The sequence below is a fragment of the Platalea leucorodia genome (assembly GCF_965183815.1).
Source record: "Platalea leucorodia genome assembly, chromosome: 1".
Classification (NCBI taxonomy): Eukaryota; Metazoa; Chordata; class Aves; order Pelecaniformes; family Threskiornithidae; genus Platalea; species Platalea leucorodia.
The window spans coordinates 11,099,774-11,171,862 of record NC_138823.1 but is presented as its reverse complement, the minus strand read 5'-3'; positions in this window follow the sequence as shown (position 1 = coordinate 11,171,862).

The window sequence follows — 72,089 nt, the reverse complement described above, 5'->3', positions numbered from 1 at the left end:
TGGGCTGATGTGAACTTAAGGTTCATCTAAACCTATGTTTTCTCCACCACTGGCCATCTCCACACACTTATGGGGAAGATGTGGGCACTCTACAATAAGCAGATGTGGGAAGATCTGATGACGATCTTTGCCTGCTCCTGCAGCTGGTGCAGCAGTTATAGTGTTAGCCTGGGACTTGGGAGAACTAGGTTCAGATTTCTGCTTTGCAACCAATTTACCAACTCAGTCCAAAAAGATTAGTTAGGCCCAGATCTATTGTGGAGTTTTACACTCAGTGTCACAGTTGCTGGTTTTCTGGTGCTTGGTTTTCATTATGAAAAAAAACTAAGTGTCCTTGATTTAAAGTTCCCCATACAATGGGTGAGGAAAATTAGAAGAACCTCAGGAATTTTCTCAAAAGTTGCTGCACTGAAAATGGGCCTCTCCATAGGAAATTGTAATGACATGGGCACCTCCTTTCATGCAGGATTCATAGCCTGAAACCATCCCCTGGAGGAATGTGCCTGTTTCTTTTCAAAATGGAAGTGAACTCGGTCCTTCTTTCCCAAACCACAGCTGACATGCAGTAGCAAGTGTCCACGTTCCCCTCTGGGTGCAAAGGCAGCACTGAAAATGAGTAACAGAGGGATGAGGATTCAGTGGGCTTCAGCTGTAGGTTTGAAATTACCTTCCTACAGAAGATTACCTCAAAATCAATAAAAAGGAGGCTTTATGTGGGGAACTTTCTTTTCTACAAGCTCTGCATACAGTGCTTAAAAATTCAGCAGGTGAGAGGGGTAAGAGATGGACCACACATAAGCAGTGAAGAAGAAATCAGCTGGAATGTTTGCCATCATCAGCTATGGCTCCCACAAGTAGTGCTGGAGATATTTAAGTACAACAATAACTTCAGGTTAAAAAAAAAAGGAAAAAGAAATAGCACGGTAACTCTGCTCTGAAGAAGGACTATTGTTGCAGGACATGGAAGAGCATTAGCTGGTGAAATCCTATTGTTGCTTATTTGACGTGTTCACAGGTTTTCCCAATAAATCTCTGCCATGTAGTAAAACTCCCCTGCTTACCCACAAAAGTACAGAAACAAATTGAACTTTCCCATTTTCTTGTAAGTAATCATACTTCCAGGCCAAAACCTCAGCCCCTCACACATGTCCCTCTCAGGCCTGTCTTCACTGACGTATGCCGGCACACCCAGTATTCTTTATTACAAGCTTCAACCCAAAAGCCATATAGCCATGTTGGCATGCTCTGCTGAAGCAATAAGTCACTCCGGTTGAGCCAATAAACGCTGTTAAGAGGCTGGGCTCCTCAGCTCAAGCACAGCGCTTGGAAATATGTTGATCTGGATTCAGGCTCACGGGTTTATGGCTCCTAATGTGTCATTTAATTTATACAAATTTATACAGGTCTGTCCTGGGATATTTGTATGACTCTTCTGTCTCCTCATTAGTATAATAACCCAACATATGATCCTCTCCTCTCCTCTCCTCTCCTCTCCTCTCCTCTCCTCTCCTCTCCTCTCCTCTCCTCTCCTCTCCTCTCCTCTCCTCTCCTCTCCTCTCCTCTCCTCTCCTCTCCTCTCCTCTCCTCTCCTCTCCTCTCCTCTCCTCTCCTCTCCTCTCCTCTCCTCTCCTCTCCTCTCCTCTCCTCTCCTCTCTCCTCTCCTCTCCTCTCCTCTCTTCTCCTCCTCTCCTCTTTCATTTTTATAGTTATATTCCCAACTCCTTGTAGGTGTTTTATTACAGTGCACTACTCTGCTACATCCACTGCAGCATTCAATGATGTGGGAAGTTCGGGACATTACAGTCTGACACTGATGGGTCGGGCAACCCCACATTTGCTGAGCTGAATGCACTTCAGTAGTCTCCTCGAACACAGCAGGCTCCATCTGGATGCTTACATTTCAATAAGAGTGTAACATTTGCAGAATCAGGAGTCCAAATCTGCCATCGAAATGATCTGCAAAAGCAGCTGGTCTTATGCTTGTCTAGTCAAACTAGACCAAACCTCTGAACCTTTTGAGGTTCGCCCATCACTAATAATTAATGTCTGACTTTGATAAAGCTGACATTTGGTTTATAAAGGCAGACTAATAAGCTCCGAGAAGGCTTAGAAATCCTATCAAGTAATGTATTGCATTACAAATATTAAAAATTACTGTCAAAATTAACATAATCTACTGCTGGGCACGTTAGTATATTAATCTGATTGGAAGCGTGACCTCTTTTTGCTAACTTTCCAAGTGACCCTGGTAAAAATGTGACATTTCTAGATATGTTACAGATAACCATTTTTTACAGATCTGTAAAAATATAAGACACAGAGAATGTAGATATTAAAAATACTGTATTTTCAGGGCTTTTAAAATTTCTGTTACAGTCTTTTCTGTTACATGAATGTCCGTTGTATTTAATGAGTAGCCCAATGTTTTACGTGCTTTAGGCAACTGGTTTTATCTGGGCTTTTTTCGCTAGCTTTCCATTTTTGAGGCAGATGTTATCTTTATGGTTAAAGAGGTTTGGGCCTCCCTCTGTGATATTTAAAGAGACCCAAAGCCTACTAATTTTAATTTCAGTGGCTGTAGATAGCAAGTAGTGGGAGTTACTGACCTTGAGATGACATGCATACGTTGTCCCATCTCTCTGTGTCTTTGTTGGACAGTAATGCACATCTGAATCTTTTAGATGTTTCTTTTCCCTCCTCTGCTTTGTGGATGCACGTCATCTGGAGGACACTGATGCAGTAGGGGATAACATACCAGTCGCTTACACAAGAACAGAAAGAGGAAGAGGAAGGAAATAAGATGAAATGAAATGTAGGTAGCAATGTGCTTTCTGATGTCTTTGTGTTCTCCTGACTCAGGGTGAAAGGTTTGCTTGCAGTTCTCAATCTACTTGGGAGCACAGCATTAAAGATAGATAGATATAATATTAATGGTAAACTTTAGCCCTCATCGTTGGCTAAAGCATGTTTCAGCTTTTCATGTTCCCCCTTTAATGCCGAGTTGCTTCTTCCTGCCCCTTTTCTACTCCTTGCCCTCTGTGAGCATGGGAGCCCATCTTTCTTTGAATGAGAGGTCTTCAGCAGGCCTGTGGCGATCATTGCCCTCTTCACCAAATATCCAGCAGGTCTCACTGTTCCTTAAAGGGATCAAAGCCCCGTTTCCCTCTTCTCCATCTTCTGAAATGGCTGTTGAGGGGTATAGGAGCGGTGTGTCCCAGCGCCTCCTGGTCAGGCAGCAATTAACATACCAAGAACCATGGCACACAAACCCTATAGAATATGTGGGGAACCTGAAAAAATATGGACTAAGGAGTAGAGCAAGTAGAGGGAGTAATGAAGAATGGCAAAGTCACAGAAGAATGGAGTTCTTAAGCTTCTTGTGAATATACACTGATTTCCTCAAATGATATTGGGTCAAAAAAAATTGCTGAGAACTTTTAAATGTCAAAATATTTTGCTTTGGCCGTCTCAACACACACACACACACACATTTTGGCACAAAAAAAGTCTGTTCAGCCTGAACTGCATTTTTCCTAATGCTTTTTTTTTCCCCAGATGAGCTACTGAAGAGGAAAAAAGTAGTTTTCTTCCTGCAGGTCTAGGCTACTCAGAGCTATAGGGAGTTGAAGGTGTGCATCTCCTTTTTGATGTCCTGGATATTGGCAGAACTGAATTCCCCAAACGTGCTGGGCTGACTTAGTGGCCATCTGTCTGAATTGACTGTGTTGTCCCTGGCTCAAATGACCACCCAGCCTGAACTCTGCAAGGGGGGCCTGCCAAGCTGCGGTTAGTTTCTTCCCCAAATAGCTCTAAAGTGTGGCTTGGTCTGTGCTTTAAGTAAAATTATGCTACTGTTCAGTTCTCCGCTTGATTAAAATGTATCTTTCAGCATTTAAGGGTGGGCAGTGACTTCCTGGGATTAGAAAGGGAAGTGAACTGGCTGGAAAGCAGCAAGGAACGATGTTGTTTACGAGTAGTGGGAGGGCAGAGTAGCATGTGTTGCTGAAGTTTGGGGCTTGGCCACATTACTCAACTCCAGTTAAAGATCTGCTAAATTCACTCTTAGTCCCATTTTCTTTCTTAATAGTACACACAGGGACACTTTTACGAGAAGAGTGATTCATCCACTGTGGTATTCTAGATAAATTTTGGGAGAGCAGGGCTCCCTTGGGCTGTCAGTGTGACCATTTGCCCCAGGACAAATGCCCTCACAGCCTGTCAAGTTGGCTGAACACAGATTTCTTAAGATCTGGACTTTTTCAAGTAAGATTTCACTTGGCATAACAATTTTCTTCCCATAATAAATGTTTTAAACATCTTTGGAAGTCCTTGCTTTCTCACGATTTCGGCAGGGTGCCGCACTCTCTGGGCTTCAGCTGCTGCCAGAGAAGCTCTGTGCAGGGATGCTTGTCAAGGAGAGACTTCATCATCCACAGGAAGTGCAGGTATTATAAACTCATCAGTATAGTCAATACTTAACAGGTCTGTGTGAAAAATGAGTGAGCACGCTCGAGTGCCACTTCACTAATTTACAGAAATGGAAAACTGGGCTGTTTTGAAGACATTAGGGCTGCAGTGACTGTCAACTTAATGAAAAGAGACGTTCTCTTTTTTGTTTCTGTTTCAGAAAGAAAGAAGTTGATAAAACCTATTTTAAGCCTTTTAATGAGCAATTGTTTAGAGCAGTCAAAACATTGGCTTCCTGAAAAAGGCAATAACTAATTTAACATGTTTTTTATAGATATGCGAGTGTATGGCTTAGAATATGAAAAGAAACAGTTTATAACCTCCAGAGTCATTGGAGTGGAGTGTAACATCCCTCACAAGTAGAGGTCAAGATTTCTGGGTTTTGGCCCAGGCTTTGATACAGACTTGTTTTCAGACAGTAGCAAATGACATCATTCTCTTTCCTCTTTTTCTCTGTCAGATAAGTAGGATAACACTCAGATGCATTGGGATATAATCAATTTTTCTAAAGCATCTAAAGATCCTTGAATAGAAAACAGTATCTATATACTGAGTCTATATCTTCCCAAGTTTTGTGTCTGTATACTTTTCTGGCTCAATATATTACATCTTAACAGAAATCAAGAACACCCCAGTTGAAAAAAAAAAAAAAAAAAAAACCAACCAAAAAAAAGCTGGGTTTGAGTTTGAACTAGTTTTCCTCTTGTCCTTTTTTTGATCCTCACTAGTACTGTGCCATACCTACTGACTTTTTTTCTGAATGTTGAGAAATTCCTCAGCTAATATTAATGGTCATAGAAGGAGAAACTGAAATATCAAATTTTTTGATGTAAATTAGTTATTTTCTTATGCTGAAGAAACAGCTTATTTTAATGGCTGTGGCTTCTGTTGTATTTATGTTCCTCCACTGATCTCATCAGGGTGCCAGATAAACCAGCCACACAGGGTCTGAACCAGCTGGGTCCAATATTAATGAGGAAAGGGACGTGCTAATTGTAGCAAGTGGTTCAGAGACCAGTGCTTCAAAGCCAATTCCGCCGGACCAGACTGAGCCTCCCTGTGCAGGTTTTTCACATGATCTTTCATCATCTTTTGAACAGAAAGTCTACTTGGAGACACAAAAATTCCACTGAAGAAGTTATTTTTGCCTTTAGCCAGGGGCACTGTGACCTGCCATCTTCCCCTTATGGGTGACAGACTGAATGATTAATCGGGACTATCTTACCAACTGCTAGTTTGAGTTTATTTTATTTTACAGCAATAAGGTGAATTGTCTTTAGACTGGAGCATGGGGGATTTTCAGTTATTTGCTGTGAGCCACTCTACTTCAGCTCAGACTTGTTTTTTTTAGCTATCATCTAAGGGAAATATCTCCCTGCTAAAAGCCTCTTTTGCTGTAAGATGCAGGGCTTGCACTGACATTCTGGTGGTTATTGCAGTGAACTTCTTGGTCTCAGGTTTTCTATTCGATACTGCTTATTTTGCTTTTTTTAATCTGAGAAGTGTGGTGATGCTTATATGAACTTTTAAACTTTTGCTCAGGCACAGGGTGGATGCTGATGATTCTCAGATGTGCAAGCCATTTCTCCTCTCTAACAGGCTCTGGTAGAGCACTCACTAACTGCTGGTTTTTGGGGAAAGATCTTTGGCACCAGTAAGGTCCTAGGAAGGACTATGGCACAAAGTCTTTCTGTTGTAAGCTAGAAAGTCACACAAATATTAGAGGTTGCTGTCAACAACCCTTGCTGTAGCCCACCAAAGTGAGGTTTCTGTGAAGAAGTTCTCTGGCATCCTGGGACTCTCCTTTAGCAGTTCCCATGATGAAGACAACAGGGTGACCATTGCTGACAGGCACTGTGGGGATCTGAAAAGGGGAATCACTTCTGAGCAGTTTCCAGTCTTTGTTTAAGAGTTAACCAAAGGTTTTCTTCACAGAGAAGGAAGTAATGGATCAAATATTTCTAAGACTAGGATGCAAGTGCACTTAAAATCTCTTTGAATCTCTTTCAAATGAATCAATAATTTTGTTAACTCTCTGGGGTTTATCAGAAATAAGAAAAGAAAGGAAATAATAGCTTCAAAGGGTGCTTATTTTACATGTGGTTGTTCTATTTCAGCAGGTATGTGAACTTTGGTCATCCTTTTCACAAATGAAAAGACTATGTGAAGGATGTTGTGATCTCAGGCGAGTTTGTAAGATAGCATCACATGTTATTTGGACAGTTATGTTTTCTGAGGTTTCTCAAAAGCCACAGCTATGATTATCCTCAGTAAGAGTCCTTTCCTTTTTTATTTATAGCAGTGCTCACTGTATTCTTTTTACAACCTAGGTTTACTGACTGTGTCAATTCACTGGATGTATCATTTGAGTTGCCTGTATAATGCACACTCTAAATATTAGTTAAGAATAAAATACTTGTTAATTGATTTTATATTTTTTGTAAGGAACTTACGGTTGTGAGCTAATGGTATCCTAGTTCACAACTGTCATCTCTCTCTCTGTCATCACTTGCCCTCTGGAATTTAAATCTGTGTTTTATACCTCTATGTTCAAGATCTTTATTTTTATATATAGCCTTTTGTCCATCCTAGCCAGCATTATTTTTATACAAAGAGAGATCAGTTCACATTACATACCCTCTTCCACTCATCTCTGGACTGGGACACTTAGAACATTATCAATATTATGTTTCACATCTAATCATCAGCTAGTTGAAACTGGGAGAAGAAAATGTTTGTTTCCATTATGTCATCCCATTCCTACTTCACCGGTCAACATCTCAGTTATAGTTGTGATAAAATTAGTTCAAAGCATGAAGAACTTACTTCAACAACCTATGTTCAGTAGTTATCAAGTATTGATAAAAAGGAATCAAAACTGACAAGGGCTTCAGCTGAAAAGCTGGCACATGGTGGGAACTTGTATCGGTCTCCTGGGGTTTTCAACTTTGAGATTCCTGTTGTAGGCAGGAGCTGAGATTTATCAAAGAATTTGGGAATGAAGCAACTGCATCTAAGATTCTGCAATCTCTGCAGCAGGGCAGCAAGTTTTTTCTTTCATTCACATCTGTGATGAAATTTCCATGAAAGGCACTATAATTAATGACTGTAAATCCAGAAGAGATCCTGATCATTACTGCAAAGTTCAGTGTAACTTAGATTTGTGATCAAGGTTGACTGGGAAAAGGTAACATGAGAAAGATGTAATTAAAATAAAGAGAATCTTTCCTATGCAATGGCTTCACAGCTCTTCCACAGCTTTCAGAATCAACCACATTATGCCCAACGTAGCAGATTTGCATCTGCAAAAGGTCATTTTCTGTCAAGTAACTGCGCTCGTATACAAAGAGGCCATTTCAACCTTGTTCCTTCAGTTTGTCTGTTCTGTGATCAATATCACAGTCTAGACCTGGATGACTGCAGAATCTGATTGCAGCTTAATTTCCCATAAGAGTAGCTAGACCTGCTGAAACAGCTTGAATATGCAGCACTGAATAAGCAGGCTGAGAGACAAATGTCCTCATGCCATATTGGGAAGCCCAATTAGCACAGCAGAGTGCATCTTGCTGTGTTATTTTTCTCCCCGTTGCATTTTGAAAGGATTAAGCTCTGGGACAGTCATTGCCAAGTAAAGGAAAATAACATTGGTGTCCATCACTGAATAATTAATTCTAAGGAAACTACAGAGGTGCATGTGTGTTTTTAATTTTTCAGTTTATACAAGGTTTGCCTTAAATACTTGAGGATAAACTGGCAGTATGTTAAACACTTAGTGACCACTAAGGACTTTAACCCAATTTTTCGTTAGATTTAACTGGGGCAGTGGAAAGAATTACCTTGCCTACCAATCCTTGTCACATTTGCTGTCAGATGACACTGTCCCCACAGTGTGGTTGGAGGTGTATCTTATCTAAAAAGTTTACAGCCTGCAGGCAAAGAGCATTGATGAGAACAGCAAGCTCATTATTAGGTTTGACTGCATGCACTGACTAATGAGGATGGGTAGTTTCATTTCAGGTGGCATCTGCTTCCCCTAATGCCAGCAGTGTCCCTGTCTGAGCTGCTTGTGGACTGTCACCTGAAAGGCTTCACTTTAAGGCTCAGCTTAGGATAAGCCTGAATCAACACCATCAACAGTTGACTTTAAACTGCTGGGCTGTAATTTGTGGTGGTTTAAAAATCCTTCATGGCTAGGTCTGTCCCTGTTGCACAAGTGCCAACTCTGGTAGAGAATCAGAAGGGAAAACTTGGGACCAGTAATTGCATCCACTGTCAAAGTTAAGGGTTGCTGCTATATGTGAGTCAGTATCTTTAGGTTCCCAGAGACAGCTCTTGGTCTGGTTTGCCAGATGAATCATAGAATCATAGAATCGTCAAGGTTGGAAAAGACCCTTAAGATCATCGAGTCCAACCATTAACCTAACACTGCCAGGTCCATCTATACAATGTCCTTGAGCACCACATCTATCCGTTCTTTAAATACCTCCAGAGATGGAGACTCAACCACTTACCTCGGCAGCCTGTTCCAATGCTTGACCACCCTTTCAGTGAAGAAGTTTTTCCTAATGTCAAACCTAAACCTCTCCTGGTGCAGCTTGAGGCTGTTTCCTCTCGTCCTATCACTCGTTACTAGGGAGAAGAGACCGACCCCCACTTCGCTACAACCTCCTTTCAGGTAGTTGCAGAGAGCAAGAAGGTCTCCCCTCAGCCTCCTCTTCTCCAGACTAAACAACCCCAGCTCCCTCAGCCGCTCCTCAGAAGACTTGTGCTCTAGACCCTTCACCAACTTCATTGCCCTTCTTTGGACACGCTCCAGCACCTCGATGTCCTTCTTGTAGTGAGGGGCCCAAAACTGAACACAGTACTCGAGGTGCGGTATCACCAGTGCCCAGTACAGGGGCACTCTCACCTCCCTGGTCCTGCTGGCCACACTATTCCTGATATAAGCCAGGGTGCCATTGGCCATCTTGGCCACCTGAGCACACTGCTGGCTCATGTTCAGGTGGCTGTCAATCAAAACCCCCAGGTCCTTTTCAGCCAGGCAGCTCTCCAGCCACTCCTCCCCAAGCCTGTAGCGTTGCATGGGGTTGTTGTGACCCAAGTGCAGGACCCGGCACTTAGCCTTGTTGAATCTCACACAGTTGGCCCCGGCCCAACGATCCAGCCTGTCCAGGTCCCTCTGTAGGGCCTTCCTACCCTCCAGCAGATCAACACTTGCACCCAACTTGGTGTTATCTGCAAACTTACTGAGGGTGCACTCAATCCCCTCATCCAGGTCATCAATGAAGCTATTGAACAGGACAGGACTGAGCCCTGGGGAACACCACTGGTGACCGGCCACCAACTGGATTTGACTCCATTCACCACCACTCTCTGGGCTCGGCCGTCCAGCCAGTTTTTAACCCAGCGCAGAGTGCACGTACCCAAGCTGTGAGCAGCCAGCTTCTCCAGGAGAATGCTGTGGGAGACAGTGTCAAAGGCCTTAGTAAAGTCCAAGTAGACAACATCCACAGCCTTCCCCTCATCCACTAATTGGGTCACCTTGTCATAGAAGGAGACCAGGTTAGTGAAGCAGGACCTCCCTTTCATAAACCCATGCTGGCTGGGCCCGATCCCTCGGTTGTCCCGTGTGACCTTGTCTCTGCAGAGCTGCTGCACTGAAGTTTTGTTGGATAAAGAGAGGTTATGAGAAAGCTCTTTTCCCTGGACAAGCAGCCAGGAAGGGAAGATGAGGACAGAATTGTGCCATGGGATGTGCTTAGATGACTCACCTCTGTTAGGTAATGCCTCAGCTCCCATCAGCAGCAAATGCAAGCCAAAGTAACGTCAGGACACATTTACCCAGCAGATTGCACTGCACAGCTTTTTCCACCATGGGGACTCTTGGCTGAACTTACTTATTTCTAGATCTCTGTTTTCTCTTCTTGTGCCAGCTACCTCCATTGAAGGTAAGAAGGAGGAACCTGCATATTACTTTAATTTTTATGCTGAGATTTAAATAATTCAGCTATGGAGGTGTCAGTGAAAATAAGAACAAATAAAGAGAATGGATATGGAGAAGGAAGGGAAGTATCGAAGATAAAGGGCTTAGGTACCTCCCAATCAGGGATCACTCATACAATGGGCCATTAAAATTTAGCTGAGTCGAGTGTATTGTTTTTAATTTGTATTCCCATAACATAGTCTGTTAAGGAGGGTGTATGCAGCAAATGCATATTAATGATGCTACACATTTGCATATTATAGATCCATAATACCAAGGGTGTAGTAAAAATCTTTATGAAAAGTGGTGACTATGCAGCAGTCAATTTTCTCTATATCTCAACCATTTTAATGCTTTTTTTTTTTGCACACACACAGATGTGCACACACACACACTTATATACAGAATCCCTACGACTGATAGCTCTACTACATTAAGGGACTAATGACCTGCAAAATTCCATTTATAAAAGATGAAGAAATGTTAGATTTATATAAAAAATCATCAAATTAGCTCTTCCTCTGGAACACTTCCAGTTCTTTGTTCCTTTGTTCTAAAATCTTTTAAACCAACAACCTGCCAAATGTATTGTTTTTAAAAATATATATTTAATCCACCTCAGCTTTAGTGGCAGGAGAAGATTATCTCAAATTTCATTTTCAGAATAGTTTGTATGGCTGAGGTACAAACTCCTGCAACTCAACTGTTTACAGTGAAAACTAGCTCCATCTGGGCTAGCTATGGGTTGTTAGTGGTCCTTAACTGAGTAAGAAAAGTTTTAGTGCTTATCTCAACATATCTGAAGAGGCTTGGACCCTCATGTCAGAATGAGACTAGCAACACAGTCTGCAAATAGGTCTCTGTTAGTCTAAATGCATAGTTAAAACCTGCTTTACTCTGGATAATGCTTTGGACAAAATGTGCCGAATTTACCTCCCATCAGTGCAACCTATTGCTCATGAATGTTGTTACTGGTTCAAGTGGATTTAGAAATGTAGTAAAGCAGAGCAATATCCTGGCCAGTTATACCAGGATATGAGCAAAAGTCTTGGGTGCCACGTGTCAGTCTTGGTGAGGGAAGGTTTCCTGATATAAGAGATAAGATTGTGGCCCAGATTCCTCCTGGCTTTGTTTCTGCCTCCAGGGAAATTGCTTTGTATGCCACTGCAAACCTTGTAAGTAAGTTCTGTGTAAAGGCTAAAGGCCAGGGACAGGCAAAGTTTTTCACTCCCTTTTGGATGAGTTTTTGTGCTCTGAGGAGCAGAAGAATCGCTTGTAACTGCTTCTTACTAGGGGAGAATCACAGCAAAAATGGGGAAAGGTAGACTCCAAGTTCATGGTGCAAGAGGTGGATTTTGACAGGTCTGTCTGATTGCAAGAAGCTTCTGGCTCAAAGGGTCCCGCAGTTTACCATCAGCCGGTTTTTTATATGGACGTTCATGGAATGAGAATTAATTGATGCCTGGGTCAGTATGTGGCCTGGACAGGAAATGTTTATTAACTCACTTTGTCCCATCATCTCTTTTCTAAAGAAAGTGCCACTACTGATAGACCAGAATGAAATGAGGGAGCAAGAGATGTCTGGTCCCATGATGCCAGTTGATCCTTCTCTCGCTGTAGCCTCCTGGGTGGTTCCTGCCCTCGCTTCTTCCACGGTCCAGCAGGTACATCACGGGTACGCTGCCTGCCTCTATGTACTTTGCTGAATATGGCGTAAAAGTCCAATCTGTCTTCCACTGATGTTCACAGGTCTTGCCATTGACTACACTGTGACCTGGAGCATATCCTAATTTATAGAAACCAAATTATCTTTACAAACCCCAAAAGGCTAAAATAATATTAAAACATCTTTGGACCTGCTCAATAGCCTTATATTCTCAGTGATGCTTTCTTTAAGGATTGCAAAGCAGAGGTTTGGGAAAGCAATTTTTCATTCTGCAGAAACTATCTGATTTTAGGAATAAGATTTGTATTTTCAGTTTATGCACAAATCTTCATCCCTTGCTTACTAAAGGAGAACAAAAGCTGAACACAAAAAGATGAAGGCAGGTGAGGGTCTAAATTTTAGGTATATATGTATGCCCTACTCTGCGTTTATGTTTTTAATATCTGCGGAAGTATTGTTTCTTTTCAGATTTATTTTTAACCTGGAAAACAAAGAAAACCCCAAAACATATTGCCCTCAGATCTTCAGTGCTGAAAGACAAGGAATGGTGAAGTACCTGTTTTGTGTCCTTCTGTCTCTTCTACTTACCTGCAGAGTGAGAAGGAGATCAAAATGCGGAATAATTGGCATTTGGCTGGGGTGAGGAGGGACATATCGCCTGTCTCCTGTGTGCCTGCAAGCAATCATCCATGGCTGTCCACCCCCTGGGGTACCTGCAGGTATGTTTGACATGCTATGGAGATGCCAGGGCCTAGCCACTGGGTCAGTGAATTATGTACCTCCATCTGCCTTAACCTTTATATAAGGTTTATAGGAGGGGTATAGTTTAAAGGTTAGGGCAGTGACCATAAAGTCATCCCAATACATGGCCTTATGGCTGGGTGATGAGAGGACTGTAATAGCAAAATTCCCCTAGGTTTAAATTTTATCCTGGCTCTATTATTGTTTTCACTCAAACCAAATTTCTCCATTGCTGTAATCCAGCTGATTTTGTGAGTGAAACTAATTGGGACAGAATAGACTTAAATATTACAAATGGCTAAAAAAGAAATGGGGGAAATGGGTAGAGTTTTTCAGGGAAATTATTTTTATGCAACATGTATTAGCCTTCCTAACAGGCCGGTTAAGGCACATGCTTACATCCTGACTCAGTTTTACTCAGTCCCAAAAGGAATCTTCATGAACAAGAAGTGGAAACAAAAAGAGAAGAGTCAAGACCTCACTATTTTTTCCTTAGTCAGTTGAAGGACCAGTTGCCCCATCCTTGTCCCTTTAGACCAAAAGGGAGTTTTACCATTGACGTTAATGGGAACAGGATCTGGCCCAGTAACCGGCTATTTTGGACCTGCTTCTGTCGCTCTTGCTGCATTGCTGCCGAGAGTACAGAACATCCTCGCCTTCTGTTTTTCACTCCTTAATGTTTCCTTAGAATACTTAGGCGGAGAGTGACTGTAAGTGCTTAACCTTTGTCAATGGCAGACGTTCAACAGAGTTTGGCTGCCTCCTTCTATTTCCTTGTGGACACTGATTTAAGGGTCCATCCAAAACATTTGTTCAGAAGGATATGACTAATATGAGAATCTGTCACTGTGTAAACACAGTGACCAAAAACTATTTGGCAGTGTTTTGGATCTGCTGGCTAGTAATTAGGTATTTATATTTGCTTTAACAGCACCAGTTGTGATGATCTAATGTTGTTCAGTATTTATATGGATAGCTCATCAGATTTTTTTCATTTTACAATGATTCAGCATAATCACATGAGAGATAAAGAACATTTAAAGAAAAGTACTTATTTCAATAACTAATGTAAAATTTCAGTCAGGACCACATTAGGAATGACATGCTGAGCTCACACAAGAAGAACAACGCCTGCATTTACTGGAAACATTGCAGTAAGGGTGAGTGAAGTCATTGAAAACAAATTGCTGTTCCCTTCCTAAATAGGCTCGGGTTGGAATAGTGTCCTCTGGGTTGTGACCAGATTTAGCCTTCACAGCCAGTTTGTTCCACAGAAACTGAGTAAATTTTCTTGGGAAACAAATCTTCAAAAATGTGCATGAGAATTTTTGGGGAGGGGAGTGATACATGGATCTAACACAGTCAAAAATATATTAAAAGCCATTAATAAATTGCTGTTATTTGGGTAGTTTCAGAAGAGCACATTCATCACACTTATCCCTGCAGCAGGTATAATGTTATACTGATCCAACTGTGTCAAAAGTTATGTGAACAACATGCATATCAGTCCCTAATTCAAATACACATTATTCACTATCACAAAAACTACAAAGACTATGAAGCTTTAATGATACAGATCCAAGTACACATTGATAAGCTTGAAGGGCATATGATTTGTATTAGCTTGGGTACCTTCTACTGACATTGTTTTCAGAGCATCATAAAGGAGTAGGAAAATATAGTGCAATAGCCAGTATGAACAAATTTGCTTTTGATTCTCCTACTACTAAAGAGCTTGTGAAAATGTTTGAGGACAAGATGTTTTCCTGCCCACTCAAGTAAGCAAGAACAGCATTACCCTGTTTGACTGTTCGCAAGAAGCAGAAAAAATCACGTTTCCCCCTCCACACACCTCAGATCACCCCAAGAGATCCTAGGAGATAAGGAAAGTCAAATAATGTGTTCTGAGAACCCCATGAGTGATAGACTTTTCCACGAGCTTTCCATATCTAACAATGGCTAAGGTAATTCTGTGCACAGAACTGCTACCATGGATAGTACTACTGCTGCTCTGTACCTTCAGTTCTTCACATTTTTTATTCTTTATTTGATACTTTGATAAGCTGAAGAATAGATTTCTGTGCAATATACTTTCAGCTTAGCCAGGTTAGATCCCACCCTAGTGCTTCCACTTCCTGTGCGGTACATTTCTTCTTCTAAATATTTCATTTCACACCAATAAGTACTTTAGCTAGAAAGTTGCAAAATACTATGATAGAATTATAGAAATTAGGAGTCACCAAATCCATCCCTCTGCTTTAGGGGAGGAGAAAGCAAAGAGATGGTAGGGGACAAGATGAGAAGATAGCGATACTATGCTATACACATGTCTATCTCTACCAGGCAAGTAACTGCAGCTGGGAGCAGTGTACTTTTTTTGACAATTCACTCTGTAAAATTGAAAACTGTTACAGGAATTCTTTTTCTATGATTTCTTTTTCTCTGCTCTGTGATCCCTGACTCTTTCATGGATCACCAAGGGCATAGCTATGGCTTCTGGGCTCTGTTTCCACTTACAATACGTGGGCCCCTCCACATTTGAGAAATAATGACAAGTCTCTGTGATAGAGGCTTTTCAATATTTCTAAAATTAACAGGGGTGGAATTTGATTTCTGTGGGGAAATTTGGTAAGGGCAAAGTGAGGAGAGGAAGAGAGGAGACTCGCATCTTAGTGCGAGATATTTTTCTCCCTGAAATTTCTCTCTCCCTGTCTCATCTTGGTGGAACTGGTCAAATCATCTAGTAAGAATGAGTCTTCTTTGCCAATGTCACCTTTTCATTATTTCTCCACTCATAGTGCTGGCAATAAAAGACTTCTTCAAAAAGGAAAATATTCTCAAGATCTTGACCTGCAGTGCTCTGGAAGTGTGATTAACTTGCCAGAGGTATAGACAGCTCCAAACTCATTCAAAGCAAGAGCGTTGGGACTAGCTGGTGGATTTTGGATGTTTTCCAAGATGGGAATGAAACAGAAGTATCTGGATATTCTGCATTCACACTGCAGTGACAATAGGCTGTCATTCCCAAAGGCTGGACATGCCTTTCATCCTGACTCCAGATGTGCTTCCCAAAAAGGTCACTTTATCTGTTTCTCCTCATTCACTCTTCCCACCCCGAGCTGTGAGTGTTCTTCCCCTTCCATCCACAGGCTCAGTTGCTCCCTGGCAATGTAGACAAACAGGCCTAGCACTTACACCAGGTTAGTTAACCTGGTTAGAGCAAGCTGGGGACTGCTCATGTGAGCATCTCCACCAATGGACTAGATGGGGTAGTAATTTCCAGTTCAGATGCAATGATGAACAGCTGTGGGGAGTAAACTTCTCAGCTGGAACAGCTGGAGCTGAAAGAGGATGTGTGACTACGTCCTGAGACAGCCAGGCTAAGTAACAGAGGCAACTGACTTGTGTTTATACAATTTCCAGGCATTAAATGAGACGATTACCCTAAAACCTGCCTCAGTCACCACCAAAATACTAGAGCATCCTGCCATCTGTTCCTCAATTAGAAAACTAACATGTCTAATTAACATCTCTTCTGGTCTCAGATACTCACAAAAAGAGGGAAAGAAGTCTGGGAACCTGATTGCAGACAGGAGCTCTAAATACACTGGTACAAATACAAAATGACTACCTGTTAAAAAAAAAAAAAATATAAAGCTTAAAATTTTGCAACACCTAATTACAATGCCAAGAAGAAAAGCTCTAATAAATCCTAACTGGCAAAAATAAAAAACTAAATCCCGATGAACCTTCTTTCAAAAAAATCTGAGAAAAAAACCACAGAACCCCATGAATTGAAAAGCTACATCTGTAAGGGGTAAAGGATCCTTATTATATGCTGTTACGAATTTATCTCAAGCTTCTGATGAAAGTATATTGAACAAGAATAACACTTGATAAACTATTACCTCACTTACTTAAATTCTTAATATTTGTGGGGTTTTTTCATATTACATACAATGTGTGTGATTTTTGAGAAAGGTAATACATTACTATGTGTCCAGTTCTGTACTGAAGACTTAACTCCCAAACTTTTCTTTAACTCTCTCAACCACTCTATGTGGAGTATGCTGTTATAAGCCAGCTGGTAATACCAGCTTGATGCTTCCCATTAGAGAGGTTTGGTTTTCAGCCCCCAATAATTTTTCTAATATTTAACAATTTGGTATTTGATATTCCCTGTTTTGTGCCTACTTCAAATGTATTTTTTCTGTAAGCAGACTGGGTGAGCTAGTTTCATGAATTAAGTTAATAAAAAAATACCAAAGAGAGGTGGTTTGGCTTGGTTTTGTCCAAGTTAAAAAACAAAACAAAACAAAACAGAACAAAACAAAACAAATAAAAGAAGTGGAGAAGTTGTTTCTCAAAACTTCTAATGCTTTATGGTTTGGAGTAGGGTTTTGAATTTTAGAAACACTTAGTCCTTGTTTCATGGACAGTCTTTGACTGTACCCACAAAAACAGCCTACATTTTGTCCTGCAATGAAATTGTTTATGTGTCTTCAGGAGGGGCATCTTAGATTTTTTCCTTGTAAATCCTCTGAGAATTTCGATTTTACTGACGATGCTATCCCCCAGGCTGACTTGACAAGATGCTGCCAGTGAAAATTTTGGGACTTTGATCCTCCACTGAGGAGAGGTGAATGGGTCTAACAGGGTGAGGACCTGAGACTAAACAGGCATCAGAAAAAGTCTGAGAGAAAAATACAGAAAGGTTTCCCCTTCAGAAAAGTGCACTTGCTGGATTAGGTTCCCTGCCAGATCCCAAAGCGGAACCCAGATTTCCTGAGTCTGCTGTCAGCAAATCTCTGCAAAACCCTCTGAAAAAATGTCTGGTTCTCTTTCAGAGCTGTTCACAGAGAGGATGACAACCCGCTACCACTATCAGTTTCTCCTGTAAGCCTACTGGCAGAAGTAGATCTCAAATTTCCAACTCCCCAATGATTTGTGTGGGTGTCAGCATTGCTCTATGCAACAGAAAGTCTATCCTTTTTCCCCATTTGATAATTTAAAAATTTGTAAAATGACACTTAGGAAATATGTGAAAAGAATATAGATGTAATTTCAAGGCAAGTATTAAAAACACAGATTTAAGGTTGTCTTGGTGATCTTAATTCAACCCTATTATGCATATTGATGCAATAATTAAAGAAGTTTTATACCCCATTTTTTTCATGCCAAAAATTGTGTCTCATTCATTACATAAAATGTGTGTACTCAGGACTATGTAGCAAAAGAAGGATCCCTGCAAGAAATATAGACCAAAGGAATGGAGCATGGAATAAAGAGGATCCGTAAAAAATATTAGCCACCTGTTACGTGAAGATGTTTCAAGAAACAGAAAGATATGAAGACAGAAGGAAAATACACTCTCTGTGCTAAAGACACATCACTGTGCACAGACATACACATACCTATTTCCTCCTCTTCTTGATCCTCTTTACTTGGGAGGTGATTATACAGCAGATATAGTTGCTATTTCCTGGTGACTCAGGCGTTAGCTCTCCTGCACCATGCTTGCAGCAACCCCTTCAATTCAGCACTCGTTTTCTGTTTCAGAAGGCTCTTCAAATGAAGATTTACACTGAGAAGTATAATGAAACAAATAGGGACAGTTTTCTTTAGCGTTATTTGTGTAAAATATTGCCATAGGGACAGAAAAATTACCTTGATCATGAAATAATGTCTGAGATGGATTATATCACAGACACAGTTCTCTCCCTTTGGCAATGTTTTACTGATGCTCCCTTGAAAACCAGTCAGAATTTACATCCTTTATCTGCATGCATATACACATATTATATTCAATTTTTCAGACTGGCTTTAGCCCAAAATCTAATTTTTAAACCTGTAAAATTATGGATACAATTTTGCATCTGCACTTTGTTGGTGTAATTTAGGTGCCTGGAACAGGTAGCAATAGACTGCGCCCTAAATTACTGAGCTGTAAGGTACATTAGGTGAAATAATATCTCATTGATGTCGTAGAAAGTATCCCATATATTTTAGAAAGCAGAACATCCCTCCCCCATATTCTTTGGTACCAAGGAGAAAGGCAAATCTGATGCTTGGTAATAAAACCCCAGCCATGTTATAGCCTCTTTGTCCCAGTCCTACAATGCCATGAAACTGGTACCTCTTGCCTCTTAAGATTCCCACTATAAATTAAATCTCTTCATGGCATAAAGCAGAGACTTTTCAAGAACCGCATTGTGCTTTGTATTCCCCTAATGGAAAGGAAATATCAGGGCAAAAGAAACCTAATTGGAGCACTCTGCTGTCTTGGCTGTTCTTGGGCGCTAGAGCAGCCCTGTACGTGTGTTGATAACTGGGCAGAGCATTCCTGAGGCTGCTGTAATTTATGCAAGGTACTGGACTGACATCTGGCTGCCTCCAGACTCCAGGGGAAGATATAAGTGGCTTAAAGCCAGTTTTGCCTGTTCTAGTGATGAGAGCAGCTCAGCCAAATCAGAAAATCTGGCACTTAAATATACAAATTATAATAATAATATTTTGGGGCAGAGGAATAAATAGATGCCAGCCTTAGCAAATGTGGCCCAATGGTGATGCATAAATAAAACACCATCTGCTGGACACTTTGCAAGCCTTTAAGACTTGCACTTTTGAGTTTGCAGATTTTTATTAAAATAGATAGACCAACAGGGCAAGGCTTAGGGACAGCTAACTCAACTGTGACTTCTATTTTGATTTCTTTCCAAAGCATGGCACTTCCAAATGCTAACAGTAAGGTTTCTGTTTCCCTTCACAAATCTGCTTAAATTTACTGTTTGGATTATAAAACAAGGATGAAAAGAGACTGGTTGGATACTCTTGTACTCCTTCCTCCATCTTTCTGTGTGCTGATGTTTCAGAATATACTGTCTTTCCAGAAAACTGCAACAAGAAACATTGCAGTTAGAGTCTGCTTATTTTTGATATTCACTAAATGCACAGAAGGTATGTTGTGTGGTATTCCTTCCATCTCAAAACCTCTCTTTTTTGGCCATTGACACATGCCACTAACATAACTTACACATATTTTGTGGTTTTGCTCTGTGAAAAGGAAGTATTAAGCTCTGAGGCACTGTAATAAATTTGTTTGGTTTTGATAGAGATTGACTGCCTGAATGCTGCCATTTTTATCAGCTATAAATTGCCCTACAAGCTGTGGGACGAAGGACCTTTCATGCTCTATTCTGACTTAAACTGGATAAATCATTTGCAATGATTCCTTCAGGAGATGTCAGTTCTTTCTGTTGTGTAAGTTTGTCGCAAATGCATTTTCTAATGAATTGCATCGTTCTCAGTCTGCAGATTGCTCACAAGTAATACACTGCAAATGTTTGAAATTTTAGGTGGGCTGGTTACCAACCTACATGTATGGTGTTTTTTTCTAATCCCTGTAGGATGGTTAGATGCAGTTATCAAAAACTAATGTATATTTCAAATGCAATATTATTGTTACTGTCAGAGTTTCTTGGAGTAGCATCTAGAGACCAGCACTAAGATCCTGATCATCCTGTGCTAACAAACCACTCATATGAGTAGAGATAACATGATGACAAGAGTTTGTGGTTTCAGCTCCAGTCTCATCTACCCTTTCTGGGGAGAGAGGGGAGCACATTGAGCTTCTACCTTGTGGGAAACTAAGCAATCAATGAGAAAGCAATGTGAGGCCCATTTTTCTGATGAAGACCTGAACTGCACAATGACTGAGTGGTCAAGACTATAACAAGATCATGATAAAGGCTGGACTTAATCCCAAATCCTAATCCAATGTTGGAAAACTATTTTTGCTCTCACACAACTAAAACAAAGGTGATTGGAAATATCCTTTCAATTAATACTGGTGAAACTGAGCTAGCTTTTGCTGCCATTCAGTTTTATGTTTCCTAAACTTTCTATTTTCTCCTTTCTGTAGTGTCTGTCATAGCCTTTTCCTATCCTGGGGTGAAAAAAATTGAGCAGTTAGCAGAAGTATCAATATCAGAGTTAACCTCTTTTCTGTGTTAAAATGGCATTGTGTTAACCTCTCTAAAAGAGAGTGACCTCCCCCAAAGTGTCTGGGGCTGGCATTTAGTTAGATATTTTCTCAGTGACCCTCTGTGGGCCTTCCAAGCATACTGGCCGTATCACTTAGGGGTGAACTAGAACAAGGTTTTCAGATAGGAACTAAGAGGGAAGTTCTGTTATTTCATTCTCTTAATTCTTTCTGAAACTGAATGGAAAACAAAGATATTTCCTGAAATTAAATTCTGCAAAAAATCTTGGTTCTAACCCATCCACTGCTAGTTACCAGGTACCAACCTGAAAAATGCCATCAGTGAGTAGAAGTCTGTCCTACTGACAGCTAACCCCAGATGAGCAGGTTTCCTCACTGTGGAAGATGCACAGTGAAGGCTCTTAAAGTATATGAAATATTTGAACTTCCACCTCTCTGTTGTGTTACGAGTAGGTTTAATCTCAAACTCCTGACTCCTGGCTCAGTATAGTTCATTTTTCTGTCTTGGTGCAAGACCCTCCCAGATAAGCTTGTCCTGGGAGTGTGCTGTCTTGGCCATTTGTGGAGATGATAAAGCCTGATTTTGATGATTCTGGTCTGCCCTTCTACACCTTTGAGCAGCACTGATAGTTACTGATCCTGGCCTGCTTCCATGAAACCTGCACTGTCAGGTTTGGGTTTGGGCTTTCTGTATGATAGTAGAAAAGGAGACCCTCCCATCTGCTCTGCTGAGAGGCGTAAAAACATAGGCTTTTTTAGAACAAATAGGGGGTTTTTTGAGCCTGCTTGGATAGTCTTGTACTGAGTAGTTTACTACAGTTTTTCATGTGGGTGTCACTCCCACAAATACAAGGGAGGAATAGAAAAGTGACTGTTTAGCCACCTATTTGCATCAATCTCTCCCCATGAGAAGACGGGACTTTTCCTTCCTAGTTTCTCAGTCAGTGATTAGGAGGATGACTGGCAATGTGCCTGCCATTGTCAAAGGGTTAACCTGATTATGAGATTCATCCTTCATGTCACGCAGCACTGCTAAATATATCTGTTATTAGAGCTCATTAGATTTGCCAAATGTCTACATGTTTCCCTGACTCCTAGCTCTCAACATGCCTTTGTCCAGCTGACTCATTGATTCATGACGTCTTTTCGGCTGCATCACTGGTAGCATTGATGTTTTTCATTATTTATTGACCATCAGGCTTTTCTCTTTCTTAAATTTTGCTCCCTTTCTCACCCTGCAGTATTGTCCAAGAGAAAAATTCCAGTTTTACCCAAAACCAAAATTACAAAGAACCAAATAAAATAACACAACAGCTGCTGCCTGCGCAAACTTTGAGAAGCAGGGTGTTTTACAGACCCACACAATGGCAGTGTCGTAAAGTAAAGCTAAGTGGGTTCCTTTGTGAGCTGGTAGGGTGGCTTTACTTCAGAATAAGAAAAACAGCTGTGAAGCTTTCCAAAGTTGCTGTCAGAGCTATGTTTTCACTGAGAGGAAAGAGAGAGAAAAAGAGACTAAAAGAGAACACAGGCAAAGAAACTGCTTGAAGAACAGGTGTTTCATGACAGGTCAGAGCACAGTAACTCGACTGAAAAAGAGGTGTGACAAGGCATAACATCAGCATGGAAAGTGTTCAATATTTTCCCAATCACAACTATTGTTCTGCTTAACTGATGCTGGCGAACAACCCTGCTGCAACCTTTTAGGTACAGAAAATCAATGAGCTATTAATGGTGCCACTGGATACACTGTGATACACAAAATAATATTTATTATATTGGCAGGATGGCTGTAACTCCTGCTTCCCTTAGTGCTGGAATCAGGAGTTCTCTATTCTGCTTATCTCTATAAAGCAGAATAAAAACTTGGATCAAATCTGGATGTTAGCATTTTAGGTCATTGTGAACTGAAAGAACCAAGGGCACACACAGTGTTAAAAGAAACATATTGATTGCGTCTCTTTGAATATTTTTTGTCCAGTATGATGCACATGCTAAGCAAATCAGGAATGACTAATGGGGTTAAATGTGATCATCACCGCTATCAAATATCGGCTCAGAGTTGCCCTTTCTGCACTAATCAGATTTCACAGGATTAGGACTAGAATTTGTTTTAATTTTGTCTTTATCTCTTGCAGTGCATACCTATGTTAGACATGACGCTTGGAGCCGTGAGGCTGAATCCTGTGTCCTACAGTCGGAATTTGGTGTTTTAGCCATAGTGTAAGACTAATGCGAGGTAGCCATAAGTACCTAAGACCAGTCACTTAATGTCTATGATTCACTTTGCACATCCAGAGAAATGACAGGGTAAATACTTGCTAAATTCTTGTTGATGAGATTGATCAGTTAGAAAATAACTACATGCACCAAACAACATACAACCAAGGGAGGAATGGACCTGACCTATAAACCACTTTGCAACTCTCTGGATTTTGGGTTGATCAAGGAATAAAGGAAAAATTAAAGCAATCAGGCATGCTATAATTACCATCTTGTAGGCATGAACTATTAGCAGCTCACAGTCAGTAACAGCCCAGCATCTTCCTGGTAGTTATACTTCAGGAAGATTTCCCCCATGACCATCCCAGCCAGTACATATGAGGAGGACAGGATCAGGAAATAGGGGTCATCTTAGGTGGCAAGAGTCTGTGCAAGTATATGCCAGCTCTCTAAAGATGCAGGTCATTGATGTATACTAGGTGTACATTTTCATCTCTGCCTCCTACTGATCCCAAATGCTGATGCAAGTGTTCCTTAATGCTGAAGATTAGAGCTATAGGATACGAAAGGACAGAGCTCAAATTCACTGCTGGCTTGACCATGCAGTTTTGAGCACTCCTCAGCTCTGACAGCATTCCCCTCTCTGCCAAAAGAGGAGATACGGTGCTGCTGGAAACTTGGGTGAGCAATAGTTAATCCTATCGTCAGAATTTCTCTAAAATCAGATGACTTCTTCTATGTCTGAAATGCTATTTTAGTGCTTTAAACTTCAGGTGAACTTCCAGCACAGACACTCCTAGATCCCAGAAGGCTGATTTAAGTGCATATATGTTTAAAGCCTGGAGAAAAGGCATTTAGTTCACTGTGTCCTGGATCTATTGCATAAAGGATTAGGAATTTTATCCTTACAACTGCTGCTGCTCTTCACCTATAAGCAAACTCTGGTTGGTGAGTGTATCTCAGTCTAACAAATTTAATCTTTTTTGGAGAAAAAGACCCAAAAGTATAACATTTAGCATGACCACAGATATATGGACGGTGTTCTCTTCAATCCTCCCTGCACCTATTCTCAGGACCTCATTCAATTAAAAAAATAAGGAGAGCATCTTCAAAAGTGCCTAAATGACCCTGAGACCTAAATCAAATGCTTTCCCCATGGTCATCTAAGCTCATGGCTGTCTGAGACTTCTGCTGAGTAGAATTCCTAAATGCTTAAATTATGACTAAGACGTGGGGTCCTAAGTCACTTAGTTGTGTCTGAAAATTTTATCTGAGAACTGAACAATGACATCAGGGTTTAACCTAAATTGTCAGGCTGGACATGCATCCTGACGTGGGCAGAGTTTCAGATTGAATCCTGTGTTTTTCCATAAAAACCAAAAGGGATAATACAGATCAATTCAACATGAAAAAAAAAAAAAAAAATCTGAATCTCTTACGGGTGGTAAATAAAGCAACTTTCTCCAAGTAAAAGGATCCCCAAATCTTCTAGCATGAGTTAGTTACACATCAGCTGCCCACAAGGAGGGATTAGGGAACCCAGACACTGCTTTATCCATTACGAACTACGAAGAAATAGAAGGATGAAGTAGCTGGTGTCAGTCTCTGGGATCCAGCTGCTTCCTGGTAAAACTGGTTAAAAATTGTCATTGGAAAATTTGTCTCTCTAATCAATATCTCTCTGCTGCTTACTTCCAAGTTGGCCGTTCCAGCTTAGCAAAGAAGGGCTTGATGATACTTGGGAAGTTTCTCATCCTGCATGGGGGACTCTGTACTGTGCAATTGTGAGAACTATGTATTTACATGAATGAAAATGCTCCCCTGTGTCAGGATCATCAGTCCCTGGGGATCAGAAGTATGGGACTGTCAGCCCTCATGAAATACATTTTATCACTGGCCAAACTTGATGGTAAATACAAATGTACTTTATTTCTTTTAAATCTAAGTCTTGAAGACTAGGTATTGCATTTGAAGATGTACAAACCAGTGAATACTCACTCTAGCTTTCTTACATTTGTTTGATTTTAAGGTGGCTTCTATCTTCCCGAAGTCAAGCCAAAATGATGCATCCAGGCCCCATCTTGTTTAGACACCTCTGTCCCTCAAGATTTGTCTTCTGCAAATAGGAATCTTGATTAGATTGTAACATCCATATTATAACTCTCCCTCTCTGTAGGGTTTCTTTCACATAAATCAACATAAGGTTGTTGAAGATAAAGGGATGGAGCTTATGACTAGCTCATATTAATCTCAGAGACTAGCAAATAAACACATTTAAGGACTAGTGTTTTTAGAGAAGGAATTCCTAACTCCATGAGCTTGGAAATGAGGTACACTCTGGCAGCTGGGATGTAGGAATAACTAACTCCTGAATTTCCCATTCGCTGCATAACAACGCTCCAGCTGTGGATTGTAATTAACCAAAAGCACTTATGGCATATTTAGAGGGGTTTATGCATCTGTTTATCTAGTGTACACCAAAGACATTTCTTTTCATGGTGCTTGAGTTCTAGTGTGCAAATGAAGAAATAGTGTAGCCACAAAGGGACATTGTACAATTTATGTTCCTAAAGAACCTATAGAGATTGATATTGCATATACAGATAACAAGAGAAATTTCCTGTCCTGAAGAGCTGTAGGCTTAACTGAAAAGAAAACCTTAATTTTCTAAATGGTGTATTGACATACAGAAAGTGCAAGTCTTCCAGTGTCCTATACAGGAAATCTGGGAGAGACAGGCAATGCACACCGATCTTCTGTCTAACACTGGCACCTGAGCTAGAGGAGGGTCCTTCCTCTTGGCAATCGGTTTTGTGTGTCATCTCTCTCCAGTCAGTTTTCACTGGATTTATTTTTACTCTTTCAGATTCTTTTTCTTTGTGTGTTTCTGACAACACTCCATCTTGCTGCCTGTTTCTATAACAAGAGCATAAGGATGGCCATACTGTGACAAAGCTGAGGTCCAGCCAGTCGAGGTGCTGGTAGAGGGGTGGCTCTTTAATAGGATGAGATGTATTCTGCTCTTCTGATATGTGCTGGACTTCAATGGGGAATAATGGTTTTGTTCACAAGACAGTAGCCCTAAATTGCAGGACTTGTTGTGGTAGTTGGATGAAAGGTGCTGTCTGGATGCTCTATGCTGGGATGAGTGTCAGGGTAGCTGCAAAGGGGAGGGAAGTAAGAGAAGAGTCCCCCATATGTAATGTTGGACAGTAATAACAATTAGAATGATTATAAGGGTGAAGCTGACTACTAACCAAGAAAAAAAGACAAAAAAAAAAAAAAAAAAAGGTTGCATTTTCAAAAGGAGCTATTTTGGGAACTGTTTTGGCACATTTCCCAGTTTCTTGTCCTGGGTGTGTGGCAGTCAGTTTAATTAGTTTTTTCTATAACACTTCTGAAATTCTGCAGTTGTGATTTGTGCCTGGTAGGTCATTAATTTACTTTCTGCCAGTTTTAATGCACAGCCTTCTCAGAGCTGGCAAAAACATGCACTGGCACATGATTCATAGTGATTGATGGTCACCATCCATCTGACATAACAGGTGAGAAAAAGAAGAGGTGGACATATGAAGGGCTACTGGAATTGTTGAGTGAAACACAGCATCCATTAGAAATATAGTGAAAAGATTATCCTTCAACATTACATTAAATCTCAGCAAAGCCTTGTTGTGGTAGATACTCTTTATACCACCATATTTTGTCTCAAAGAGCTTGGCTTCCATCACTTTAAGAATTTAACTGCCATTTACCACTTAAATAAATTTCCACAAATCACATCAATAGGTGTGATGTGCACTCATAACTTTGAGGATTTGGGCCATTGAGTCTTAAAGAACAAGGCAGGCAAAGGGTTGGGTACATAGCACTGAGAAGTGGAGTGATTTGTCCCTTACAAAGGTAACACATGGACTAAAGCCAACAGCTTTTCAAGTCCTACTGCCAAATTATATAATTTTTTTTATTTTTCCTTTGGAGGGAGGGAAATAGTCTTGTCTATACTGGACTCTCAGGCCTTCTCTGTGGTGAGCAAAATTCCCTTTTCATGGTTTTCAGCTGATCTTCCTGGCTGGACTTTGCAACAAGTCTTATGGTCCATGCACTATATGTGACATTGTAAGAAGATACCCCACCAGTTCATGAGACTTACATCTTTCTTTCTAACAGTTTTAGAAATGAGACATCAGTGGTGAAGCATAGACTCTGAATCAAGGTATCAGTTACCATTTCCTACCCAGACAAATTCATCTCTCTTCCCAGTTCATCCCTCTTTGTACCTGCGCAGCTGAGGGTTTGTCAGTACCAGAGGTTCTAATGCAGGCTTTTATTGCCCACAACCCATCTGACTACACTGTTGGTTAGTTCTAAGAGGTTGCCCTTGGTTTGCCTTCTTTCAGCTGGTTCCTGAGACATCTCACTTATCTGCAGTCATTTACTGCAGGCAGCAATGGGCTATCCAAGTCCTGCTAATAGTCAGGCAAAAAGTCGCATTCCTAAATTGTAGAAGTTCAGTGCAAATGTAAAATAATTGAATTTATCCCCAGATACCAGCATATTTCTCTTTCTGGCTGAGGCCTGCATTATCAGAACAGCATGGGAACAAATTCTCGTTATGGTGATGGAAATCAGAATCTGTTTCCCGTGTAAACCATGTGGTACAGATCCTTGCTTTTGGTGCCATATGTTTTCATGATCACAGTGATTTGCTTTGGTTTGCTTTCATTTACCTCCTAGAAATATGGGAGTCAGGGGAAATGGTAGGTGCTGTATTTGCCTCTGCTTTGTTGATAGCTCTGTGTATTATTCAAATCCATGTATTTATTCCCAGATGAGAAATATCATTAAGGTATTGTTAATGCTGACAATATATCACTCTTTAGAGCAAAGTGAAAGGTTTTTTTATTATTATTATTTAAAAAGTCAGCCCTTTGGAATATTATAAGCTTGTGAAACTCTCGGTTACATGTTTAAGATCAAATTTGCCAGTAGGCTATTATCGTTGTGCAATTTTTGTCTCTGAAAGAGGTACTCCCTTTAACTTTCACATACTGTTTAAGCCCTGTCTGCTGAGGACATGGATTGCACGAGGATATTTAATCTGTCAAATCAATGATCTTACTGAGATGGTGAAGAAGTAGAAAATCTGACTCTGTTTCCAGGGACCCAAGAATAAAACTTAGTTGGATGGACCAGAATTGCTTTCAGGTATAAACTGGTATATATTGGCTCCACCAATAGAGCTCATTTGAGACTTATTAAAAAAATTGAGAGTTATATACCAAGGGGACATCTTTCTCAAATGAACTGAGTCTGAACAGCAAAAAATTCTCAAGCCCATCTCAGCTCCTTGCCTTAGCGTCCGAGCACTGGGCATTTTGATATCATTACGAGATAGGAAAGGGCTCATTGCTCTTTTTACAGGTGAGAAATTGAGGCAGAAAAAGCAACTGGGATCATGTCCAAGGTCACCAACAGGAAGTCCTCAGCAGAACCTGGAGTGGAAACCAAATCCTAGCACCATAGCAAGGATGCTGCCTTACCTGTCTAAGCAGCTGACGTTTGAAATACCCTTCAGACCTGGAGACACTCATATTCAGCTGCAAGTCTGAGCCCTGAGTTTTAAGCCAACCTGCAGCATGAAAATTTCCTTGTATTCAGATTTTTATTAAACATTGTCCATCTGTCATCCAAATTCTGTCAGTTTTAAGAGAAACCTCTATGCCTAAACACTTCTCTCCTTGACTTTAAGTGAACACTTTGCCTGCCAGACATTGATCTTTGATCTGGATTTCCTTGCCAGCCCTTCAAAACAGTTGCTGTCACCATGGCATCTTATTTCCATATTGTGTCTGAGAGTGACAGCAATTATTTCCCACTGGAACTGACTTCAATGTCACTACACTGATTAATCAGCAAAGGTTCCTATAAGGGAAAGTATCGGTCTTCCTTTTCCATTGGAGCAGGAAAATGCCAGATCTTAGCAGCACAGTGCCTTGGGGACGGCTGCATTAGTTTTCCAATGAAAGGCTCTGCACAAGTCAAACCTCCCATCCCCCATGCTTCCCCTCCACTCCTTTCTTCCTAAAACACACACCGAGGTTTAGTATAAAGTTAATTCTATAACCCACAGTTCTTTTTTTTTTTCTTTTTTAATGCTACTGACCTCCCATTTCCTTGTCAGTCGACACCAAGCAATTCCCCAGATGGAGAGAAAGATTTCCACTTTGAATATCCCTGAAACACATTTAGAGCCAAAGGCTTTATCATGGGAATAAAAGCACTGAGGTTCTCACAGCTGGGAAGATTTATACAGCTGAGCCTTACCAGCTTAAATGCCTACAGACAGAAACAGCTGAGCTATGTATTATTTCTTTTCCTCCAACTTGCAAGGGAGATGAAAAATGCAGAGGCAGCCTGCAGATAGATATGACTGACAAGGGAGGGGCAGAGCTGTCTGTGCATAGCTGCTGCAATGGCATTTTTATAAGATAATTTCAGTTCCAGAGTTGAGGGGGTTAGGGCTGACACGACCACTATAGCCAAGAGGAACTGCCCTTTCAGCTAGAGTGCTCCAGACAGTGCCAGGGAGTCTTAAGCATCAGTCAGGGAGGTGTGGAGCTGATGCAGTGCCGATGTGCCCCAGGGAAAAGGTGTTTGGTGGAAGATGTGATGAGCTGAGTGCTCTGCACAGTAGAATTGCTCTTTGCAGTCTGTGTAAAAACAGAAGCTAAGCTGTCTCTGCTCTTCTCACTGTAACAGCGGCAGTATTTTATTCTTTAAAAAGTGAGGGCAGATCTTTAAGAGTTTAATCTGCCTCCCACGAAACAGGCATTCAGTGGCCGTGCCTCCCTTGGAGACAAACAGGAAGGGAGATTTCCAGAGGCTCAGCTTGCTGTCCACCCACATGTAGATGTGCTGACCTGGTGGAAGCGACCTGCAGACTCCTCTGAGGAGTCTACACTTGTGATGGCCAAAGGTGATCAGAGCAGCCCTGAGAGTTCAGCAGCCACAATAACATGAGCAGGTCTGTGCCTGTGAGCATCCCCTGCTTCTGACGTGCGTCTGTTGCCCTGCATATGCACTGCCTCTGCTGTCAGTTGTCCTTCGTGTCACCTAAACCCTGGAGACGTGGGCTCCACTCTGTGCTGTGCATGGCTTCATCGCATCTCTCACAGCCCTTCAGCCATGAAGACTCTGATTATTCCACCACATCGAGGTGCCTTTGTGTAGGAGAGGGGGAAGGGGTCTAAGAAAGGGCAGAACTCAGTCTGTATGGGGTTGTATGTCCACCACACAGTGAAGGAGGGAGATCTCCAAAGTCCATGTAACCATGCTGTGCTCCTCATTGCTCCTGATTTTCCCACCCAGACAGCCTGTGGTCCAGCAGTGCATTACTTCTCCCCATGTGCCCAGGCAGGCTTGGACTCCAGCATCCCTTCAAGAACATGTTCACTCTGAGCCTGGGGCCATCCTTGCCTTATTGTAAAATGGAGACTAAATTACTTACATTCTTACGAATGCCAGTGAGCTGCTTTTGGAATGGTCAGGGTAAGGATGGCCAATATCCTTGTAAATTGGAGGAGCAGAGCTGCATTTTCTAAATGCTGTCAGTAAATCAGTATAGGAAGGGAAAAAAAATTCAACAAACCTGGATATTGATTAGAAATGTCTTTCAGCAATAGGGAAGAAAACAGAATGTCCTAAAATTAAGGGGTCTGGAAAACAATTTAAAAGATTGTATTGTCAGTAATAATGTATCTAGTGACTGAAGTGCTCAGAAATAATCAACGTCTGTGCTTGTCCAGCCTGAGGGACCTGATAGGGGGTCTAATTTACAATACAAGTGAGAAACCTACCCTTTGAACACCAGGTTACTTGGGATACTCAAAAATCACTCATTCTGCAAACCTTATGTTATCATGCTTGCCTGTCAATATCCAATTGTTCTCATATTCTTAACTGTAATTTTTCTTGGGATATGGACTTCGAACGAATATATAACTGATGATAGTCATGTTGCTTAACACAAGAACCACCCCTTAGGGTCAAAAGAAATGTCCATTTACCTTAATAACCTGTTGCTCACAATGACTGTAAATAAGAAGAGAGTGGGGTCATGAGAACCAGACAAAAAGATCAAATGCTTTTTACCATTTTATATTTTGTGAATTTATATAGAGCACATCATAGATGTTTTATGTTTTATCTTTATCCTTTTGGTACCTTTCTGGTTGAACTTTGACTGCCCTTGAGCACTGTAGGGATGCTTTACTAGGAGTTACACTCAGCAGTTCCCAGATCTTTATCATGAGTGTGAAAGGCTAAGGTAGAATCCAGCACCACATAGATATAATTTCTACCCATACTGTTTGGCACGCATATTGAAACTGCCATTTTATTTCTCGGTCATTCAGTCTTAAGAGTTCTTCCTATAACTTCCCAGTTACTTGTAGATTTCATTAGGCTGGATAAGTTTGCATCATTTGCAGGCTTTGCCACACAGCTCTTCACCCGCTTTTTCTGCTGCCTTTTATATGTTTTAAGAGCATAGATCTCTATGGATTTCCACTGTGAACTTCCTTTAGTTGTATAAATTTAACATTTATTACTAACTTTTCCTTTTCATCTTTTAAGTCAATTCAAATTTTGAGGATGATCTGTTCTGTTGTCCTGTGAAAATTTACTTTTTTTAAGACTGTAATGAAGGGCCTCATGAAAAGCTTTTCTAAATTCAAACATTATTTTAACTGAAGCATCCTTTTCCCCATGCTTGATGGCTCTGTCCTACCTACATCTACTAATTCAGTTCCTATTGTAGTTTCTACTGATTTGCCTATGAATCATGGCAAATTTATCCCTGAACCCTTTTTAAAGGTGACTGTCACATTTCCCATCTTTCATAACTTTGACACCAAAGGTTATTTATGCAAAAGGAAACACTACAGCTAGCAACTCAGCAATTTCACATCTGAATTCCTGAGACCTCCTGAATGAATGAATGCTGTCCAGACTCGGAGTCTGGTTCCTTCTATTTTATTCACTTGTCCTAAAAGTTCTTCCAATTAAGCTTCTATATGAGACAGTCCCTCAGCTTCACTTCTAAAAATAGCTCAAACATGAGACAACCTTTTCTACAGAAAACAACAGCACAGAGAATTACCTGCAGTGGACATATCTTCGAGTGCCCCTTCCATTACTTTATAGAGGTTTTGGAGAACAATATGGACTGAGGTCAGTAAGAGACAGAGTAATCTAGACTTATTTTTTGTTGTCACTTGTGTGTGATGGCCTGGCTAAGAGTGTTGCTCTTTCCTTCTTCCCCTCAGTCATGACATCTGACTAGTGTTTTAATCCACAAACTCTTCTCAGGCCCCTTCAGGCTCCAGTGACCTCCATCTCCACCACAAGGTCAAGGTCTGTCCTTGACCTTTCCTATAGTCACCAGGAGACTGGTTTTTGCACCATTGGTGCTGGTTGCAATCCCAGTGTTAGAAATCAGCCCTCTCCAAATTGTTACAGTCAGGAAAATGAGAGAAGCTGTCCTCTCCTTCTAATGTTTTAATATGCTCCACTGAAATCAAGGAACATCTAATGGGGACCATAAGAGAGAAGGTTTAGGGGTGGGGAAGAAGTACAGCCCTGTCTCACTGCAGCAACTTAGGCAGGGGAAAAGTGATGACTCACTTTAAGGTTTGGGAATGGAAGGAACAAATGGTACAGAGAAAAGAGGAAGGGAAGGGAAAGGTACAGCCTCATAATCCCTCCTTTGGGTGAAAAATTGGAAAACTCAACCCTGCTGTATGCTATTCTGCATTACTTTATCTCCTGTGAGTGACTGAACCACCCAGTGCAACGTGTCCTCACTCCTGCAAGCATTTCCCTCCCTCTTCAGTAATTCCAGCTCCAGACAGGCAAGATTTATTCCCTTGAAGAATACCTTCATGCAGGTGCCAGGTGTATTTTTGCACACTGTTTGGAGACTTTTGCTGCCTTGCAAACTGTAACTGCGTATCCTTGGCTAGTCAAGCTTTGCTGATTTGCACCAGCCCAGAATCTAGCCTGCAGATGAAAAAAATGCTCTGTGCTAATCCTGTGTGACCTTCACCATTCTCTTTGGTTTTGTGTCTGCCTTTCCCTGCCTCTGCAGCCACTGAATACAGGATGCAGAGAAATGGGAAAACTAAACTAGGGAGAGGTATCACTGGAAAGCCTAAGCCTGTAAAAAAAAAAAAAAAAAAATCAGAAACTTGCTGTCTCAGCTATAGACCTTGAAGGGTAATGACACTTTTAGTAATCATAAAACATGTGATTTCTCTTAAGCATTTGAGAAGCTGTAAGAAGGACTGAATTAAGTTCTGGAAGCCTTGAAAATTATAAGGCATCTTAGTCAATATTCACAGGATTTGGGAAATGTAGCTTTGTTTATGAATAATGAACAATACTTGTCATGACATGGCATTCACAAATGATGGAGATGCAAGGAAAAATTTTGAGGTTCTGAGTCCCTGAATGAACTTAACTTAACCCAACTTAAAAGATCACTAGAAATTGACCCTAAAATATTTAGAAAAAAATTAAATTGGATTCTTTCAGGGCATTGCGTCAATTTCCACTATGCCCTTTCACAGGGAAAACAAACATCTTTACTGCTTAATGGACCATTATCTCAGCTATCAAGAGCAGATAACCCCCCAAGAAGTGCTTCCCTCCCCCAAAACTGGGCTGCAGATTCATTTCCCCTTCTACGTTTTCTGGACAGAGCATACCTGGCATTTCTGAGCTGCGCATGTTCAGTGTCCCTAGCAGTGGGATCAACTGCATGATAAAAACTGCTTATAATTGAGAATTTGTATGGGAAAAATACACAGCTCTTGAACATTCTGGCACTGTGTGTCTATGGATGCAGCAGTAACTACATATACACACGCCGTTGTTTCTGTGTATGTATGATACTTTGTCTATGGGTTTACTTTAATCGTAGAATTTCAAGAGGGTAACTCTCCCACTTTATAGTAAGACTAAGACTACAATCATTGGAAGTGTTTACAGTCTTCCAGTAGCTTTCCAAACCTTCAGCAGGGTCAGAAGCCAAACTTTTTCTTCACTAGGAAAGAGCCCACTGCAGTACAAAGGACCAGCAGGGTGAGAATGGAGGTCAGCACTAGTGACTGTCCAGTAATTTGGTAGGGCATTGCAGTGTGACTGCTCAGCTCCAAAGCTGATTGCACTGGCTCTGCTACAAGGGTATAATCTGTATATATAAGGACTACGGGCAAGCCTTTGGGTCACCCAGAAAACAGCTGAGATTTATCAGATGGGTATTGCCTGTGCTGGTGATGTTAGTGTGAGAACCTCAGGCACCACTCCTTGGCATTAAGGAGCTAATGAGGATCACTCTGTTGTAGTCCAGAGCTAAACATTTCAGCAACAGTAGGATTAGAGATAGGAAAGAGAGTGGGAAAACATGCACAAATCTTTTCTCAGACTGAGAATATAGGAAATATGTGCTTGTGAATTTCTTTTATATTGCTTTGTTGGCAGAGGCACATTTTGATTTTATGTAGTGCTGCAAAGGGATTCCCTCTGTATCCCTTATAGGTCTGAAGCTTAATGTTAAAATATCATCTTGACTCCAGGACATAAGACAAAGAATGTCATTGTTTATTCTTTGATGTTCTAAAGCATCTTATTCTTCAGGGATCTCAACATGCTGTACACACATTAATTAAAGTCCATAGTACTCCTAAATCAGCTGCTATTATTCCCAGTTGATTGATGGAGAAGCTGAGATGAAGAGAGATTATATGGTACATTTTCTAATGTGGGAGTATGTGAAATCAGACCCACAAAATTCATGGTTCAGCAATTAAATGGAAGCAAGATGATATTTTTCACATATACTGAAAAACCTCTATGTTCTGCTGAAACAACATAAAAAAATTGTTCTTTGAGACCTTGGTGTCAAAATAGTCACAAAACTGCAAGGATTTTTTGGATGAAGGAAAGCTAGTCTGCCTGCCTATCTTCAACAGATGCCTCTGTCACATCAAGTTCAGAACTAAATCCAAATATCCCCATGTTTTATGGCTATTTGGATTTATTGTTTCAGTTGAAGCTACTAAAAAGAAAGGTAACACACAAAGCAATGCAAGCAAAGGTGAACCTTTGAAGCCAGCAGGTAGTATCAGGCAAAGCATGAACCCAAACTAGCTACTACAAGAAGAATCAAAAATTCCACTGGTGAGCACAGTAAACTGAGTCACATATCTTCGTATTTTATAATAGAAAAAATTAACTGGATAGATCCTGGTCTCACTCCATCTGTCACACCTAAGAAATAATTTTAAAAGCTTCAGTGAAGATTGCTGACCAGATTTTGTCTATTTACTTTTTCAGATACTGATTTTTTTTTTAAACAGTAAGACACAACTTTCTCAAAGGCAGATTTAATCCTGTTCTTTGAAGAAACAGGTTGTAGGAGCTCCATCTTCCTCTTCATCAGAAGTATACTCAGACACAGCTTCCTCCTCTTTCTCTGTTTGCCTGCTCAAGTGAAAGAGATACCTGTCTGATGGACCACAGTATTACTCAGACCATTTGAAAACAAGAGGTTTGGAATAAACTATATTTCAGCTAATTGCTATTTTGTCTTTTGCTTTCTCATCAGGCTCCAGCATCGCTGTCTTGGGGCAGGTGGGCTTGCAGCATCCCGGACCAGGGCCTTTCAGAGTGCTCCTGGAGCCCTGTGTCATGCTGGGTTTTTTTGAGGGAGTTGGATCAACACAGACTGGAGTAGCTCCCAGTCCAAAGTCTCACAATTTTGCCCACTTAGTTTTGGAAGGTGTGATGGCCCCATCTCCCACAGCAAGGTGTACGGTGCATGCACTGAAGCCAGTGGATGTGTACATGCAACTAGGTGATATTTGCTGGCTCAGAGGCAGCAGAATGGGACCTCTTGCTGGCTGCTTTCTGATTGTAAAAGCACTGCTCCCACTGGATAATTTAGAATAAGCTGGGACAGAGAAACATTTAGGATCTGAAGAGAAACCTGAGTCATATTTACAATTGCTATTGCAGTCAGCTGAACAAATAAAAAAAAAATCAGTTTAAGCTTAATAAATAGGATGTAACTTGTTAAACCTTAAAAAAATACCTAAGCAAGCCAGTCCTTTGCTGTTATTACATTGAATTCTATTTCTGGCTTAGCTACTGTCTTGCTCTGTGACCTTGGCATGCAATTTCCCTCCCTTGTCTCTCTCTTCTGCCTCCCACCACTTTTCTGTCTTGCCTGTTTATGTTTTCTTTCGCTCTCAGTATTCAAGTTTATTTGTTCTGTCAATTGAATCCATTCTATTATTCAAGGAAGACTGTTCTCTAAAGCATTTTGTCATCTAAAATATTCCCTAGAATATCAAAATTGAGAGTAATGGAAAGTAAATAAACATTCACAAAACATTACTTCCACTGGAGCTAGAACCTTATTATACCTGGCTGCATGACAAGTCTGTCAGTCAGTAACACTTATTTCTCCTTGCAGTTGGCTGTGCCGCAATGCTCCTCTGAGTCCATTTTTCTGAATCCTGAACTGATGTATATCTTCTGCAGTGCCTGGTACTGACCTTAAGGTTTCACTTTTAGAAAGACCAGGAGGTCCTCAGATGGTACCAGTCTGCATCCTGCATGCAGCAGTTTGAGAGATCTGTGTTTGTAAAGGTAGAAATCACAGCACAGGGCAAAGGAGCACCTAAATGAGCTGTTTCTATAGGACACACTTGAGACACGAGTCTGAAACATTACCTCTGCAGCTCAGACTTTCCACCTCCGATATTTTGTGATTCACAGTCCAAAGCTGTTTCCTAAACATGTATTCCAAAGTTATCAGGCTGAGTACCAAGGAAATGATTCACTTTCCCCTTTTAAAAAGCAGCTGCTATGTGTTGGGGGGGCATAGCTGCCTTTTACATTGTTCAGTGCTCAGACACAGGAAGATCTGGATTCAGCTCTCTTCAGCCTGACATTTTTGGGGTCAGGTCCTAAGCACCAGGATATTCCTACTCACCATCCTTGCAGCCGTACCAATGTGCAGAAAAAAAAGGCAAGATTCAAAGGGCCAGAGTGGGAATGAGAGAGTCTGTCCCTGTAACCAAGAGCTGAGTGCATTTCTTGTTGGGCAAAAATGGTGCATTCTGATCTGTGTTGCCAAAACAACTCAAATGCTCTTAGACACAATTCATAAACAGGGCTGAATTCTTTCCCTTTCCATAAAGGACTTTTAACTGCTAAAGCATAAAAGATGCTTTCTACTATCATTTCTGGGTTTTCATTTTTAAACAAGTGGTTCTAAAATCAAAGTTCATGTTTTGGGCTAAACACCAGGATGTCAATATGTCTGAGCAGCCCTGCCTCATCAGGGGCCCCGTTAACACTCAGTTCCTGAATCCAGGCAGAGCCTAGACTTGCAATGGAGCACCCACCCAGAGCAAGATGGTAGCATCTGTGGGTATCTTAAGTGTTATACTGACAAAAACATATGTTTCAATGATGCCTCAGGCAAATCAATGATTGGGCAGGGTTTTGTGGTGTCAGTACCATATTTCTATCTACAATTTACTTTTGGTTCCTTATTCTTATGTCAGGGTCTGATAATCTGGTACATTCAGCTGTCGTTTTGGCAAGTGGCCATCACAGATCAGGATGGTGGGTTCTGTCAAGACACAGCACTGACTGAAGCAGACACACAAGGTGAAAGGCTGTAAGGCAACCGGACCAGTAATTCCCATTCCCACGTGAAATCTTCAGGGTTTTAGATGCCTGAGACTGCATATGGTTGGTACAAGAGCTCATCTCTGCTTTCCTGTGCACTGATATCAGACCTGGCTTTTTTAAAGCTAATCTAGATGCAGAACACACCAGGGAGTGTGGTTGTAACTCTGCCTAGAACGAGGTGAATAGATTAGCTATAGCTCATGTCTGACTTAAGGCTGGTTCTTCTTTTAACAAAAAAAAGTATAAAATGTTGAGGAATTCACTGTTGGAAGTTTGTGATATTGGGATAGGCAGGGGTGGCCACCAGTGACTGCAGAGTACTCATCAGCTTGGGAGGGATGCTGGGAAAAACATACTGAGAGCAAGGGCTTCTTGTGCAGTGGTCTTGCGGTCATGTTGCCCAACACTCTCTGTTTTCATGAAATCTTCTGACTCCTTTCCATTGATCTGAGTTGGGTTTCTGTCAGGCCAACAGAGCAAAAATGCAAGGACTTTTATTTCAGGGAAGTGTCCTTGCAACTGCTATTCCAGAGGTTTTCAAGTTATTGTGCATATTACTACTAGGGTATGAGGAATATTTCTAAGCATCCACCAATAACTAATTAATTATTTAAATCCACCATAGGGTTGACCACACCTCCACTAGAAGATCTGAAAAATCAAGCACTCTTTTCCCTGTCTGTTACCATAGAGGGACAGCAGAAATCTGTCCATTTAGTGTAAGTTATTACTCTATTTTATTAGCTTATCTTATTAAATATTTTCACATGCAAAGGACTGAAGTCTGTAATATTTTATACATTGGAGCAGTTCTTTACAGGAATGATTTAGAGTCCTACATATAGGACACCTCTAGCTCTCAACTCAGTGACTTGATCTGCATTAATCCAGCATGACACAGATGTAGATCTTCACAGTTACAACGCTAAAATTGAGGACTAAATCCCCTGAAGTAAAACTGGAGAAAAGGGGAGAATCAATACCAAGAGCTGAGTCCGCTTGATTGAAATTACATCAGCATCTCTATATTGCTTTCCTGTACCTTGTAACCTACATTCCTGAAAATCCTTGCAAATGCACTGGTTAGGCTGGTGAGATGGATATGGTTGACAGCTGTTAGTTTGAGCCATATGGATCACAACTGGAGGTTCTGCAACTTGTTAATGACCTGTCTTAGCAACAGTCTGCCTGAAAAGATGAAGAAATGGAATCTCCCCGTATTTGCTGCGCTAAGCTTTGTGTTGGCAAACACTTGCTAACATATGTCACCAGCTTTGAAAAGACATGGTTTATTTATATGTTAATTACTGCAACACTTTGGGGAAAATATTTGTTGATACAAGAGCTGTGTAAATAGTCAAGTGTTGAGAGCTGTTGCCATTTAAAAATAAATGAGTGCTAGCCAATAAGAATCAACAAAAGTCTACGATATGAAGGGTCTCTCCTTGCTTATGGCTCAGTCCAGTCCCACTGAGATCTCCACTGATTTCTGTGAGTTGTGAGTCAGTCTTTAATAGTTCCTCATGCAAATGTTACAAAAATTTCATGCACTCCCTTCCCTGAATTAGTGCACTGCTTTGAGACACTGCACTACATTTGAACTCAAAAGATGGAGGTCACTTCTGGGTGAAAACAGGGAGTGGAGTGTGTGTGTTGCTGGAAGCAACATTAGTGATAAAATACATCTCATCCTTTCTCAGACCCAGGGCCTCATTTGGACATGGAGGGGGGCTGTTTTGAAGGTGTCATGCCTTCTGTGAAACAGAAGCCCAAGGCCTTCACAGCTATGGTCATTAAAAGTACCTCAACTGCATTTGCAAGAAAATTCTGGCATTTCTGCTGTCTGGGAAAGTTGCTGAGCAACGTGTGGAATTTGCTGCTCTGAAGTCTCCTTATTAGTCGCTGATGGAAACGTTTCCCTTCAGACCGGCCATGTCCCACGCTCTGGTAGAAACCTGGGTAATGACATATCAGACTCTGCACAGCCAAATTTCTAGGTCATAAAGTGCTTCACAGTGAAAATTGTTCTGTCAATGTATTGAATTTTCACAGCGTTGCTATTAGCAATACTGTTTACCTTGAGGGCAAACAACAAAAGAAACAATTCTCTTGGATCTACTTGGTGGTTACAAACACCGCGTTGTTTACCAAGTAGTTTACAAACTCCTGGTTTTGTGTGTGAGTAATATTACATGGCTGTGATGATCGAAAGTGAGATGTATTTTTTCTGCACAGATAGCTGAGAAGCTACTGAGTGCCACACCCTTTCTATGCGTGGGCAGAAAATTGCTTATCTTGCAACCCACATTGTTATCCAGTTCTTCAAAACTACAAAACTATTGAGACCTGAAAACCCCAGAGATTCCCAGCTACCAAAAATACATATTTTCCTAGATGTTGTATTCACACTAGGGATTAGAGTAAAATGTGGGAAAGATAAGAAAGAGCAATACAATCCTTAGTAGCTATCTCCTTAAAGTCTGACATTGTAATGTGAATATTTTCTATGGGCTTAAATGGCAGTGGTGAAACTCTCTCCACAGGCAGCCTGTAGCACAGGGATACCACAATATATCTGTGCATGTGATGAAATGGAGATGTCTAGCCACCATGAATGGGGAAAAGATCACACTATTCATTCTAATAAGTGTTTGAGTTACCAGTTATGTTCGTTATATCTTCCAGAGAAAATATAAAGGGGCGGGCATGAAGGGATGAAGGATGAACTTTCACAGCCCTGGTGCCCACTTGTCTACCAGTTCTCAGTAAAAGCGATACAAAGGTTGCTGTTAATATTAAGTATTCCTTTCACGTCAGAGACACAATGGTTCAGATGCTCTAGAAGGGACTTTGCTCCACTGAGCTCAATTTAAGGACAGAAAAGCAGTCAGCTCAGGGCTGATATGTTTGTCTTCATTCCCTGCTGTAGAACATCAAAACCTCAGTGGCTTGCGTTTTTATGGCAGTGATTGCTGCACAACCGTTAAATAATTTTAAACCAAATACACTAGTAAAACAAAATAATAAACTCTGTCATTCAGAGACTGCTCCTTCCTGGTCACAGTGAATGATCCTATGAATGTAAAGGTCATCATGGGTTTTCTTTTAGATTATTACCGTGCTCTTGTTCAAGATCTTGCAGGGGAGGGGGAAGAATTATATTTGATCCCCAATTCATAGTGAAAAAGTAGGAAACTAAAGTTATGAAACACTAACTGACAGAGAAAAGATGACTGGATTTGGAAATACATCTAACCTGCAGATCAGCACCACTGCCAAGAAAAATAAGCTACTGAGTTCTGGAAGCAACAAGCAGAGGACTCTGCCTTGGTAAGTGTGTTTTAGCTCCTGATCATTATCTGCACAGTTTAAACAGGGGACAATCCCATGTTCATCAACAAAACTATCCTATGACCTGCACACTATTCTGAGAAGTCACAGAAGAACAGAGTCTTCAGGAAACCACACAGGTTAAATAGACAAGTAGCTGAAGAGTCTATATTCTTGGCACCGCCCAAAGAAAGAGCCATTTCTGATGATGTTCACAACTTACCCCACATCCTGTTTGAAGACAGAGCACCTGAACAAACTACATAGTTTTATTTTTAACCAGCTAGCTCTGATTAACCTATTACTGCCATGTTTTCTTCCACCCCAATGAAACTTGCAGTATCTCAGGGGTTGCCTAAAAAAGCATCTAGCAGTGAGCAAAGCCCCAGGTGACTGTTTATGTGGCAGGTGCTTCAGATCTGTAGGGTTTCTGGATTTGCTACGGCCCTTGGTGTTGCACGTACAGCTGTTGCATGATGTGGTCCTGTTCTCAGGAGTAGCACTTTCTGCATCCACTGTTCAGCAATGGACCATACAAGATATCACATCTCAGCACAGCAACTTATTTTTTCATTCTGGGAAAGCAGAGGGGAAATAAAGGCCTCGTAGCTCTATGAACAACTTTATAATGTGCCACCTTACTTCTAGATGCTGTCAATACCGGAAAGCTGAGGAGACAATGTAGAAGATGAAAACTACAACTTCTGGATGCAGTTTCCATACACATGCCATTGTCCCAAAGAAAACAATGATTTTTTTGACTGGTCACAGAACTCACCAGGGTCCTACATGCAAACAGTCCCCAGAAGTCTCCCTTGGACAGTTTAATTTAATTAAAACTTTTGGCAGATTGAAGTGCCAGGTTCTAGAGGATCCCATGTGCCAAAATCTTTTGCCAAGGGTAGGCTCTGTCAATTCCACGTGGGTAATTTCTCACCTTTTCTTTACATTAGCAAGCAAGTAACACCTTCTTCCTCCAGACCGTCCCTCCTGTTCTCAAGTTGAGATTGATGGAGCAAAGCTTCACATCAGCACTACATGATGACATTTTCTATCTTCCTTTAACCTGCTGGTAGTCAGTTTCCAAAAATCCTTGGGAAGAAATAACTAGGTAAAAGACATCGTATTTTGGCCTTCCTTTCATTCCAGACAGTCCCTGGTGAATCATCACCATCATGGGCTCCATCAAGACTTGTGTGTCTTGACCTGAACTTCTGCTATGGCAGATTCAAGGCAAAACGGTGGCTGTTTATGAGGTGAGAGGTATTTGAAGAAAGGTCAGCATAGCAGCTGTGGGAGTGCTGGTGTTCCCTGCACAGTGGTGCTTGTGCTGGATAAAAAAGCTCTGGGAACAAGGACAGAGGACTCTGTGGCCATTTATTTTCTTATCCTCTGTAATAATACACCTTCCTGGCTTGTGTTACAAGGCTTTTTTGTCGCTCAAAATCCCTAGAGAGAGCTTCTCCTTCATGTTTGTCCACATTCAGTGTTTGAGGAGTAATGGGAAGAGAACATGTGCGGGCACATATGCAGAAACAGCTTTTTTTACAGCAGTTGTTTCACAAGGAAAGGTGGCCTTGGTCATCAAATTAACCAGTCTGACCAGCACTGAAGTGAGACTGCTGGTCGATTATGAAAATGCAACAGTGTGTAAGGGAAGAGCAAAGGGATGTGAAAAACTGAACTTCAATTATGGTAAAGCTGAGGTTTTTCAGCTGATCGGGATGTTAAACTAAGTTACTTCCTCACTCAAAACGAGGACACACCCAGTGGTGAGAACAAAACAAACTTGTTTTGATTATTGCTCTCTTTCTTTCACTTTTCAGACTCTTCAGCCTGCCTCCATTGTCCCAGCTGGGGTTGTTGTGTCCTTGCCTAGGAGAGACAGGACTTATTTTTGGCAGTTGTTTCTACTAACTGGCTGGATTCATAGGGAGCAAAGATGCTATCACCAAACTGCAATAAGATCTCTGCATTAGTTCCCTGACGTTATAAGATGGCAATGAACAGGGCTCTTCTTAGTTTTCTTTTTTTAATTGGCTGAGTTATTACTTAGATGAAACCAACCTTATTTTAAGCTTGCTCAGTGAAAGGCACAGGAACAAACACTAGTCGATGCCCTACAATGACCTTTCTAGTTGCTATTGTATAACTATGTCCTGAAAACATTTCTCTGGCAAATGCCCTTTTCTATCCTCAGACCAGAACTGCTTTCCTTAGATAATTTAGAAGTGGATTGTGCCCAGCCTCACACAAGGTTGGAGAAGATATTTTTCAAGGAGCCTTTCCTCCTCTGTGCCCTTAGACACAGGCTGGAATAATCCCACACCTGGAGACAGATGATCAAAATTTACTTAGAAGATCTGATTTCTCAACTCCAAATCATGATTTAGATACTTTTGAAAATGTCACTTGAATCTGCACTGCGTGAGCTACGGTGCATATGTAGTGCCCTGCAGTCATTTTATTGCACACCTAGGAGAAACAGCCTCATTGCATATGCTGAAATCGTTGGACCATTTTAAAGTCCAAGGAGACCATAGAGCAGAGATGCACAAGCAAAGGTCTCACACTGTATCTGAGCCTTACAAATATTTCTGTGGACTTTTTTGAAAGATTTTGGAATATTTGGGAGATTTATTGCATCTGTATTTTCTTTATGTTAACAAGGAATAACACTCTAAAATGTCCAACTCTTACTTCCAGGACTGACTGAAATGATCAGCATTCTATATGTGGACTCTGTGGATAGGTGCTACCCACTCTGACTTTCAGGAGTTGACAGAGCTTTGCAACACATCTACTGTCGTCTTCTAGGACATGGAAGAGTGGTTCTTTGCTTTATATTTAGTTTGTGTTTTGGCATTGAAGAAAAATGAAGAGTCAGGTTGGTTTATTTAAACAAAGTATCTCACGTGTGCTTTAGCTTAATTGGGATTTTCCCTGATGAATTATTCTTCCCACTGTGTGGACTGGGAGCGTAAGATTTAGGCTGGACCTGTAATTTGTATATAGATTCTTTTTCCTTTGAGCTTTCTGTCACTCCTTTAAATTTTTAAATTTAAAAAGGCCTTTAAATTTTAGGAGCAGAATTAAAGCCAGTATGAACTAAACCGTACACAGTTCTTTGAGGCACATTACAGAGCCATTCCCTAATGGAAAACAGGTGTTTTTTTTTCCTCAACAGTACAAAATCCCCGCTTTTCTCCCAGTGGTACACAAGCTACTAGCTTTTAATATCATTACTTATCTGTTTAATGTAACTGGTTTAAGAACAAGATGCCTACAAGATTACATTCCTAGTTAAATTCTTACAGTTCTCTCAAGTTGTCTTTTCTCTTGTGAACCTTGCATCTATGCAAGACATGAGGGTCTGCATTGGTGCGGGTTTACTTGACACTTGTGTGGTTTTTACTGGCACTTACACAGGCAAAGTCCTGAGGGACCTCTCATGCCTTGTTCTTGGATTCAACACTTGTGAATCCCGAGCTTAACCCAAAATGAAAATTGTATAGGCCGGATTCCCAGCTGTTGAATATTGATATCTCTTTATTGACTCCTGCAGAGAAGTGCTGATTTCCATCAGTTGAGGATATGTGCACGGCTGCATAGGTTTGAAGGTGCCCATCTGTTTAGCAGCCAGCAGGGGCAGTTCTCATCAGTGATCCCAGTCTCCAATATTTGAATTCTGACCCATCCGTCAGTGTCCCCAGGGTGATAAGTCTGACAGAGGATAGATTCAGTGGCTGCAGACTGTTTGTTTTAATATAGTTTTGTTTTCTTTGCTTAGCTCTTATTGAGACAATTAGAGTTTAAATCACCTCTCATCTTCCAGGTCAGCCATAAGCGATAAAAGGGTTCCAGTAAAGCGATGGGGAGAAGATTACATGCTGGCTTCCTTCTCTAGGCTTGCATGGGGAAGAAATGTAAGGTTTTAATTTCCAGACCTTCTTACAGGATGCTCATAATTTTTACAAACCACAAGTTTTGACTATCCTCCTAGTTTCCCCTTCTACCCAGAAAAAAGATGACCATTAAAGCAAAGCTGAAGAATGTAATCAAAATGGGATTTATGTCCTGAGATGTCTTTAAACGTCCTTGTAGTATTTAAATAAAGTTGAAATTATCTTTGTTATTTGTGCCAAGCTGTATCATTTCTTGGCATATCTTGTCCTATGAAATTGGGAAGTGGTTTTGCAGACTTCCTTATATAGGGCCTCTGTTTAAAATAGTTTGGGGTATTTTTTTTCTTCTTTAACTGTGATAAGAGAATCTAAACTCTGTTTACATTCTTCAGCTCTCTGCCTTTTTATCTTCAAGTGAAGCTCTGTTTTTCTTTGAAAGGTAAAAATGTCATCCTTAGATGAGAATAGCATTGTGCTAAGGCATCTGATCAGACAATATTTTACTGCCAGTAAATCAAGGGAAAGTATGAACTCTGCACTTGGCAAAAAAGGATTCATAGCTCACAAGCTGCAGCTGAAGAAAAACTTACCACAGCAAAGTAGGATCAACTAAAACAGAAACAAGGATTTTGGCAGAAAATCAGGATGCTGCACAATAAGCAGTGGTTCCTATGTCTTGGGACTAGATGCAATGAAAAGGAGGGGAGAGCCAGAGAGGAGTGGGGAGGGAGGGAAATACCTTCAGGGAAGGAGAGGTGGAACATGGTATTTCCTGGTGTACAGCATAAAGCATTTTTATTAGCCTAGCCTAATTATTTCAGATTTCGGAAAATGAATAAGGATTGAATAATTATAAAGGGAGGTTCTCACCTGGATCTGCTCCTTTAGGAAGCAAAGCTGTCAACTGACTGAAACACCCACATGGCAGAATCTTCTCACTGGAGGAGAGCTCTGAAATGATATAAAGCTAGCAGAGATCACTCTGAGACCAACAACAAATTTGCTGCTTACCTAACCTGCTTCCACTCCCCAGCAGGAATAACTTCCTTTTGCAAGTAGGTTATAGCAGCCGCCAAAGCTGCATCTGGAGCCTTGGATTCTATAGGCAAAGCCCCGATTGTCTCTTCCCAGCTCTCTCTCATCAAACGTATCCCAGGGATGAGCTTGGTCTAAAGTCCTCATGAGGCAGAGCACACAGTGACTCATTCTCCTGCAAGAAAAGGAGTCATTCAGGCAGGGAAGATTTCTACTTATCTTACTGAGGAATATGCAGGGTGAAACGAGAGCACCTCATTTCTGTCACCCAATTACCTCCAGAAAATGTCTGAGATAGGAGAAAGAAATAGAATGGTAACTATGGAGAAAAATTTGAAGGGACAGAGATTAATGGAGAAAATGCAGAGGATGGTCTGTGGAGAAGTATGAAGAGGTGTTTTGGCCATGGATTGGAGACAGCACTGTGAGTATGTATGTGTGCACGTGTGGTAATTAATTTGAAGGGAGAGTATCAACCTTCTGCACAGGGCCCCCTGTGGAAAGAATTGGCAAGTATATGAGGGAAATAAGAATGGCAGATTATTCAGTGGAGGGAAGCTGAAAGACCCAAGTCCACTCACCAATGGGAATTGGAAATGTAGGAAAAATGGAAGAAGTGGCTCGAAAAAATAGAGAAACGCTAAATAAGGAAGACTGAGGTGTATGAGCAACATATTGTGGTTCCATTCATGCACATTATTTCTCGACACATTCTTCCTTGCTGACAGCTGTCCAGTATCACAGAGGATTTTAGACCACCAGGATGAAGGAAACATATGGGAGATGATGACACAAAGCTAGTGCAGATGAGACTTGAGTCAAGTTGCCTGAATCACTCTTGCCACTTCACAAAAGCACAAACTGAACATGTAGGGCAGGTAATCAAGTCAGTGACACAAATATTTGTCAAATCCAGCATGGCATCACAATTTTCAAGGTTGTATATCACAGATTCAAGATAATTCAGATACTAGGATGGATCAAAATTCCCCAAGAAGTGAATGGAAATGTGTGTAGGAGACAGAGTGGAAAATATGTCATGTTACTTTCAGGATTAATATTTCCACGTTCTTTGGGCATGAGGGAGAAAGGAAAACTGCAGTAGGTTCACAGTGAGGGAAAAGAAAGGTTTTACTAACTTTCTATCTATTCTTTCAGAAGAATAATGGCTGTTAGGAAAGCCAAAGAAGAGCCATTCCCCTGAAGAACAAGAAGGAACGTAAAGGCAATTTCTCTATCCCCTCCTCTTTATCTTCCTTTTCCCCATCCCTTTTGGACCCAGCTGAAGGGGTTTCATATCTGGAAGCATGAAGGAGAGCCTGTCTCTCTGGTGCTGAGACAGTCTTTGCTTTCTACTGAGCACTTTCGCTGCACAGCACCATCATTTTTGTCTGAGTTCAAGACTGAGATATCAAATAACAGTTTTATCAGCCATCCACACTTGACCTGGAGTCAAGGAGCAAGGGAAAAACACAGGTACTATGGTGTAACTTGGACCCTGTGCAGCTTGAACTAAAATCTCCAATTTGCATCCTCTGTGACTCTTTTAGCTCCATTAAAGGGATGCAAAATACCAAAAATTTCCTCTGTATTTAGCATCAAAGATAAGGTTTCAATTATTTATTTGTCCTCTCTACTGCAGTGGTTTTCTGAGAGAGGGTACCAACCTGTTTAATTGCCTTTCCAGTTCAATCCAGAACCAGCATGCTGTGAGCTCTGTGGTGCAGAGGGCCCAGGAAAGCTTACAAGTACATAAAAAGCAGGATATTTATTAGCTTCTGACTCATAAACAAACATGGTTTGTTCTGAAACTGTAGAAGTGTAAACATGGAAGTGACAGTGGATTTTTTTTTTTTTTTTAAACGGATGAATAAGAAAAAAGAGGCAGGTTTTTCCACGTAGAGAGGACCTGGACAAAACTCCAGGTTGTGACTCTTTATAGGAGTTGATGACTTGAGGTGGATCTTGTGGGAGGAAGTCACAGATGTGAAGTAACGTGGATTGGTCCCCTACTGCAGGCAATTTCACTGTGGAGTTGAAATCCAACCTTCACTTGGTTTTGAGGCAGCAAAATGTAAGGGTGAAACTCTTTTATCATTCCCATGTAACCTAAGAGATGGGTCTGCTGAAATGCTAACTAGAAACTGCAAGTTCCAGACTCAGGTACTTCACTGATTTTATGACATTTACTGAAATAAGGTCTTGTTTTTCTCCACGCTAGAATCAAGTTCAATCACAAATAATCTAAACCAAGAGTTGAATCATTTCATTTCATTGGCCCCATGTCTCTGGCAAAAACATCTCTCATCTACTTTACTGCCAGGCATGTGTTGAATGCCAGCTTGAGTGGGTTTGTGTCCTGTATTAATGTGTGGTTCTATGTTATATCCAATCTGCACTAAGCAAAATAAAAAAATCGCAACAGAAACGAAACCATAAAATATTTCACTTGGGATGGGGTAGGGGCTGATGTACGCTTGTCAAAGTTTGAGATTTGACAGTAGTAAGTTGTTTTCTCAGGAACTCCAACAAAAGTGTAGGTTGTCTCAGATCATAAGAGACAATAGCCTCAGCCCTGTGGGCAATGAATCAATTTTCAATAGCAGCAAAGCAATAGTACCGTGATGAGGTTTGTCCTGACTTCAGTAGGAATTTGCTACCTAGAGGAAATCAGGGATCAGACTATTCCGTTAGGGAATATAGTCATTCCAGATTTAAGCTGGACTCTTATACTTGAGGTTTCACCCCTTCCTCTCACTCATGCCTCAAAATCACCTCAGCCACGCATAGCAAGATGTGCAACGCAGAGGCTGGATCTAGCTCTTACTCAGTCTGGCAACCTGTTTCCTTTGCTGTGAGGACACCAGCTACATCAGTTAAGCTCTGAGCATCCCCCAGAACCATCGCACATCTCCTGGTGTATCTGGGAGGACAGATACATTTATTTCACAGTTTGAGCAGCAACACAGCATCACAAGAAATGCTAATGGTCCACATGGGAGCACCATGCTGGCAGGCACAGTGCTGTCATTCCTGGCATGGCTATCCAGATCGGGGGTAGGGGGGGGTAGGGGAGGGTAGGATAACTGCTACATGTCAGGAATGCAAATACCCCCAGGGGCACTGGCCCTATTTTAAGATGAAGCAAGTTTTTGTTTTCCATCTACAGCCCTGTCTTCCAATATGTATAATATCACAGTCCTGTGGTCTATAGACAGGGTTGACCAGAACAACCTCCTTAACCACTGTCAATCAGGCGAGTTCATCAAAGCAGTGACTTTTAAAATATATGTTTGAGGAAGAGACAAATACCAGCCTGCTTCATACATAACTCTGCCCATCTTTGTCTCTCTCAGTCTTTTGCTTCTTATATTTTACCTTGTTACCTTTCCCCTTTTTCCGTGTATTTTCCCTCTGTTTCTCTGTAGTAAGGAGGAAATCTGTTACCCTGAGAAGCTGCAACTAAGCCCATACTATAGGAAAACTGTGAAGTTAACTGCTGCAATGAGCTGACACACTTAACTGTGTGGGTTTAATAGTGGCTGAGGACCACAGAAATGGAGACAAGGAGCAGCAGACAAGGTAGCAGCACAACTGCTGAAGCACGAGATGAACTTCACCTAACCCAGTGTCATGACGCCCACATTGGTCTGTGGAGGACATTATAGGAAGGGATGTAAGGAACATGGTTTCTATGCAAGGTGACCCTTCCCTGGCATCCCCCCTTCCGGCAGTCAGCAGCTTGGGAGTTTTCTCCCAATAATCACGTTTAATGACCAGCAGTGGGCCTCTCCTTCATGGATCTGCCAAACCCCTTTCCAACCCATCCAGAGCGTTGTACTCCACATCCATAACTGCATTACATGCTGTGCCAAAAAAAATTTCCTTTGGCTTGTTAAATTTGCTGCCTGATCATTTTATGAGGTGCCTTCTAGGTATGAAAAAGTATTCTTCCCATTAGAAAAAGCACAATAACTGTGCTCTATTTCAGCTAGATAAGCAGCCACAATGCAGGCTGGCATGGTTTCAGAGGTGTGTATTATTTGGTAATTCACTGATGTGAATGCCAAAGGCCTAGCTTAACTTTAAAATGTTAGCCTTTTACTTCTTATACTCTCTTACCTTTCTGAGACAGATTGGTTGTTTCCTTGCAGTAATTGTAATCTCTGAAAGTAGCTGCCAGACTGCAGACACTGAAAAATACAAAACCTTTTGAGTAATGTCTTTTTTCTCTCTCACTCTGTTTTTTCCCCCTACAGTTAAAACATTGTAACTTTTTGTGTTTTCCTTCTAGGCATATTTATTTCATCTGTAACAGGAGGTTAAGCAAAACTTGATTTGTCTAGACTGCCACTGCTTCAAAGACTCAATGGCAACAGAACAGAAAATCCTTATCTTATTTGCCTTTGCTAGTAAAGGGTTTGTGTAGTCATGTTAGCTAGTGCTTTTATGCAAGTATTGGGAGCATTTACACAGGAATCAGAAAACGTATCTCTTTCCAAACAGTTTCTCAATGTGATTACATATCCTAGTCATTATTTGTGTTCCTTTTAGGACTCTCTTAGGCTGGATCATATGCCACATTTGGGTAGATTTCACTGGGGACAGATGACTCTTGAGATTTCAGGAATCTTTTGGGAATAAGTCCATAATGGTTGCATCCTACCTTGCCGGGACTCCACAGGGACAGCGTGACAGCATTCATGTTGATCAGTCTGCAAGGAATGAAAGAGCAAATCTCCACTGATAAATGTGGAAGATCTTTATTGAGGTCTGCAGCATTTATTAATTTCCTTTGGACATCAGGCTTACAGTGAAATCCACAAAATTCAGAGATGCCCAAGATGACAAAGAATCAATTTTGTCATCTCTTGTAGCATCCATTGTCTCCCTCTGTTTACTGGAATTTACTATGAGTCTCTCTTGCTTTAAGTAAACTATTGCTTATAATCAGAGCAATAATCCCTTAACCTCTTTTAGCTTGTGTCCTGTTTGTCTTCCTGCTCCCTGCCTGTGAAGTCATCGACAGGTATACTCGAGCCTTATTTTACTTGCAGTACCAGTGTCATGCTTAGTACATCCTGGGGCCTGACCTTGCCTTTGCATAAGCACTTTTCACCAGCTGCTCATCAAATGACCATCACCAGAAGATGGGGTTTCACAACCCAAACCAGGATGCACATGTGCTATTTGGTGCATTACAGCTGGTCTCTAAAATACAATATCTTATTTGCAAGTAAGCAAAATAACTTACTACCCTTTGTCACTGTACAGTAGCCTCATGTATACAAGTGCTTTCATCCGTAAGGAAAAACTGTACATAAGAGTTTGTCGTTAAGTCTGTGAGTCAGTGAAAACAATCTTGTCACTATTAGCAGGTTATAGATTTACAAAGGAATTTAGAGAATACAGAGAGGGAATTGCCATCTGAGCAGTTTCTATTCCTACAAGCACTAACCATAACAATCACGTTAACCATGAAATAAAACAAACCCCACTATTAACCTGCCTGTGAGATGATCTGATAGTCTGTGTTTTTTGAAGTGTGAAAGCAAAAAGCTTTCTTTGAACTAGAAATCAATGGAGATGATAACATTTCCCTTTTCCCCTGCTACAGCCTGGACTTCTGACCCCAGAGCTGCAGCCTGGGTCCTGGTAGTGGAAAGTCCTTGACTGGTGGCAGTGAAGAGAAAATCATCACCTGCTCAGTCACAAACAACATATAGGCCTACAGCACTGTTTGTTAAATAAGATCAGCTAATAGTTGCATAGCGGAGCTTCAAAGCTTCACAGCACAGTTAATGAAGGCTTTGTAGATGCCGTGTCCCCACTGAAGCCTTGGACTTTGGGTTTGATATTTAATGCAAGAAATCTAATGCTGTTTGGACTTACCCAGTTTTCAGAATAAAAAGGAATAGAATTGCTAGGAAATGAGCACGAATTTTTACCTCTAGACCTGATCCCAACTTTGTTTACACCATTTAAAATTACTTCACTAAATCAGTAGAGCAGATATCCTGGTTTGCAGGTGCAAGAGCAACCTTGGATTGGAGTCTCAGTCCTGACTAAGTTTGATTTTTGGAGAAAATGAGGCATCTGTGTGGTGGAATTATATGGGTGACTCAGTCCTAATTGTGCTGTTGCTTCTAGAACCCCAAGTTGATGCCTAAATTGTCCACATGCTTGGCTGTATTGAAGCAAAGGTTTGTTTTAAAAAAGATTTCTTATAGCTGCCTTTCTCAGAGGACGCGGCTCGGTAGGTTTTTAAAGAGGCAATCATTTGCAGTACAATTGCAAACTTTTTAGCCCACAAGATGAAATATATAAGATCAAGGGGGAACTTTCGTGTATTTTAGTGAAGGGGTTCTACCCCAGAAGCTATTTTCCAGAACAAAAAAAGGCCATTTAAAAGCTCAGTTCACATTGTAAAACCTTCTCCTTTGCGAGCATTTTCTTACCACAGAGTATATACAGCCTTAATTTTTCAACATATACATATATATGTATGACTTTATATATGGACATCTGAACCTTTTAATTTCCTTATATTTCTGTCTTTCATTTTCATAAGGGTGAGCTGAAATTTCTTCCCTTAATTCCAGTATAGTCAAACAGCTTTCTGTCAGACATAACATTGACTTATGACTGCCCCCTCTCCACTCTCTTCACTTGGTCACTCCCTTCTTTTTGCCTAGCATAGGGTCACACTGCCAGCAATGCGGTGTACTGGGTACCCTAAAGGGTACATCCATCACACATCAGTGAAATGCACATAACCACATTACCTCTGGATGATCTATTCTGGATCAGAATGCAGCTTTGATAGCAAGAAGCTCCAGTAAAGAGAGGAGATGAGTCCTAGTGAGATTTCATCTTGAGTGCCATTATGCAGCACATGTGGGACAACCGGGGGATCAGGCCCAGCCAGCATGGGTTTATGAAAGGGAGGTCCTGCTTCACTAACCTGGTCTCCTTCTATGACAAGGTGACCCAATTAGTGGATGAGGGGAAGGCTGTGGATGTTGTCTACTTGGACTTTACTAAGGCCTTTGACACTGTCTCCCACGGCATTCTCCTGGAGAAGCTGGCTGCTCACAGCTTGGGTAAGTGCACTCTGCGCTGGGTTAAAAACTGGCTGGACGGCCGAGCCCAGAGAGTGGTGGTGAATGGAGTCAAATCCAGTTGGTGGCCGGTCACCAGTGGTGTTCCCCAGGGCTCAGTGTTGGGGCTGGTCCTGTTCAATAGCTTCATTGATGACCTGGATGAGGGGATTGAGTGCACCCTCAGTAAGTTTGCAGATGACACCAAGTTGGGTGGAAGTGTCGGTCTCCTGGAGGGTAGGAAGGCCCTACAGAGGGACCTGGACAGGCTGGATCATTGGGCCGGGGCCAACTGTATGAGATTCAACAAGGCCAAGTGCCGGGTCCTGCACTTGGGTCACAACAACCCCATGCAACGCTACAGGCTGGGGGAGGAGTGGCTGGAGAGCTGCCTGGCTGAAAAGGACCTGGGGGTGTTGGTTGACAGATGCCTAAACATGAGCCAGCAGTGTGCTCAGGTGGCCAAGAAGGTCAATGGCACCCTGGCTTATATCAGGAATAGTGTGGCCAGCAGGACCAGGGAGGTGAGAATGCCCCTGTACTGGGCACTGGTGATACCGCACCTCGAGTACTGTGTTCAGTTTTGGGCCCCTCACTACAAGAAGGACATCGAGGTGCTGGAGCATGTCCAGAGAAGGCCAACGAAGCTGGTGAAGGGTCTAGAGCAGAAGTCTTATGAGGAGCAGCTGAGGGAGCTGGGGTTGTTTAGTCTGGAGAAGAGGAGGCTGAGGGGAGACCTTCTTGCTCTCTGCAACTACCTGAAAGGAGGTTGTAGCAAGGTAGGGGTCTGTCTCTTCTCCCAGGTAACAAGTGATAGGATGAGAGGAAATGGCCTCAAGCTGCACCAGCAGAAGTTTATGTTGGATATTAGGAAAAACTTCTTCACGGAAAGGGTAGTCAGGTACTGGCACAGGCTTCCCAGGGAAGTGGTTGAGTCTCCATCCCTGGAGGTACTTAAGGGCAGACGTGGTGCTTGAGGACATGGCTTAGTGGTGGACAGTGCTAGGTTAACGGTTGGACTTGATGATCTTAAGGGTCATTTCCAACCTTAACTGTTCTATGATTCTATGATTCTGCCTTTGAGATTTTACCACTCGCTGGCTCTGTGATGAAGTGGGTTTGTGCTGAGCTACCAGATTGTGAATGACAGCAGCTGAGCTGTAGGAACTGTGTTCCCTTCCAGCTCTGCACAGGCTCCCCACCTTTCAGCAGAGGGGTGACAATGAGCAGCTGAGCAGGGACTAACACTTCAAGATGCTGCAGCTGTTTGTTTACTTGGAAGACTCAGGGAAACTCAGGATCTCCTGCCTTTTCAGAGCCAGCCTGAACCCTGACCAGCACTGCATCATGTCTTTCACAATAAAACTGATAGCATATAGCAGAGAATGCTATTCACATGTGTTCTCATCAAGTCCACACTAATTTAAGCCTGTGTCTTTTTACCCCTGCTAAAACCCAGAGCCACTGCTTCTCTTCAGGGTACTGGAATTTCTTGTAGGAGAAGGGTATCTGATGGTGTCCTTCAGAAAGGCCCTTCAAATTGCTTCCTTTATCCTGAGTCCTCCTGCAGTGCCAGAATTTTTTCAGCATAGTAAAAATATTTAATTCATTATCAGGAGCTTAGTCATCTGATTCTTGGTGCTGATGCTGCCTTTTGGAACAATGGCTGGCTGCCACTCTGTCTGCTTCTGTGGGAGAGCTGTGCTCTGTAATCTTTGTGTGTTTCCCTCTCTCTCTCTCTCTTTTTAATATCCTTGGCTTTATCATGGGAATTGATTTTTCTAAATGTCCACCTGGTATGTTTTCTTTTTGTTAGAAACAGAGACCAGGTGTTAATTTGTACCAATGTCACTGACTTCAGATGATAATGAGTTCAGAAAGGATGGAAAATCAAAACGTATTCCACCATGCCTAGAGGAGCAAAACCGTGTGGGGAAAATAGTCTACGGCTGGGCAAAGTAGCTGGAGGGCACACCACCTCTCCCTTACTGTGCCTTTATGTAGCTGCCTTTATCCTCACTTTAAATGATTGGCATGACCAAAGGACCCCAGGGAAAAGGATGGAGAGAACAAGAAGAGCCTCACAAAGCTGCATCATGCATTAGCCGTGAATAAAACAAAGCCAGGGCTGCACAGTTCTGATCAGCTTTACTGCATCCTCTCTGTCCATTTGGGGAAACGTCAGATCACACGTGTCAGCTACCAAGAGCACAGTGAGAGGCAAGCTGAGCTGCCTTTGCATGTGGAGAGCAATGTGGACACAGATGCAGAGTACTCTGATCAAAGTCTTACACGATGGGATTATGAGGTGTGGAGGATCCCTGGGTCTAAATGCATTTCTCTTGGCCCAGCTTCCAGCCCAAATTATATCATACTCATTCCACTCTCATGTGCATAGGAAAAATTAGCCTGAGGAGTTTTTGCATTACTTTACTTTATTTCTCTCTGGATTCCCTTATGCTTGGAAGGGAAAACAGAAATATTATGATTATTAGCATAGTAGAAATGTTGGATAGGAAAGGATTTCATGAAGGCTTCTTGATCAGGATACTAACAGCAGCACTATTGCTACACCATGTTATTCTGTTCTCTCTAGTACAAAGAACTTGTCCAGAGTCTCTTTGTGCCTCCTTGTCCTCAGCAGGGATGTAGGCCTGTAGCCATTGCTTGGGACCAAAGCATCACAGATCACATTTATTGCGCTGAGCCTCTCACAGAGAATTTGTAGTTTCCTTTTTTGCCTCTCTGAAGGTGAGCCTGAGAAATACTTGTGCACCTTGTATGCAGGACAGCATGGCACACAGATAACATGGCAAGCTTTCAGCAAGTGATCATCAAAGCTATTAAATGCCAATCAGCTAAGCTGAAATTATACTAGGGCAGCTTAGTGGTCTGTTGAAAATGTCTCTCATTACCTACCTGATACAGCTACAGATAGTTCTTGGGCAAAATGCACTGTTGTTGTTTTTTCCTGATAAAATTAACGAAGGCCAGAACTTTAAGAGATGGAACCCAAACTTGGGCTCTTCTATCAGTAGTCTAGTTCCCCAAATTTGCCTGATTTTCAAAGATGTTGAAAGGGCAACAAATCCCACTGAAGTTGATGAATATTTTGAATATTTTGGCATGGATTTTCAGGGTTAAATGATTATCAGAGATATGCAAATCACTGATGATCAAAGATAACTGCTTTATTTCTGCTTACACTTTTGATAAGAGATGTCACTGTGGAAAGGAAATGAGTCACATGTTTCTAAAAGGCCAGGAGAGACCAATTTCTGAACAGTGTGAGTACATTCCTGGCAAGACCACGACAGGAAAATTAAACAGAGTAACAGATCAAACATGCAGGCAGATGAACTGCAGTAGCAAAACCCATCACACAAAGATGTTTTTTCCCTCTGATGTGATGAGCTGTGTGGTTCTTGAAAAAACCTTTACAGCAGAGTGGGTGGCTTCCTGAGGCTCACTCACAGTAAAGCAAAGGGAATAATACCATGGATTTCCTTGTTATTGGGTGTACATATTCACCCAATTTTAATACAGAAATCGATTTTTGACACTTTCTGTGTGTGACAGAAAAAGACTACCTGAAAGTGATAAAACTAACTGCTACTTCTTTGAACTCCGGCAAGTTATTATTTGCTTATGCAACCTTAAAGAAGAACATTAAAAGCCTTTAGATGTTGTCATTACCATCTTGGAGGACATAATGAAAAATTATGTTCTGGCCAATCTGTGATAATCAAGGATGGGACAGAAGACTTGCTTTCTCTGAAATCTGCAGGAAATTTGGCACTGAATTTGGAGATACTATTACTTCTGTACTGCTTTTCCATGCAGGGGCCATGACTGAACAGGGTATTTACTTATGTACTTGCTTTGATGTCAGCTATGTTAAACTGTCTCCTTTTAGTTTGTCCTGAGAATTTTAGATTTTTCAGTCTTCTATATTTTAGCCCAAATTGCTCTTTATATTGACTTCTGATTTAATACCTTCAGCAGTGCACACATTAGAAGGAAACATATGTCATTGGTATGAAGAAAAGATTTATCAAGAAAGGACAATTATCTGAAGCAATATCAACAACCTGATCTAATATCTCTGGGTACAATGATTTTCAAGTGATATATGACTATGGGCCAAATTTGAATTCAGCGATCCTAGTGTAAATCTGAAAAGAGTGAGGAGTGCCTGATCTATGCCCTGACTTACAGATACAAGCCCCCTAAAATCAACGGAGTTGAAGAAACAGAACTGAATTTCCCCCTCTGAGTTTAGTGACATTGCCTTGGATTTACGTCAGCGAAGCTGAGACCAGACAGTGATTTAGCTGAATATTGCCAAGAGGAAAGATTCATGGTGAGCTGCTAATATTTGTTGCTGGAAACAATCCAGGAATGATACAGAAGCCAGATTTTTACAAAGCTTTCAAACCATCCTCTAGGCACACTATGTGGGTCAAGGTACTAGGCAATAATGGAAGTCGAATAGGTCCTAGACCTTTTTAATCCTGTCTGATCCAATGACTTCCTCTAATTTCGGTCATTTCACTTGAGCTTCTTGAATCTCTTTCAGGCCAGCAATGAAAGCAGGTATAAGAATGACTTAAGATCCAGCTAGGCTGCAGATGTCAGCTTAAATAAACAATATATAAATATATGCACTTCCCACATAGAAATTAAACTGTTAACAATTCAGTCTGGGAAGGTGCTGAGTGCCTCCTACAAGATGGTGAGAGCTGTCAGCTGCCAATATACAGCACCATGATAGCTCCAACTGTAAAGTTATCCCACGGTCTGTTCTGATAGACACTTACAACAGAGTTCTGTGATGTACTGTGTTTGCTAAGGAAACTACTTGTGGGCTGAGAAATCAACATGGAAAGGAAGTCAGGTTTCTTGCTCTCAGAATGCATACGGGCTTATGCAATTTTGTAACCAAAGCATTTTTTAGCAGCATGGAATTTAAGACTAATCCACCCCCAAAACTGTTTCCTGGTTTCCTTTCATTCTCAAGGATGAATCTTCCCTCTAGTACAGACAATCAGAAAATATTGTGACCCTTCAAAGGAACTTGGAAATCCCTAACTATGCTTTCATAGTATGGCTCAGGTCCTCACTCTCAGTCTAAACAAAATATTTTCTGGGAAAAAAAAAATGTAAGTGAATGTATATGTGTATGTATGCATATGCATGTGAATTTTCTTTCTGCCCCTCCACTGAAAGTGGAACACATAACTCATTTTTTTGCCATATTAAGATCTGGTAAAGTATGAGTAAAGTCTGTTACAGTTTGGTTAAATGAATGCAACAAGGTTCAGGGGAATTGTCCAACCTATTTCAGGTACATGGTGGATATATATTTTGAATTCCATGACTGTTTATTTATCTTTTTTCCAGTAAGAGTGGGTGAGTAATATTTTAGACCAACTGTGCGAGTGGTTCGAGGAATCCATACAGCTTGTTGTTTAACAGTCACAAAACCACAGTTCATATTCGAAGGAAAGCACCGCAGTAACCTTGTGCCTTCTGCATGCTCACCTCTTTCAGAAGCCAGTGAAATTTAGATGTCTGATCTGAAAAACAAAGCCAAAGTAAAGCCCTTAAATTCCTATCCTAGAAGCAAGTTGAAGTTAATTACTAACAAATATTCCCCCTGAAGTCTGTGGATATGAATTTGTCAGCAGATGATGCTTCAGACATTGACCCCTTTGTCAAGGTGAACTTAATCAACCCGGATAATTTGTTGTTTATCTGATGGAATGCTGGAATGGAGCTCTAATGACAATCTTCTCTAATTCCAACTGCCGTGTAAATATCATAAAAACATACAGTAAAAATATGGCCTGGTTCCAGGCATGAAAATATTGTTCTTTGTGCTTAATCAAATGAAGAGAAGGGAATGACTGTAGTGTCAATGCTGAAAGAAAAATATTCAGCAACAGGAGGTTATACTAATGTTCATTTTCAGTACTGCCTGTACTGTTTTAGCTGGGTTAACATGCTCTGGAAGCCTTTAGGGTCTTGCAAACTGGTCTCTATGTCTGACTTTGATTGCTTTGCCTTTCATCCTGTGTCTTAGAAATGTTCCCCTGACATCAGATTTACCTCTTAGAATACAGTCCTTAGCCATAAAGTCCTATCAAAGAAGGGCTGATAAAACATAAGTCAATCCAAATAATACATTCAACAGCAGATAGCAATTAAGGTATATGCTTCTTATCTCAATATTTCTTTTGCTTTGACTCATTCCTTCATCTTTTGAGCCATCTTTTTCCCAAACAGAGCTTCTGGCAGTGCACATTGTAGATTACACAAAATCCCCTGGTGGAAATTACCTTATCTAGCTTTTGATATCCACACTATAAGTTTGTGTCTGAGCTAGTTATCCTATTACAGTCAACTCCAATACAGTCAATAGAGTTTAGAGTGTGATTGATCTGACCAAAAGCTTCTGTCTGCTTTAGGATGAGAGGAATTACACCTTAAAGTCTTTTGAGTTTATTGACCTTCCCTCTATTGACTATGAAGAGAGCTCATGGCCAGAAGTTTAGACATAGGAGTCCACACTGTAGTGAGATGTATCCTGTCCCTCTTGACTTTAATAGGAAGTCGATCAGCCCCTTAATATACACATATACTGGGGCTCTTGATCTTCTATTTCTTTTTTAAGACAATGAACAAACAATTAGAACCCTATGAGTAACATAATTGTTGTTCTGTGTCCCCAGATGTACCATAATGAGTCACTAACCTTGCAGCTCCTTTCATCATTGCTCAGACAACAAATAACACTGGACATGACTTAAAATTCTCTGGTATATCTGTTGTCAATGTGAAAAAAAGTTACTCATGAGTTTTCTGAGTGGGAGACGGAGGATAGCTTCAGTTCATCTTTAGCAGGTAGGTTCATCATACAGATACCTCTTCTGGAAAAGCAGTAATCTTATGTTCACTTGTCTTCTCTTGATAGTGTCTGTGGGTAACTTAAAGCTTTCCCTGGTTCCTTTTGATGTTTATTTGATTATTTTTTGTTCCCAGTTCATGTTCTTGCTGGACAGCTCCTTTTTCAAAGTACAGCAGTAGCAGAGGCAATAGGAAGCCAAAGAACATCCTGCTCAGTCTGATGAGCCTTTTGTTAAAAGGACAGCTAGGTTTATAGTGTAGTTTACCATGGTTTGAAGAGAACCAGAGGAACACACTATGTCAACCATCTGCTGGTTAGTGTCATATACTATGCTACCTTCTCCCTCCACTTTCTGTATTCTTTTGCCTTCATGGGTTTTACCTAGTTCCCTTAAGGGATTGTCAGCACTTTATTCAGGCTCAGATGGATGTCTGTTTCTTGAGAATGACTTCAAGTTTTAGTTACATAAAGTCCTACTCATTTGTGAATGCCTATGAGATGATAACTTTAACCTTAGCACTGATGTTTGTCTTCATGTAAATAAGTAACAATACTAGTTGGAACAGAAAAGAGCTGTGTAGATAAAACACCGCTCCTGTTATAGTGGAAAGGTTGGCAGATTAGCTGTGAGTTTATATTTGAACTTTAAGGAATGGGACATAATGTAGACAGAGGATGAAGTATTCTCAGCCGTGGAATAGCTGTGTCATATGTTTTCAATTTGAAATAGGGCCACACACACAGGATGTAAATGCAAACCAGGCTGGTGGAAGTCAAAATCCCCTCCTTTCGAGAACCACAGAATGACATTTTGGGAAGAGATGGTTCTGTTCCACTGTGAAGTGGGTGGTGGACATACAATATGACAATGTCAGAAAAATTTCCAAAATGAATGAGTTATATACTTTATACTGCGAATGCTCTTAACTGCGCTAATTACATATATATTTAATAGCACATAAAGCAGGGACAAAATTATGCCTCTGACTTGAGTACATCATCCACACCAGGCCAGATCTGGAGGAAAGATCTTGAGGCTAAATGAGAACGTAGCTATAGTTGTTATTATTAAGCACCCACTGTAAGAGCATTCTTGCTATATACTTTCCCAGTTCAGACATTCCTCCCCAGCCATCTTCTCTGTCAGAAACGCAACATATGGATGGACTGATGAACTGATGGACTGTGCCAGTGCAGTGGTTCTTACAGCAGGTGTTATGTGGACACTCAAAAAGGCTCTGGGAAATCATAATGATAAAATACAAGAACCACATTCAACAGGAGTTGTATGTCTATATCTGTGGGAAGAAATGAATATATTTAAAGGTGTGAGATTAAAAAAGAAGACTACTCAGGTAGATCTGCGGATGCAAGTGCGGCGTGACTGAAGAGGAATACCTTCTGTGTCTCTAGGAAGGCTCTATCAGTGCAATAAAAGAGCCATATGTGATGAATAAATGATGATCTTGGTTAATGGTTAATTGAAATGGTTAATCTTCTGTTACCTCCTTTATCTACAACATTTTTTTGAAGTGATTTGATAATATCCTTTTTGCCTAATTAGAGAAGCCGTCTATAAATCATTCTGGAAGGAAGATGATGGACTGTTGGTAAGAATGCTAGACAAATGAATTTTAAGATTAGTGAATATTTTAAGCCTTCTGTGTGAAGATGTTGAATGTGTATGCATTTTAGTTTGTGTTACTGTGGCTACTTAAAACACTGCCTGGAAAATAACGAAATTGAGCTAGTGACCAGCTGATCATTACTATTTGATTTCCTGTTTTTAGCAATGTTTCAGATGAGTGTATCTATTCTTCCAACCAGTCACTAAGAGAGTTTCACTGTGATAACAAACCTATTTTTCTAATCTTTGGTAGAACTATGTTTAGAGACAGTGAAATAGTAGAAAGATGGAAAAATCATGTAAAACTTAGTTCTGAAATGAAACCACAAAAACTTTAAAAACTCAGCACTCCTGATGCTTTTTAGCTGTTAAATAGCTAGAAACCTTATTTTTACCGACTGCTCAGATGACTGAGGTAGTAAAAAGTTAACCAGATTTATTGGTTTTTGAAGGCAAAGAGACACCTCTCACTATGCCACGGCAGCTGTGAAAAATCTAAACCTGTCCTCTTTTCCCAAGTTTTTCTTTATGGCAACATTTTAGCACTTAGTGAAAACATACATTTCATCCAGAAAATTCAATTGCTTACTCCTGTTGCTACTGCTATGGTTACAGATAATGACATAACTTCTTGTTCTGGTGGTGATGATGATAAGGGTTGTTATGATGGGTCAAGACAAAAAGTTACAAAGTCATAAAGACTCCTCTGAAGGCCAATCTCTGTTGTAGTTGAGTAGCACTTGAAGCAAAAGTCCTGGATCTTCTCTCTAGGAGTTGAAGAAAGAAGACGGTTTTCTTTTGTCCTTTTTTAATATTCTTAAAAATGCGTACATGTGTCATTCATGTATTTTACTACATTTTAAAACATAACAATGTGTATATGTATTTTTATAATTATTTCTCCAGATTAAAGAACAAAACAGTGTTAGGAAGAAGTGGTGAAATCAGATTTAGAGGGTGATTAGATCCAATTCCACGCAAAGGCTTCCATCAGACTGAAAACCAAAGCTCCCTTTTTCTGTCAAAGCCATGCCCGACTTATTGTTAAATCTGCCTCCTCTGCTTAGACCCATCACAGCTCATGGCACTCCTTGGCTATGCCTCTGTTGCCTTGGAAAAGTCTATGCTTTCAATGCGGTCTCAACCCCTAAGGTCAGATGACTTTACCTATATGCAATGTTGGCATGTTCCCGTCACATATCTTAGTAGTTTACTTGGGGTTTTTGAGGAAGCTGTCTTGCAAATATCCACCACAGTAGTGTTTCTGTCTAATCCTCTCTGTTGGTAGGTGATGCAGGAGAAAAGTACAGGGAAAAAATAGGTGTTTTCTTGAGGTCTACTACTTTTGTAATATCTCTTGTAAATCTGAGTTTTTCTTTCCCTTGCAGAACCTGACAAAGGGAGGGATACAAACTGGGTAGCGTTCATCAAGCCTCCATTTCCAGCAGCTCTCTAGTAATTTCCCAAGCCACAGGGAGCAAAAAGCCCTGGGCCACAATCCTCTCTCATTTACACCAGCATACATTTGAAGATAAAGCCAGCAAAGTCAACAGTGAAAGTAAGAGAGTTAGGAGAGTTAGGCAGAGAGTTATGGAGACAGACAGCACTGACAACTTCAGAAAGAGGTTAGGCAAATTCATGGACAGCAGGTAAATTAACAGACACAAAACAGCAAGAATGTACCCTCTAATATCCCTAATCAGGTGGCTGCAGAAGCTGAGGAAGCATGAGGTGAATGGGCCACAGGGTCCAGGTGTGCTCCTTGTATAGCATCTCCTAGCACCCCGCAAGAAACAAAATGCTGAACTAGGTTATTATGGCTAGTAGGGCTTTTCTTTTGTTTTTATGTTCTCACTTATGATCTTCTGTGGTGTTTTTCCATTCAAATTGTGAGGAACATTTTAACTGGTTTCTGGAGTCCACTAGAGTGCTGTTTTTATGGCATGCTACTGAGGGTATGCATTGCATGCCCTGGGGTGCTGCATAGGAGCAGGAACGAACGTGTAAAGCTTTCTGGGACAATCTGGAGGACAGCACGGTGAAGAAGGAGCCAAACTTGTTCAGTGCCATCGAGGCAGAGTCCCTCCTGTGAACTGTTGAGACCCACAGGCACACCCAGGCTTTGTTCTGGGGAAACTTGTTGCTTCACTGCAAAAGAAATTCCAAGAATAAGTAAGAGTTATGACATTTATGAAACAGGCAGGGATAGTCAGAGGACCAGGACACAGAACTGGGACCTGAGTTCTTTGAGACCATGAACATAACTGCGAAACTATAGGTTTCACCTATACTATTAGCTAGTCTGCCGTACTGAAAAAGATCTGGACAACTTGCAGAGGATTAGAGGTAATGATAGGAGCCTGCATGGGGTCGCATAGTTGACTTCCCTCCCCATTTGGTTACATGGGCCGGCACTTGGTTAAAACTGAGGCTTCTTTCTTCCATTGTCCTGCATGGTGCTGGCAATGAGCGACCTCCTGGGGTTGTGGCTTAAGGGGATTATTAGGAAAAAAATCATGCCTCATACAAAAATCCAGCACTAAAAATTGTGGCAGTTTAAGACACTGATGAAGAGAAGGTGTTGAGCTTTAATTACAGGCTTTCTCCATGCACGAGGCAGAAGAATCAGAGTGAATTCAGGTGAAAGCTTCAGCTCCCTCAACAGAAACACAGCAGGGTCAGACTGAAGCTGTTTCTAATTGCCTGAGCCAGCAGGAAAAGATGACAGCAAAGAAGGGCCCCTATATGGGAGCACATGGTGTCCTGCTCCTGGTTTTTCTCAAATCCAAATGTTTCTGTGGCTATGGTAAAAATGGTGTTTGAGTGGCTGGTATGATTTAATTGCATACACAGCTTTACCAAAATTACCAACATGCTCATTTTTACATGTACTCTTTTTGCCCTTCATAGAGACAATTTTTTGCATGATCTTGTGGCATCAGAAACAGAAGGATGTGGGCTTTCATGACATTATTCACCTCTCTGTGGGAGCATGTGATTGTAAGGTCTGCAAATAAGCTTGCCTGGGGACAAAGGTTTTTCTATTAAGATTTTCTATGAGGCCCCACAACCTTCAGAATTACTGACTTGTGTTACCAGTTGACTCATACAGAAAAGTCAGGATGAGATTATTTGCTTCCTCGTGTCTGATTTATTGCTCTATTTTTCAGACTGCTGCTCTCCTAGGTCATGGATGACAATATGTGTTTCAACATCTTTTTGGGGGAAGAAGGGGAACAGCTCTGAATGTAGCTTGCTGCATACGCAATCCTAAATATGCAGCTCATGATCCTGTCCAAGTAAAATTTGGAATATAAGGAAGCCCTGATAGATTGTTCTTCATTTCTCCCTCTCTTTTCCAGTAAAAAACATTCTGTCTGCAATGTTAATTGAATCTCTAAAGTTGTCTGCTTCCTTCCTGCTTTTATAAATACTTTCTTATTTGATATGTATTTACTTTCATTTCTCTTTTTAGGTTTAAACACACTTGTAATTGTAACAGTGATAATAATTTGCAACAGATGATAAGACCCTATTAGTACTTTGCTTGAGTAACAGAGAATTGAGACACTTATATATAGTTCCTGGAAATATTTATTCAGTTTTCCATACTTTTTTGAGTGCAGTTGGTCATTTCATAACAGTAGCCTGAAAAGAGACCACAGATGAACTTTGTCAGTTTTGACTGAATTTCAATTGGAAACTTCTGTTAAATCAAAGCTCCTCAACTGGAACTCAGGGAGTGTGAACTGCTGTACCTTCAAATCAAGAAAATGTTCATATGAATTTCTTGGAAACTAAACTGTTTGATATTGTGTTGTATATTATATTCTAGCCTCTATGTTTGAGAACAAGATTTCACCCTGTCTCTATTTGCATGTTTATTGCAAGTTATTTACTACATGATTTATTTCTAACGCAAAATCATTAATATCTTTACTCTTCCACACTTTTTTGATATATTGCTCCTGGTCTAGCAGAGGAGATTTGTCAAGGAACTGTATGAATTCCTTGATATGACCAAAACTTTCCTATGCAACCATTCAGGCAACTGATGGGGAACAGGTATCATGTACCTTAATAGCAGATTTTATGCACCTATGGGGCAAAGATATGGGGCAAAGCAGTTTTTTAAAATTCATGTCTGCATGCCAAATGTGTGCTCATGAGTGCTCCAAAGTAGTTACACAGGAACTGTGATTTGTTTTGTGCTCAATGTGACCAATTTTGTGCCAACAAGCGATTGCACTTGTAACTGCCCATTTGGCATGTGCAATAATGTGTTTGCACTTCTGCATGCATATTTTGGAGAATACAAACCAGGACCTCACAGTCTGCAATGGAACAAATGAAGCATGGTAGCGAGTCATTGAGAAGACTGGCTTTGCATGCAAATTCCTTGAATCAGTAGAAGTGTTGATTTCTAGGACAAAAGCAGCTTGCTTCACTGATTAATTCTTTATAAATTATTTTAAAACTTGCCTATTAGCTGTAATTTATCTCTTGCAAGCTTGGTGAACAGGTGTTTTTAGCCCTTAAGACCTGCCGACGAGCAAGTTCTCTTTTTATTTACATTTTTAATTGCTCAGTTATCACAGCGAGCCACGATGCAGAAGTGATTCCACTCAATAATTCGACTTGGCATTTTGATGTCTGTTTTTTTCAGAGCTCCATGTTATTTGGCTGTTCTTGACCTGTGTCATGTCATTCAATGACACATACCTCCGTTTTTAACTGCTTTTGTACTCTTCTACTTATTTTCAACCTGAATATCTAGTTTCTTATACATGTCCACACATATCTTTCCTGGCTTTTTCTTTATGTCAGCAAGGTCGAACTCATTCTTTTTCTAATTATACACGGTACCTACTCAAATCTTTACTATTCGAGCATGTCAGCTGTTGAAGTAATTACATTAGTGTGAATGTCAAAAAAACAATGAGAAAAGGAGGGAATACAAAGAATTTAAAGCTTTAAGAGGAAAAGAAGATGATTCTTACTGTCACTGAATGTACTAAGTCCACTCAGAAAATCTTGTTTCAGGTGTTAAACAGTCTGGGGACCTGGCTTTAATTTAGGTCAAAAACGCCAGTATTCTTCACTTTTCATTCTTTCTTATTAATGTTCAGATGAAAACCATAAGGTTTTCATCAAATTAGTTACCTTCAGGGAGGCATCTGTGTGTCTGAAGGAGAAGAAATCTTCAGTCTTGCCCACTGAAGTTATTGTCTTACCTTAAACAAGATTGCTTAGGACCTCCCAGAAAGGAAACAGTGGACTAGCTTGTATGAAATGAGTAGTTGTCAGGGCCCTGCTGAAGAAAACATAGTTGTTCTCAATTAATTTTCCATTTGCATTGTATCTCTTCCTTCAGGGCAAATATATTAAGAAAATTATGATGAATCACAGTTGTCTTTTCAGTTTAAAAATCTTTACATGCTCTTTGCCTTTTGAATAAAGACCCTATGCCTTATACTTTATGCTACAGGTCTTTACTGGTAGAAATCCTCTCATTTAACAGTGGAAAAAGCTTAGCCATATTGATTCTTTCATATGTACCTAGGCTCATACCCTTCTGGTGTATGTAGTTCCATGCTCTTCCTTAGAAGGGCACAAGGAGGGGAGACCTGTGCACAAAAGATAGTGTTTTATTTTAGTAGGATCTTGAGTGACATCTTTTCACATGTCTTATGATTTGGCTTTACTTTGGGTAGAGACAGTCAATGTAGTACTTGGTACTTAGAAGATGACACAATTAATCTTGCAGATATTAGGTATCAAAGCAGGTCTGGAAAGAGCCCTAAATCAGCTTTCCCAGTGATAACCACTTTCTGCTGGTATGTACCCTAGCTGTTCATACTTACAGTCCATAATACTCTATTCTATACGGTGAGACCTGGAGGCAGACTAATTCTGATCACCTCAGGAGTAGAGGAAAAGGCCCATATTTTTCTGGTCAATTTTAGCCTAAGCAGAGTTAAGTGTGCAGCGTGTATTTAATCAATTTTGGCAGTGGAGTATTCTGCAGTTGTTGTTATACATGGTGGACACAGTAAGAGAGCACCCCCGTTAAACATTATGTTTTAGTGCTTACATTTTTGCAGTCAGTTACACTTCATAGAAATCAAGTAACAGTGGAACAATCATCTTTACTATAGGCCAATGAAACGAAAAATCTGTGTTTCAACACTGCTGATGAGAATCTCCTTTCTCTGGTTGAAACAGAATGGACTGGATGACTGGATTTTAGTTATTCTGTAACATTACTTCTGACTCCCTTCTGCATAATGAAGTGGAGGTGAGATATATGATTAAAGCAATAATTGCACAGCACTTGTTAAGTTTGTTTTTGAAGCTGGTTAATTTACTCTTGTTCATGTTTCAAAGTCATTCATGTACCAGAGTGAAATTTTTCAGTCATTTATTTATTCACAGAGGAATACCGAGCAGCTACAAAATTCACAAATTGTTTCTGAATTCATCACTTTCAGCTGAAAAAAATTACTAAATAAATCAAAAGGTTTCTCACTTTTAAGACAAAACTGATTTTTATTTTGAAACATTTTGTTACAGAATTGACCTAATTTTACTAATAAAACCTTCATGGGCTATATATTTCAGGTTCAAAAATATGTTTCTCTTAACCTAAAATTATTTGGGGATGGGGATGTTTTGCCTGAACAAAAAAATTAAATTTTTCAATCTTGTATTAGCCAACATTTTTTTTTTAGTTTCTTCAGCTTCCTATGAAAAACTGAACTGTCTTTGCAGGTTCAGCCTTCTGCTCCACATTGCTTTTTGCATGAACTTGGGTTTCATTTTTAGATTAATTGGTCTGATTATAGGGTTGCATTAAACTCTGTGGAATTTTTCCTTGCATTATGAAACCAGATGAAAAAAAGTGATGCAGCCCAAGTTTTTTGTTCACACTCAAACTAGAATGAGAAGGGGAAAACCAGATGTGAACAGAACTGAAAGAAAAGTCACAGTAGATGTATGCATAAAACTTGCATTGAATTCAAAGACACCAGGACCTGAAGGAAGCTGTAAGCCAAATCTTGTCAAATCAGGCTGATCTTTATAATAAACATACTTGGTCTTGTGACCTAATTATGATCTCGTCCATTCATGTTTGGGGACGATGGGATTGATATTTTGCAACATGTTCAAATGTCATGCTTGGGCAATTTTTGATTTGTTGGTGATTTGGAGGACTGTGAACTAGGTAGGGCTCGTGAGCCTGACATAAATAGCACCAGAGCTATCAAATATGGACATTTGCTATCAACAGACACCATCCAAAGTTCAAGATCATTATTATTACATTCAAACTGGGTCAGTTTGTCATGAGAGAGCTGTAAGAGAGATTATATCATTTCCTGACATAAAAAAAAACATCTGAGTTCTTTGATGATAGCAGAGTTGATCAGTTTCAGAGTGTTTCAGCATTATGGCATGCCCGTAACATGAGAATATGTCATTAACACTGTAATAAAAGAACCAGGCTTGATGAAATTTTACCCTTCTAGAAACTCTGATTGAAAAGCAAAGCATTCATTTCTTAATACTTGCCTTTTTATCTAGCAAGGTGTTTTAGAGGCAGGATTGGTTGTTAGTACCAGGAAAGGAATCCTCCTTTTCACTTAAAAAAAAAAATCAGTTTCTTGTAAATGAAGGCTTAACGTTTGTATTTTAAAGTAGTGACTGAAGAGAACATATACAGTAATTCCTCAAATCAAAAAAAAAAATTGCAAATGCAGAGTTATAGACATAGGTTTTGAAACCAGTCCAACACCTGAGCGGTGAATCTTTCTGATTGGTATTGGATATCTGTCTGCAATTTTTCTTTTATTGTTCTTTATTTCTAAATTGGTGCCTTTGGACATGACCTTGAATTTAAGGTAGCCCTTACTTTTTCATCTGTTTAGCTAGGAGATGTTTTTTCTTTTACATCAAAGCTTAATATGAAGAAAGCTAGGACTCGCTACTTCTATGGGATGAGTTAGCCAGGATTACACAATGATACCTGTTTTCCACAAAATAGACTACTCATAGTTTTAGTGGGAAATAGATAAAATATAGCAATTGACTTTTTGGGGGCATTTAGGTGCAAGTCTTTTAATACTCAAACCAAATAAAAATAAAGTAAAATAATAGTTACTACAAAACAGATTGGAATATAGCAATTTTTATCCGCAATTTTAAGATAAGGTAGGTAGGTGTATGATCTATACCCTGCCATTAGTCTTCAATGGTTTTATGAATCTAAAGTATTTTAATTCTCAGACTTCCTAATTTCACAGTAATTCACAACGTGATATCAAATCAATTGGGAAACCTAGTCCAAATGAATCCAATTACATATATGAAAAGATATCTCTATACTTTTGTTTATATTTTACGCAATGTGTCTTGATCAAAACTCTTCACAGCTGCAGACATATTGTTCTAAAATTCCATATTCTAAGACATTTATTTCTATTGTTACTTATGCAAAATAATATGTACCCTTTCTGACACTAATGATCTGGTCTATAATTGTGCCATACATTTTTAATCTCTAAATTTTTTTCCAAACAATTGATCTCAATGGGATAACCATTCTGAGACTGTTTCTAATCTCAACTCAAGAGACAAAAAAATTAACCTTCATTTTCTTCCTTATGCCTGACATATTTCACCATATAATCAGATTGTTTTTCTGTAAATTAATGTTGGCTCCATGCTGTTTTTCTCTATTTGCAGGTATTAATGAATACATTTAAACTCTGAATCACAGGTTTTTAAATTGGCTGAAGGAATAAATGTATAGCTACATTCATAAATATATATCAAAGCAGTCAAAGGCTTGGCTATATTCTACCTTGGTGTGCATGCAAAGTTTCCATTACTGTTAATGGGAGATAATGTGGGTGTTTTGAGGGCAGAATATATTCCAGGCAGTATCCTGTAACATCTTTTTTTCCTACTAGTCCCATTTTTCTTTCTTTGGATGCTGTTTGCTACTGTAACATAGCATTTGAATTTGAATTTTAGGAACTTTACTGAAAGCAAAAACAGAACTTATACCTTTATCGCAACAGAAAGATTTTGCAAGATTCACAATGGATACATCTGTACTAGGAAACCAAACATAGCAAGGGCACAGACCAAAGCATGTTTGGCCAGATGTAGATACCTAACTTGCAGACACACATGTTTGAGTAGATGACGCCCTCCTAAATTTCTGTTCCGTGGTTAGGACCACATACAATGCTAACAAAAAAAAAGTAATGATTACTAATAACGTCGGTGGTGGTAGCAAAGGGACATTATCACAATGATAGTGGTGCAGAAAGATGTTCATGTTGCAGAAAAAATCACTTATCCCTGTACACAGGCTGCAAACCAGGCAATTAAAGGCAAAAAGTAGATCACGTTAGAAATGTTTTCTCAGGATGTTTGGTGCCACAGCTTATTATGAAAGGCTAAATAAAAGTTCCTCTATGTCAGTGAGCTGTTCACAATTTTTATTACCACTCATTTCATAAAAGCCTTTAAAAATTCCTAGTTTTTCTGTGTGCATCCCAAATGACACATCTCTCAGCGGTCTCTGGGCTTTCATTACAACTAGTGTCAGGAAGTCATTGAAAAGTTTGCAGGTTCAGAACCGTTATCTGTATAAGAACCAGAGCCAAAGCAATTCCTTTATTTTGTAAGTATCTAATGCTTTCCTTGTTTTAAATGTCATTTGGTTTTACCTTCAGTTCTCTTGAGATAAAAAGGGTGAGAATGAAAGAATTGGGTGAGACATAGAAAGAAGTTCCCCCCACAGTGAAAAAGTCGGTGCAGAACATCCTACGGGTGAATTTCAAGCAGTCAGTTGTGTTTCTGCTTCTGCTGGGATGTGTGTATAGCATGGTAGCAAATGAAGTGCTAAGCAGCTATGCTTAGCCAATGAAAAGGTTCCCCCCCCGCCCCCCGCCATGAAATGGTTTAGAGGAAAATTATTTAGAAGAAACATCCAATTAAAACAAAAAAGAACAAAAACAAAAACAAAAAACCAAAATCCCCAGCAGGCCAGTAAGAACTTCTCTAATAATACATGAGTGTGTCACTGCTGGGTACACTCATGGTTCCCTTATTGTATGTCCCAGTCATTAAACTGTCATCCATAAGGGGCAAGAATACATATACTTGGAGAGGGTAGATCTAGGTTCCAGGTGGCTGCCATCTGCAGATGGATTGCAACTGTAAAGTTTTGGGTAACCTAAATACGTAGTTTGTCCCTTAACTTCTAACCAGCTTCAGATGACAAACAGGTTTATTTCATTATTTTTCAAGATGAACAATTTTCC